The sequence below is a fragment of the Nicotiana sylvestris genome, chromosome 3 (assembly GCF_000393655.2).
Source record: "Nicotiana sylvestris chromosome 3, ASM39365v2, whole genome shotgun sequence".
NCBI lineage: Eukaryota > Viridiplantae > Streptophyta > Magnoliopsida > Solanales > Solanaceae > Nicotiana > Nicotiana sylvestris.
The window spans coordinates 98073731-98145819 of NC_091059.1; the positions used below are offsets into that span (position 1 = coordinate 98073731).

A 72089-nucleotide genomic window follows, 5' to 3' on the forward strand; every position below is an offset into this window, starting at 1 on the left:
AGTCCAAAAAGTGTTCTTCTAATTAGTTTTGATTTTTATAGAATTTTTAAGGATTTTTTCCTACTTGTTGTTTGCATTTTATGGCATTTAGCTGCATTTTAGCATAATTAGGAATTTTTTAAATCACAAATGTAAAAATACTTTTATTTTTATTTTATTGCATTATAGCACCTTAGTTGCATTTTTAGAATTTAATCACAATATTAAATGCATAGTTAAAATACATTAAGTCATAAAAAATACATTATTAGTTCTTTTCATTGTTTGCAATGTTAGCTTTTGTCACGACCCTAAACCCGGACCCGGTCGTGATGACGCCTCTCATGAAGACAAGGCTAGCTGACATGTTCCCAATTCATTCTTAAGCAATTAAGTAATAAAACTAAGTCTTAATCATAATCATAAATCCCAAAATAAGGTAAATAATACAGTTTGCGGAAAAAGACGTAGCCCGACATCGGGGTGTCACAAGTCATGAGCATCTATAATAATGCTACAAGTCTGAAAGAGTCTACTCCGCTATTACATAACTAAAACAGAAGGAAATAAGATAGAGGGAGAAGCACTGGGCTGCGAATCGCCGGGCAGCTACCTAGTGAATCTCCGGAATCTGCTGGACAGCTCTCAACCATCGTAAGCAGGACCTGATGCACCTGAATCTGCACACGGGATGCATGGATTAAAGTGAGTACTCCAATTCAGTGAATAATAATAATAAATGCAGACTAAGTAATAAGAAACCACACAAAGGCACGTCAACAAGCAATAAAGAAGCAATAAAAGCCAGTAAAAATAATAAAGTAATAAAAATATGTGAAGTCACTTTAGCTCAGTTTAAACTTCTTAAAAATGCCTTTTTAACAATTAAGCAAGTAAATCCTAGGCAACTAGGAAAGATAAACACATAAAGAATCGCCCCCTAAGCACAATGTCAACAAAAATTCGCTCCTCAGGCAATATCATAAACAACACCAGCACCTCAGGCTATATCTCACATCACAATGGGTACCCGCGCTCATTGGCGGTGTGCACACTCTTGGAGGGCCCCCTTACGGCCCAAGAGCAATATCGAGCCATCTCGTCGCATAATCACATAGGCTCTCGGCCTCATATCAACAAGCCACCTCGTGGCATACAAATCTCAGGCCCTCGGCCTCATAATCATAATCCGTATTTCCTCACAACATAGGCCCCCGGCCTTACTCAGTCAGAATCTCACAAGCCACTCGGGCAATAGTAAAACATGATGTTCAGCCCAAAATATCATTTAAAATATCATTTTAAGTGTTAAAGCAGAGTAGACATGGCTGAGTTATGAAAACAGTAGAATATAGCATGACTGAGTACAAGTATATAGTCAAAACAGTAAGGAAATATACGTAAAAATTTCCTAAGGGTTCAAATAGTTAGAACGAGGCCCAAGTATGGCATTCAGCCCAAACATGATGATAGCAAATAGTTTTCAGTCAAATACGCGGTAAAATAATCATTCGGGATGGACTAAGTCACAATCCCTCACAGTGCACGACCCCACACTCGTCATCTTGCATGTGTGTCACCTCAATATAGCACAACGATATACAGATCTAGGGTTTCATACCCTCAGGACAACATTTACAATCATTACTTACCTCTACCCGGTCCAAATCTCTAGCTCGCGATGCCTTTGCCTCTCGAATCAGCCTCCGAATGCTCCAAATCTAACCAAAATCAGTGCAAAACCATCAAAATATGCTAAGGGAACAAAGCTCACTCGAAATAAATCAAATTACAACACAAATCCCGAAATTGGCCAAACCCGACCCCCGGGCCCACGTCGCGAATTTCGATAAAAATTGCATCAATAGACTCCTTATAACTCCCAGAGTTCATTCATACCAAAAGCATCAAAATCCAACCACAAACGACCCATCAAATCCCAAATTCTAGGTCTCCAATTACAAGCCCTAGTTCTTCAATATTAGGCTTAAATTCCATGATTAATTAGGTAGAATTCACAGTAGAATCGACTATTAAGTCCATAAATCTTACCTCCAAGTGTTTCCTCTTGAATCCCTATTCAATCCTCATCAAAAAGCTCCAAAATTGCTCAAAATGGTGGAAGTTAACCCCAAAATCCCGGACAGGATGACTATTTGAACATTCTGCCCAAGCCTCAATTCCCTCTTCGCGAACGCGGTCAACGCCTCGGGTTCGCGAAGCACAATCTAACTTTGACTAAATTTCCTCTTACGCAAATGCCTCCAGTCCCTCGCGAGCGCGATGGTTCCTCAGCCCGACCTTCGCAAACGCACTCCCCTTCTCGGGAACGCAATGAACAAATCAACCTCAAAGCCAGCTGCCCAACTTCCTCTACGCGAATGTGGAGTCTCCCTCGCGAACGCGATGCACAACAACCCCAGACCTTTGCGAACGCGGAGCCTTACTCGTGAGCGCGAAGACTCAAATATTTGCCTCACCACCTAACCCTTCGCGAACGCGAGGGCCTACTCGCGAACGCGAAGGTCATTTCTCTGCAACACTGGACAATAGGTTTCTGCACTTTTCCAAAACATGAAATGGTCCGATTGACCACCCGAAACTCACCCGAGGCCCCCGGGAGCTCAACCAAACATGCCAACATATCCCATAACATCATTCAAACTTGTTCCAACCTTCAGAACGCTCAAAACAACATCAAAACACCAAATTCGCATCGGATTCAAGCCTAAGAATTCCTAAATCTTCTAAATTACGCTTTTGATCAAAAACCCAACCAAACCACGTCCAAATGACCTAAACTTTTGCACACACATCCCAAATGACTCAACGAAACTACTACAACTCTCAGAATTCTATTCCGACTCTATATCAAAATCGCACCTATCAACCGGAAAACGCTAAAAATCCAATTTCACCAATTCAAGCCTAAATCTACTTTGGACCTTCAAAACACATTCCAATCACGCTCTTAAGCACCAAATCATCTCCCGAAGCTATCCGAACCATCGGAACTCACATCCGAGTCCTCTAACACATAAGTCAACATCCAGTTGACTTTTCCAACTTAAGCTTCCTTAAAAGAGACTAAGTGTCTCAAACCTTCTCAAAACCTTTCCGAACCCAAGCCAACCAACCCGATCACATGTATAACCGATAAACAAAGTAATAAGAAGCAGAAATGGGGGAAACAGAGTGGTAACTCATGAGATGATTGGCCGGGTCGTCACATCCTCCCTCTCTTAAACAAATGTTCGTCCTTGAACGAGTCAAGAAACATACCTGAAGCCTCAAACATGTGAGGATATCTGCTCCGCATCTCCTGCTCAGTCTCCCAGGTTGCCTCTTCTACGGGCCGAACTCTCCACTGGACTTTCAGTGAGGTTATATCCTTTGATCTCAACTTTCGAACTTGGCGCTCCAAAATAGCTGCTAGCTCCCCATCACAAGTCAAATCAACATCCAACTAAACCGTGTTGAAATCCGGAACATGATACGGATCCCCAATATACTTCCAGAGCATAGAAACATGAAATACTGGATGCACACTAGTCAAGCTGGGTGGCAAAGCAAGATCATAATTCACCTCCCCAATCCTCTGAAGCACCTCAAAAGGTCCAATGAACCGAGGACTCAATTTACCCTTCTTCCCAAACCTCATAACACCCTTCATGGGTGAAACCTTCAATAGAACCTTCTCATCAACCATGTAGGACACATCCCGAACCTTCCTATCAGCATAACCCTTTTTCCTCGACCGCATTATACGAAGCCTCTCCTGAATTACCTTCACCTTATCTAAAGCATCATGCACCAAGTCTGTCCCCAATAGTATAGCCTCACCCGGATCAAACCAACCAACTGGAGATCTACACCGTCTCCGATACAAAGCCTCATATGGAGCCATCTGAATACTCGACTGGTAGCTGTTGTTATAAGCAAACTCTGCAAGAGATAGAAACTGATCCTATGACCCTTCAAAATCAATGACACAAGCACGCAACATGTCCTCTTTATCTAAATAGTGCACTCGGATTGCCCGTACGTCTGAGGGTGAAAAGCTATGCTCAACTCAACCTGAGTACCCAACTCTCACTGCACTGACCTCCAAAACTGTGAAGTAAACTGAGTGCCCCTATCTAAAATGATGGAAATTGGGACACCATGCAAACAAAAAAACTCCTGAATATAGATCTCTGCCAACTGCTCTGAAGAATAGGTAGTACACAGGAATGAACTGCGCGGACTTAGTCAGCCGATCCACAATCACCCAAATAGCATCAAACTTCTTCAAAGTCCGTGGGAGCCCAACTACAAAGTCCATAGTGATTCGCTCCCACTTCCACTCTGGAATATCCATCCGCTGAAGCAAGCCACCCGGTCTCTGATGCTCGTATTTCACCTACTGACAATTGAGACACCGAGCTACAAATTCCACAATGTCTTTCTTCATTCTCCTCCACCAATAATGCTATCTCAGATCGTGATACATCTTCGCGGCACCCAGATGAATGAAATATCACGTGCTCTAAGCCTCCTCCAGAATCAACTCCCAAAGCCCATCTACATTGGGCACACATATTCGGCCTTGCATCCTCAACACCCTATCATCACCAATGGTCACATCTCTAGCATCATCATGCTGAACTCTGTCCTTAAGGACAAGCAAATGCGGATCATCATACTGGCGCTCTCTGATGCGATCATATAAGGAAGACCGAGAAACCACACAAGCCAATACCCGACTAGGCTCCGAAATATCTAACCTTACGAACCAATTGGCCAAGGCCTAAACATCAACTGCAAGAGGTCTCTCCCCAACTGGGATATATTCCAAACTCCCTATACTCACCGTCTTTCGGCTCAAAGCATCGGCCACCACATTTGCCTTCCCCGAATGGTACAATATAGTAATATCATAATCCTTTAGCAACTCCAACCACCTCCGCTGCCTCAAATTAAGATCCTTCTACTTGAACAAGTGCTGGAGGCTACGATGATCAGTAAACACCTCACAAGACACACCATACAAGTAATGCCTCCAAATCGTCAATGTGTGAACTATGGCAGCCAACTCCAAATCATGAACAAGGTAGTTCTTCTCATGGGGATTCAACTGATGAGAAGCATAAGCAATAAATCTACCCTCCTACAACAATACACACATAATACCAACTCTCGAAGCATCACAATACACGGTATATGAACCTGAACCTAATGGAAAAACTAACACTAGAGTTGTGGTCAAGGCTATCTTGAGCTTCTGAAAGCTCTCCTCACACTCATCCGACCATACAAATGAAGAACCCTTCTGAGTCAACTTGGTCAAAGGCGATGCGATAGATGAGAATCCCTGAATAAACCGGTGATAATACCCTGCCAAACCAAGAAAGTTACAAATCTCTGTGGCTGAGGATGGTCTGGCCAACTCTGAACCGCCTCTATTATCTTCGAATCAACCTGAATACCCTCGTTGGACACCACGTGCCCCAAGAAAGCCACTGAACTGAGCCAAAACTCACACTTGGAGAATTTTGCATAAAGCTTCTCCTCTTTCAATCTCTGCAACACAACTCTCAAATGCTCCGCGTGCTCCTCCTGACTACGCGAATACACCAGAATATCATCAATGAAGACTATGATAAACGAGTCGAGATAAGGCCGGAGCACGTTGTTCATCAAATGCATGAAAGTTGTTGGGGCATTGGTCAGCCCAAAAGACAGCACCAAGAACTCATAATGACCATATCGGGTCTTGAAAGCCGTCTTAAGAATATCTAAATCCCTGATATTCAACTGGTCATAACCTGAACGGAGATCAAACTTCGAGAACACTCTCGCTCCCTGAAGTTGGTCGAATAAATCATCAATGCGAGGCAAAGGATACTTGTTCTTAATTGTTACTTTGTTCAATTTCCTATAATCAATGCACATCCTCACAGTGCCATCTTTCTTCTTCATAAATAGAACCGGCGCAACCCAAGGCGACACACTAGGCCGAATGAACCCCTTATCAAGGAGTTCCTAAAGCTGCTCCTTTAACTCCTTCAACTCCATTGGTGACATACGATACGTCAGAATAGAGATGGGCTGAGTGCCTAGCACCAGATTAATACCAAAATCAATATCCCTATCCGGTGGCGTGCCCGGTAGGTCTGCAGGAAATACAGTGGGAAACCCCCTCACAACTGGAACATAATCAATACTGGGAGTCTGCACCGACATCCCTCACAAAGGCTAGATACGTAAGACAACCCTTCCCAACTATACGCTGGGCCTTCAAGAATGAAACTACCCTACTGGGAATATAATCAGTCAAACCTCGCCACTCAATCCGTGGCACAACTGGTATAGCCAATATGATTGTCTTAGCATGACAGTCCAGAATAGCACGACATGGAGATAACCAATCCATGCCCAAAATAACATCAAATTCCACCATACATAACAACAATACATCTACTTGAGTCTCCAAACCCACAAAAGTCACCACACACGACCGATACACACGGTCTACAACAACAGTATCACCCACCGGGGTAGATACATGAATAGGTGAAACAAGAGACTCACGGGGCATATCCAAATAACGAGCAAAGTATGATGACACATAAGAAAAGGTAGAACCGGGATCAAATAATACAGAGGCATCTCTGTGGCAGATTGAAACAATACTTGTAATAACAGCATCGGAAGCAATAGCATCGGGTCTAGCTAGGAGTGCATAGAAAGGGGCCTGACCGCCACCTGATTGACCTCCCCCTCTAGGGCGACCCCTAGCTGACTGACCTCCACCCCTAGCTGGTTGGGCGGGTGGTGGTGAAGTAACTGGTGTTGAAGCCGATGGCTGACTCCTCTATGGAGATGGGCTCGCAAGATGACGAGGACACTGCCTCCACATATAACCCATCTCTCCACACTCATAGAAACTCCTAGGTGCTGGAGATGGGGACTGAAGGGAACCCCTAGAACCAGAATGACTAGCAGATGCACCTGGCATAGAAGAGCCCTGAACTGATGGAGCACGGGACGAACTCTGAGATGGAAGGGCAATAAGTGATGACTGGCCCTGATGAGAACTGTGAGAACCATGACCCGATGACACCCTACGATAACCTGGGCGAGCTGGCTGAGCATGCCTGAATGACGACCTCTGCCGTGCTGAAACTGACCCCTCGAAGGAGCACCACCATAACTACCCAATCCTCGAGGCCTCTTGTCCTCCCTCTTCTCTCGCTCCTGGCGACAAACTGACTCAATCACTCGAGCAATGTCTACAACCTCCCCAAAAGTAGCACCAGCAACCCCCTCTCTGGTCATGAGAATACGAAGCTGATAAGTGAGGCCATCAACAAACCTCATAATCCTCTCTCTATTTGTCGGAACCAATCAAATCACATGGCGAGCTAACTCAGAGAACTTCATCTCATACTGTGTCACAGTCATCTCTCCCTGACGCAACCACTCAAACTGCCTGCACAACTCCTCCCTACGAGACTACGGCACATACTTCTCCAAAAAGAGAACGGAGAACTACTATCAGGTAAAAGGTGCTATCCCAACAGGCCTACGCATCTCAAAAGCCTCCCACCAAGTGAAGGTAGCTCCAAAAAACTTATAAGTAGTGAAAGCAACCTCGCTGGTCTCCAAAATACCCGTTGTACGAAGCATCCTCTGACACTTATCCAAGAAACCCTGGGCATCCTCGCCCTCTGCACCACTGAAAGTAGGAGGCTGAAGTCTACCAAACCTCTCCAACCTACGTTGCTCGTCCTCTGGCATGGCAGGAACTACATAGTCCTGAGCAACTGCAACCGGCTAGGCTGGATGTGCCCCCGGTGTCTGATGTCCCTGCACGACCTGCTCATGTGTGCGAGCGGCGGGAGTCTGAGTGCCTCCCCCGGCCTGAGAAGTAGCTGAGGCTGTAGTAACTAAGACCGCCTGAGCTAGCCAGTGCAAACTGATAAAATCTGAGCCAAGGCCTCTTGAAGACCCGGAATCACAATGGGCACAGTTGGTGTCTAAGCTGGTGTTGCTGGAGCGTCTAGAACTGGGACCTGATCCTGAACTGGGTCAGCTGGTGGATCTGCAAGTGCTGCCCTAGCTGCTGTGCGGGCCACACCCCTGCCCCTACCGCAACCACGACCGCATCCTCAGCCTCTAGTGACCATAGCTAGTGGCACTGGTGGTCATCCATCCTAACTGATAGCGCATGTCCTCACCATCTGTGAGAGAATAGAATAATAGAAGTTTAGTACTCGGATCAACAAATTTGCACGAAAAGAATTTCAAGAATATGAAGTTTTTCCTAAAGGTTCCCAGCCTCTCGAGGATAAATACAGATGTCTCCGTACTGATCCGCGAGACTCTACTAAACCTGATACACCTGAATCTGCACATGGGGTGCAGGGAGTAAAGTGAGTACTCCAACTCAGTGAGTAATAATAATAAATGCAGACTGAGTAATAAGAAACCATGCAAAGGCACGTCAACATGATATAAAGAAGCAGTAAAAGCTAGTACAAACAATGAAGCAATACAAATATGTGAAGTCACTTTAGCTCAGTTTAAACTTCTTAAAAATGCCTTTTTAACAATTAGGCAAGTAAGTAGCAGACAACTAGGAAGGATAAACACAAAGAACCGCCCCTTCGGCACATTGTCAACAAAAATCAGCCCCTCGGGCAATATCATAAACATCACTAGCCCCTCGGGCTATATCTCACATCACAATGGGTACCTACGCTCACTGAGGGTGTGCAAACTCCTGGAGGGGCCCCTTACGGCCCAAGCACAATATCAAGCCATCTCGTGGCATAATCACATAGGATCTCGGCCTCATATTAACAAGCCACCACGTGGCATACAAATCTCAGGCCCTTGGCCTCATAATCATAATCCGTGTTTTCTCACAACATAGGACCTTGGCCTTACTCAGTTCAAATCTCACAAGCCACTCGAGCAACAGTAAAACATTATGCTTAGTCTAAAATATCATTTAAAAAATCATTTTAAGTGTTAAAGCAGAGTAGACATGGCTAAGTTATGAAAATAGTAGAATATAGCATGGCTGAGTACAAGTATAGAGTCAAAACAATGAGGAAATATCAGTAAAAATCCCTTAAGGGTTCAAATAGTTGGCACGAGGCCCAAGTATGGCATTCAGCCCAAAACATGATGATAGCAAACAGTTTTCAGTCAAATACGTGGTAAAATAATCATTCGGAATGGACTAAGTCACAATCCCCAATAGTGCACGACCCCACGCTCGTCATCTAGTGTGTGCGTCACCTTAATATAGCACAACGATGTACAAATCCGGGGTTTCATACCCTCAGGACAACATTTACAATCATTACTCACCTCTACTCGGTCCAAATGTCTAGTTCGCGATGCCTTTGCCCCTCGAATCGGCCTGCGGATGCTCCAAATCTAACCAATATCAGTACAAAACCATCAAAATATGCTAAGGGAACAAAGCCCACTTGAAAGAAATCAAATTACAACACAAATCCAGAAATTAGCCAAACCCGGCCCCGGGGCCCACGTCTCGAATTTCGATAAAAATTACATCAATAGACTCCTTATCACTCCCTGAGTTCATTCATACCAAAAGCATCAAAATCCAACACAAACGACCCCTCAAATCTCAAATTATAGGTCTTAAATTACAAGCCCTAGTTCTTCAATATTAGGCTTAAATTCCATGATTAATTAGGTCGAATTCACAGTAGAATCGAGTATTAAGTCAATAAATCTTACCTCCAAGTATTTTCCCTTGAATCCCTCTTCAATCCTCTTCAAAAAGCTCTAAAATCGCTTTAAAATGGTGAAAGTTAACCCCAAAATCGCAGACAAGATGACTATTTAAACATTCTGCCCAGGCCTCAATTCCTTCTTCGCGAACACGGTCAATACCTCGCGTTCGCGAAGCACAATCTAACTTTGACCAAATTTCCTCTTATGCGAACGCGTCCAGTCCCTCGCGAACGCGATCGTTCCTCAGCCTAACCTTTGCGAACGCTCTCCCTTTCTCGCGAACGCGATGAACAAATTAACCTCAAACCCAGCTGCCCAACTTCCTCTATGCGAACACGGAGCCTCCCTCACGAACGCGATGCACAACGACCCTAGCCATTCTCGATCGCGGAACCTTCCTCGCAAACGCGAAGGCTAAAATATTAGCCTCACCACCTAACCCTTCGTGAACGCGAGGGTCTACTCGCGAACGCGAGGGTCATTTCTCTACAACACTGGATAGCAGTTTTTTGCACTTTTTCAAAACATGAAATGGTCCGATTGACCACCCGAAACTCACCCGAGGCCCCCGGGACCTCAACCAAACATGCTAATATATCCCATAACATCATTCAAACTTGTTCTAACCTTCAGAATGCTCAAAACAACATTAAAACACCAAATTCACATCGGATTCAAGCCTAAGAATTCCAAAATCTTCTAAATTACGCTTTTGATCAAAATCCAACCAAACCATGTCCGAATGACCTAAAATTTTGCGCACATCCCAAATGACACAACGAAACTATTGCAACTCTCAGAATTCCATTCCGATCCCAATATCAAAATCTCACCTATCAACCGGAAAACGCGAAAAATCCAACTTCGCAAATTCAAGCCTAAATCTACTCCGAACCTCCAAAACACATTCCAATCACGCTCTTAAGTTACAAATCACCTCCCAAAGCTATCCGAACTATTGGAACTCACATCCGAGCCCTCTAATACATAAGTCAACATCCGGTTGACTTTTCCAACTTTAGCTTTCTCAAAAGAGACTAAGTGTATCAAACCCTTCTCAAAACCTTTTTGAACCCGAGCCAACAAACCCGATCACATGTAGAACCGATAAACAAAGCAATAAGAAGAAGAAATGGGGGAAACAGAGCGGTAACTCATGAGACGACTGGTCGGGTCGTCACAGCTTTAATTAGTTTCGATATTAGGCAAAATAGAAAGATAGGTTAATTATGCAAATTAGGTATAATTAGAAATTAACTTTAAAATGATTAATATTGAAAATAAGTTAAGGAAAGAAAGGGCCGATTTCTTTATACTTTGAACTGGGCCAACAAATTAGAAGGCCCAGTTGCCTTCTAAACCATCCGCCCCAAGTCCACATCTGGACTAGGCTCCTCGCTAAACTAAACGACGTCGTTTTGGCATGAGTCAATCCCAGCCATTCGTTGATCAGGATCCAACAGCCAGGAACTAATCCCTCTTTCTATTAAAAGTATCCGAATCGGCCCCCTTACCCCAAAAAATATCACAGACTATCACCTCTTCCACTCTCTTCGCTTCGCTGCCGGAAATCGCCCCACAGCGGTGGACAGTCTGCAAATGCCACCAAATTATCACCAGACACTCTCCTTGTCTCCCTCATTCTAATCCACAACTTGTTCCTCTTTTACTCCCCAATGTTCACGATTAGTAGATCTACAAATCCATTAACCCTTAAATTTCTCCTTTTTGTTTTCTTCTTCAATTTCGACCAGTAACGATTTAAAACCTACATCAATCATTTTCTCTTAATGAGGGCTATCGATTGGCGTTGGTAATAGATCGTTCACGATGGCCGGAATCCCTTTTACTGGAATCCTTCGTCTTTGTCAAAATCCGTTGCGGGCTTTGTCCAATGAAATACTTATCGGACATAAAGATTCCAGATAAGTGTTCATTGGATGAAGGCAGCTATCATTTAACCTCGAAATTTTGGCATTTGATTTGAACTTGAGCTTCTGGTTTTACCAGCTCTGTAAATTTACACTCTTTAATTGCTTTTTATTATTTTTTAGATTGTTCGCATGTCGTGGATTAGACATTAAATTTTTAATTTAGGTATTAGGATATTAGTAGACATACTTTAAAAGTAGAAAATTGTTTACCTATATTGACTTTAGTCAAATTGCACGATTAATTGGTGTTTGGGTTCTCTAGTTTGTTTTAATTGTTCGATTTGACTTTGAGATTGGCTAGTATTGGTTTTTTTGTCTGATTGAGTCTAGTGAATCCGTTGAATTTAGAGCTGAGAGAGGAGGTTATGGATCGTGGGCCTGCTGACCACAAGGCCCAGGCTTTGGTTGCTGGCAAAGTGCAAAAATGGGGGGGGGGGGGGAACAGAGGGTAGTAAAAAAAATAGTTTGAAAAGGGATGGTTTAGCAAATAAAAAAGGGAAGGGAGGTCAGATGTAAGGAATATGGGGAGTAAAAAACAGAAAGCAGGAGGGGGTAAAACAAAAGAAATAACTGAAAGATGCTGAATTCTGTTAATAAAAGGGACCTTACTCATTCATTCATTCACTCTCACTCACACACTCACACACTCACACACGCCTTTAGAAATATAGAGAAGCAGCTGAAAATCTAGAATTCTAGATCTGAAGAACGAAAAAAAAAGATTTCAAAATCTGTTCTAATTTCTGGTGCTTTACTTCAATATTTTATGGTTTCTCGAGTTTTTTTGGGACTGGAAATTGAAGTCGTTAGCTGTTTCTGTTGCTGAATCTGCCGTTTAGTAGCTGAACATCATCTCTTAGCTTCTTCAAACCTTTATTTGGTCCTTTTAAATCGATTTCTTGCATTTAGGTATGTTACACTCACTTGTAATCCTTTATCAAGTTCATGAATGGAAATCTGAGTTTATTTGCGATGCATTTGTGCTTGATTTCTTTGATCCAACCTGTTTAGTTATTTTTTGTTATCAGATTTGACTATAGTTCTATTTCTGCTAATACCTGTTTGTTACCTGTGTATTTGAAATAATTTTCTTAACTTAAAATCACTTTTTACTTACTTCGGATGTTGTTTTGGTGTTAATTGACAAAAATAGCGACTCAATTACGATCACCAGAACTAGAACTAATCAGCTATAAATTTGATCACCAGTTGGTCAAATTTATCAACTGAATAGTTTCAAGTTCAAATTAGGCAATTGTGAAATTCTGCAAGCCAGTACTTGTTAAATTAACAAACAGGGATGGGCGAGATTGGAAAAATAAGAGTGCTTGCGTAGTTTCAATGAAATTACAGTTGTGATTGTTAGAATAATTAGTCAGATGTTATAAATAAAGAGTATTAAGCTCTTATATTCGTTTGTGATTAGAATTGTGTAGACTTAATTGAACAATCAATTTTTGTAATCTCAATTGTTAAGTTTGGATATATGTTACTGGACATGTTAAACAGCAGTGATACTGTTACTGTAATTTGATTTTCATTCATTAATTACCTGTAGATTTGTATAGCTATATTCAATTGTAGCCATGTATGAGTGTGGGCTGGTGGTCCTTTGCACCTTTCGGAATAGTCAAAATTGTATGGGGTAGCCACTATTTAAAGTGGTATTTACTTTTTATCCAGTATTTTTAATGCTGAGCAAAAGTAGCCACTAGTTTATTAAAATTAATATGAAAGGACGTTGTCACCCTTTCCTTCCCAAACGGAAATACAATGGTATCACAAGTTGGATAGATACGCCATTTTCAGATTCTCTTTCTGGGCTATTCTCTCTGCATATTCTTCCTCCATTCCCAACCTCCATTTTCTTTCTTTTTCTTTATCGTCTTCTTCCTGTATATTTTGCAACTATGTATTCCATCAAGGATTTCCTGTAAAAAGCCTGATTTCAGCAAGCATAAAACTAGGGAGATCACTCACTGCTTCTTTAGCCCCAAAAAGAGAGGGAAAACACAAGATAATTACATAGAGTGCGGGTGTGTCTGTGTGTGTTATTGTGTGGTTTCATAGGCAAACAAAATTAAGACAAGAGAGTTATAAGAAACTCATAGAAAGAAAAAGATACTAAGAGTTAATGGAGGGGGGTGGTTCTGATTTCATAAAGCTTTCTTCGAGTTCCAATTTCAAAAGTTAAGGACACTTGTCCTAAACTTAGAACTACAAGTTCAAAAGTTAAGGACACTTAGTCCTGAACTTAGACTAACAAGCTCAAAAGTTAAGGACAATAGGTCCTGAACTTACAGTTACAAGTTCAAAAGTTAAGGACAATAGGTCCTGAAGTCCTGAACTTAGACTAACAAGTTCAAAAGTTAAGGACAATAGATCCTGAACTAAGGCTAAAAAGCTCAAAAGTTAAGGACAATAGGTCCTGAACTTAGGCTAAGAAGCCCAAAAGATAAGGACAATAGGTCCTGAACTTAGTCTAACAAGCTCAAAAGTTAAGGACAATAGATCCTGAACTTAGACTAATAAGCTCAAAAATTAAGGACACTTGGTCCTGAACTTACAGTTACAAGTTCAAAAGTTAAGGACAAGTAGTCCTGAATTTAGACTAATAAACTCAAAGGTTAAGGACAATAGGTCCTGAACTTAGACTTACAAGTTCAAAAGTTAAGGACAAATAGTCCTTAACTTAGAGTTACAAGCACAAAACTTAAGGATAGGTGGTCCTGAAATTCGAGTTTCAAGTTCAAAAGCTAAGGACATGTAGTCCTGAAGTTCTGAACTTAGAGTTGCAAGTTCAAAATTTAAGGACACTTGGTCCTGAACTTTATGAGCAAAAGGGTGTTTTCGTCCGGGCAGGTAAAGTTTATTAAAGCAGTGGTTAAAGACTAAAGACATTTTAAACAGTGACTTAAAAGCAAATACATGTGTTATTAGTGGCTAACCGTGCATTTCCCCTTCAGAATACTTAACCCAATAACAAGTTTGACAAAACCTGTATATAACAGAAGAGTTCACATGGACTCAAAAATGAGCTATAGGCCAGCCAAAAATGCATTGGCCCATTTAAGAAGCCTTTAATAATTAATGTTGAGCCTATAAAGTCCTACCTTAGGAAACTTGATTGGGCCAATCTAGCCCAAACGATCTACTATACGCTCAAAGTTGGTAGAAATGGCGAGGGGTAGCCACTGTTTAAGCTGGTATTTACTTTTTATCCAATATTTTTAATGCTTAGCAATAGTAGCTACTAGTCTATTATAATTAATATGAAAAGATTGTGTTACCCTTTCTTCTATCTTTATCTCTCTGATCCTACGTATACAAATATCTACTTGCAACTTATTAAGACAACTTTTACACCATACAAGGTCTGAATTGATCGTATCCTGAAAGTAAGAAAGTGAGATATGGAGCAGAGTTAGTAGACCTTGAGCTACACTAGAGGAAATGAGTTACTAAGAGAAACAACTCTTAGAGGGACGGTCAAAGCATATGTCTTAGACTTCCATTTCTCTAATGCTACTTGAAGCTCTTCATCATCGTTATCTTCCACATTTTCTGATTTTCCAACTCCAGTGCCTATGTAATTCAAAATCCATGGAACCAAGTAAAATAAGCAGTAAAAAATAAAGAGGGAGAGAGAGAGGACAAGAAACTTTAGACGAGATTTTCATGCAACATTCATTAGTATCAATGATATCAAAAGCAATTAGGCAAATAATGACACTAGTTCAAGTTCAAAAGTTAAGTCCAATAGTTAAGGACACTAGTTCAAAAGTTAAGGACAGACAGTCCTTAACTTACAGTTACAAGTTCTAAAGTTAAGGACAGGCAGTCCTTAACTTACAGTTACAAGTTCAAAAGTTAAGGACAATAGGTCCTTAACTTTGATTTCCAAGTTCAAAAGTTAAGGACAAACAGTTCTTAACTTACAGTTACACGTTCAAAAGTTAAGGACAAGCAGTCCTTAACTTACAGTTACAAGTTCAAAAGTTAAAGATAATAGGTCCTTAACTTTGACTTACAAGTTTAAAAGTTAAGGACACTTGGTCCTGAAGTTTGAGTTCCAAGTTCAAAAGTTAAGGACATGTAGCCCTGAAGTCCTGAACTTAGAGTTACAAGTTCAAAAGTTAAGGACATGTGGTCCTAAAGTCCTGAACTTAGAGTTCCAAGTTCAAAAGTTAAGGACATATAGTCCTGAGTCCTGAAGTCTTGAAGTTAAGTACAAAAGTTAAGGACATGAGTAGAAGGGTATTTTCGTCTGGGCAGTTAAAGTTTATTAAAGCAGTGGCTAAAGACTAAAGACATTTTAAATGGTGTCTTAAAAGTAAATACATATATTATTAGTGGCTAACCCTGTACTTTCCCTCAAAGTTGGGCCTAATTTGTAAAGGCACAGTTGAATCATTATAATTACAATACTTTTCCTCGCGCCTAATCTATTACATCTGTTTCCTCTTAATTAATCAAGTTCATAAAAATTTCAACGCGAACTAATAACAATGTATCGCCTAAAAATAGCATATTTGCTAATAGTTATTCTTTCCAAGCTCACAAGGTTTTCCATAATCAAGCCTCATATCAATCTCAAACAAGTTTAGGAATCTTAAACATGCGTAGTTGCTTTAGGCGCGTTTTAACTAATAATTCGTCATCGATATGGATATGATTCCCGTGGCATAACTATGACACCTAATTTCAAATTCAAATACACGCTCTTCTGACTTGACCCAAACTTCAAAGTAATAATAAATTAAATATGGCATAAATTGCGACTGCATTTCACGTGGTTCGATTTGCAATATGTATAAAACGAAAAGTGTGCGACATCGTAACTTATTCTAAAATAATTCCATAAATACATAAAAATTATTAAAATATGCAAATAAAAGTGGTAAAAGGTAACAACACACATAGGTTTTTAAAATATGTAATAATTAGACAATTAAGCCGAGTATAAATATGAAGCGACTATGCTAAAATCACATAATTCGGGAATACCTCACACTTTCTCTCAGGTTAACAGATTTCCTTACCCGGTCTTTTATATGTTTCACAAACTTTAACAGAGTCAAATTTTCCTTGAATTAGGATTTAAACAAATGGGTGACTTGGAACACCGTAATAAGTTATTCCAAGTGGCGACTCTATAAAAATTAATAAATAATCCCTTTTTAATAATGTCACTTTAATTGGAAAAACTCATTTTCTCGAAAAAAGGTGTGACATCTCTGGCGACTCTGTTGGGGAAACGAGCCTAGAACATCTGGTGCAAGGTTCAGAATTTAAGCTTAGATAATTGTTATACTTTGCTTTCTTGTTTATTGTCTGAAATTATATATTTGAGCCTAATGTGCTAAATATTGTTCTTTATCGCTTTAATATTGCGTGAATTGTATACAAATTGTTACGCAATCATTCTTCTTTCTGAGTCTTTTACATCTTCTGGGAGCACACGTACGCGTGACTTTTTTCTATTAGAGTGTCACACCCCTAATTTTAGAACGAGGATCGAGTTTGTTGCAAAACTGGTGAAGCTTCTGTATCCTGGTACGCTGCCCCCTCCATCGACTCGAGTTGTCTGCTCAGGTAAGTCTGGTCTAGAACTTCACACCTCTTTAGGTTTAAACCTAGAAGAACAAAGCCTCATGTCAGATCCTAGTAGGTACGCTTGTTTGCATCAAGTGCATTTGATTTATGAGACTGAACACAGGGGTTGAGTTCGTCTAGGACAGGTGTACACAAAAATAAAAGACCAACCCTATGCATTCTTACGTGCTACTTGTATATTTATTTTATCTGGTTTGAATTTTTACCGACTTTTAGAATAGGGAATAGAAATAAAGATTTAGGAGAGAGAAAATTTATCCAGTTCTTTAACAAAACCCGTATTTGAAAAAAATATCCGAAACTCTGTCGAATTCTGAAAGGGTGTTACAATATATGCCAAATTTGCAAGCATGTCATTTCCCCCTATTTGACAAACCTTCCCAAACTACACAAGTCTGGTGCTCACTGGTTGTGAAGTACGTAGGCAACCTTTGTGGGTTCGGGCCCACTTTTAATAAAATAACCCCAAAAAGAAGAATCTGATAATTTTTTTTAAAATATGGTCTTCACCCTAAGCCGTTCTTGTCGAGAAAGCCTTAATGCATTCTTCCGGGATGCAGAAGGTTATTTTTGTAAGAATAGCCACAAGTCAACCCGAGTTAGTCTTTTCCCCAAAGTCAACACCATTTCGCAAAAAGAACCCTAAAAACATTCCTGAAGAGTTGACGGGCCATATTTTCAAAAACAACCCCTTTTTTCACTGATTTTATTAAAATAAAATTTTTAAATTTAGCCACCCTTGTGTTTTCGAAAATAGTGCTGGTTTCTGACCTTTTGCCCTAATTTGCATGCAGATTGGGCACTGTTTAGAATTTACCTTTTAGAGTCTTAGATGAGGTTCCATATGTGGTAAAATGACTTAGGGGAGGTCAACCAGCGTTCCGTGACTAAGGTACTGGGTGGTCTTATCGGTTTGCTAAAGACTACACCCAAGGTTGATCTGATTAAGGCAGTAATGCCGTTCTGGGACTTAGCACACAATGTTTTCCACTTTTCAAACTTTGAATTCACCCCGACACTGGAGGACATAGCGAGTTATGCAGGATCTGATAAAGGTCTTAGGCACACGTATCCACTAGCCCCGAGAGCTGTTACACCTCATAAATTCTTGAAGCTTTTAAGCATTAGTCAGCAAGTTAAGAATGAAAATTTGGCCGAAGGTTTTTGTACCTTCCTTTTATGTATTGTCGGTATGGGGATTCTAAGTAATTTGGGGCTTAAGACATCGGTTTGTGCCACCATGTTAAGAAGAACAAGTGGGAGTCACGCAGAGGCTTGGATTTTATTGTTGCATTTTCGGGCATTCTGTTATTCCCAAGGGAGGACACACATATAGATTTGGGCCTCGCAGGATTGGTGGCTTTCTGACCAACAAGGCCAACCGTGCTCTCGAGCTGATGATCCTCACATATATTTATTGAGCCTCGACATCTTGTAGAGCTGGCGCGAGATTTTTTAAGGTTGTAATCTATTGTTGCAGATATGGCTGGTAGAGCATCTTTGCCATCGCCCTAGATACATGATCCATGGGCTAACCAGACTCAGTTGCATTGAGAAATATTGGACCAGGATAGGTGGTTATAAGTTTTGGAAGGTACTGAGGCTTGGTTCACACGTCTTTGCTTGTTAAATACAAATCAAATCGAGTGAACATTCAGTTGTCTCTTGGTCGATGAGATTATTTACATGTGTGCCGATGTCTGCTTTCTGTTATTAATGGGTCTTCGAAGTGTTCATCCTTATGCCCCACATCGAGTTCTACGCCAATTGGGAAGGTATCAGACTGTCCCTTATAATGAAGATCTGAGTACACAGGTTGTTGAGTTGCGCCCAGGGGTTGCTTTCCCTGAAGAAATGGTTCGCCATATTTGACATAGATCTAGGTTTTTGGAGCCACACACTCAGGTACGAGATATGTCGTCAGGGGAAGTAGAGTCTAGCTACACGACATGGTATGATAAAAGAGTGTGGGTAAATCAAGAGCCGAAAAGACCCAACCAAATACCACATGTCCAACAGTTCACGGATGAGGAAAAAGAACAGTAGGTCTGGGCAGCCAAAGAGGAAGAATATTGGGCCACTATCAGCAAATTAAAAGATCAAGTGATAGCCCTTAAATTTAAAAGTGGTTTGCAAGCTACCGAGGATGAGGGAGAAAAGAAAAGGTTAGCTCGAGAAAATGAGGCCCTCCTAATCTAGCTCCATGAAATGAAAATAGCATCAGAGACGCCCGTGAGGAGTGAAAGAGACCAAAGGATCATTGTCAACTTGAGGAAAAAGATGTTTAATCATGCAGCCGATCTAACAAATTCCAAAAAATAATTGACAAAGGCTCGGGCAAGAATAGTCCAATTAGATTTATTTTTTCTATTGTATCAGTCATTTCAGATTATCGAGTCTATAGTTTATTTTATTACTTCGAGTCTATTATTTGCTGTCCATTTTGAGTCTGTTGTTATTCCTACTTCAAGTATGTATCTTTTTTCATAGTCAGTTTAAATGTCATTTCGGGTCTTTGTAATGAAAACCTCAAAACGATTTACTTTACTTTTACACTTATTTCCCTGAACTACGTAATGGTCTGATTCATGAGGGCTCATGATATTTAGGCAATACTCAACGGATTCCCTTAAATCCATAAATAAACTGAGGGAAAAAAACAAAAGAGAAAAACAAAGAGAGACAAAAACAAAAAGAGAAAAATCAAGAGTGATAAAATCCAAAATGAGAACGTGAAATTATTACCCCCCACACTTAAATAGTGCAGATTCTAGAATAGACGATCAGCTGGTGACATGATCGAAGCTAGAAGGAAGTCACACGTTTCATTGGTTCTGTGCCAAATGTCTTACCGAACGCTGCAACTAGGGCAGGGCGACCCATCTTGCATGTGGAAATGGCAGAAATTACTATGCTTGGTAACAATATAAAAGGGTAGTAAGGCTCTTTCTCTTTCATTTTTAGAAGTATCAGCAGAACAATTCTTCTAAAGTACTCTCAACGCCCCTTTAGAATTTTCTAGCAAATTAAGGAAAAGTCGAAGGTGAATCTAGATTTAACAAGATTTAACTTGAAGGAACTTGGAATCATTGTTGTAACACCCATTGTCTGGTGGCATTGGTTATGAAGATTCACTAAAGGCAAAGTTAACCACCATAGAAGTGAAGTTAGCTCCACAACAAAGATATGTAGTGCAATCTTCTTTCTTGGCATGAGTTAGTGTAAGTCTCTCCTTATTTCTAAATGATTTCTATACTGTAAGGATTGGTAGTTCTAAGTCCCCTAAGTGATATTATCCTATTCCTATGCGTGATGTTATCCTGTTCATGTGCGTTCTTGCTGGTAGCATGTCTTTCAAAATCCATATTGTTTCTGGTTAATATCTTATGGTCAGAGGGTATGCTTCATTCTGAAGTCTAAACTTGTTATCTCCTGAAACTGTTACTGCATTGCACTTATATATATGTATTTATTTACTCCACTGAGCCGCGCTATAGTCGGCTTGCTATGAAACCTATTTTGCAACCACTGATCAGTTGGGTATGATGGGGCATGACATGATGACATAACTGAGCCCTTGGTGTGGCCGAGTACGATGATGTATGATATGAGGCTACCGAGTCCTCTTGAGGCCAGCTATGCCGAGTTATGTTAAGACCAGGTACAATCAAGATCTCCTGAGGCCGGGTATGGAGTGATAAAATTTTCCCCAAAGAGTGGCTGAAGGTATGTATATATATATGTATATATATATATATATATATATATATATATATATAAAATCAAATAATACATGTCCTAGTAGGAGGATGGGTTTTACAAAAGTTGCATGCATTGATGATTCTTGGTCCATAATTTCCCAATTTCTTTTAACACCCTCGGTGGTTTGTCTTCGATATTAAGTTTAGAATCACGTACTCATATCTCTTATGCTATGACTCTGATTTACTTGTGTTTCTTAGTCATACATACTCAGTACATTATCTGTACTGACACCCCTTCCTTTTTGGGCATTGTGTTCATGCCCACAGGTACAAATAGACCCGGTGATGTCCCTCCCCATTAGGTGTACAATTCAGTTGTTGGTTGTTGCTCTCATCTCATTTGGAGTGGTTGTTCAGAAGTTAATAGGTACGGGGGAAGATGTTGTAAATGTTTTGGGTATGGTGGGGCCCTATCCCGACAAAGTTGTGTGTATATATGCTTTTTTGTACTCTTAGAGGCTTGCAGGCTAGAGTACAATTGTAATTATGTATAAAGTGCTAACATTTTCTTTTTTAATCAGTTGTACTCATTTTAAATTTTGGTGACTCTCACTTAGAGGCCTCAATGACCCGAATTTATGAATAAGAAGATGAAAGAGCACATGTTGTTTCGCACAAGCCTCCGGGCGTTGTGTGCCGATCGCACCTCCCAAGATTGGGGTGTGACAAACTTGGTATTAGAGTAGGTCGTGTTCTAGAAAGTCTGCAAGCCATATCCAGTAGAGTCTTGTTTATGTGTATGTGGTGTACTATACTTATAAACATGAGGCTACAAGATATTTAGAGCGACTACCCTTCTTTGTAATCTAGATCGTGCGATATACCTGACTCATAAGAATTCGATTCTAATCCTTATCTTGTTTATGTTTATAGTAATGTCTACTACGAGACATCAAACAGTTGTTCAAGGACTAAATGAAGAAGAAGGAGAAGGGACCAGTCAGGTGCCACCTGCCCCTATGGGTCAACATGGACCCCACGATGAGGTTGGAACTCATGTTTTTGGGAAAGCACCACCACCCCCGGATCCACCTAGAGAAGTAATGAACCCCTATTCCTCCCCTAGTTGTTCTCGAGCAGGATTTAGTCATGAGAAATACTATAAAGTTATTGACTCAATTAATGGCCTCTCAGGCCCAGCGTTAGGCCCCTGCCACCTCAAATAAAATGGTCAACACGAGAGTCCAAAATTTATAAATTTGGACCCCTGGTGTTTATAGGAAACCCAACGAAGATCCCCAGAACTTTCTAAACCAAATGCAGCAGACCTTACGAGTTATGCATGCCACTAATACAAAGATCGTGGAACATGATTCATATAGATTAGAGGATGTTGCAGTATCTTGGTATGAGATGTGGGAGCATTCTAAGGGACCTCTTGCCCCACCGATGGGATGGAAGGAGTTTTCTAAAGCCTTTCTGCAGCAGTATTTGTTCGAAAGAAAGATGATTCATTAAGGATATGTATTGATTATTGACAACTGAATAAAGTAACCATCAAGAATAAGTATCCACTTCCAAGAGATGATATGTTTGATCAATTGCGAGGTTAAGTAATTCTCGAAGATTGATCTCAGATCTGGGTACTATCAGTTAATGCTCAAGGAAGAAGATGTTCGAAAGACAGCCTTTCGGACCCGATATGGCCATTACGAGTTTCTTGTTATGTCCTTTGGCCTAACCAATGCACCAACGACCTTCATGGATCGAATGAATCGAGTATCCAGGTTGTATCTAGATATTTTTGTGATCGTGTTCATAGATGATATCCTAGTGTATTCTCGATCCGAGGCAGAGCATACAGAACATTTGCAAATGATTTTACGCACACTTTAGGATCACAAATTGTACGCTATGTTTACCAAGTGCGTGTTCTGGCTGAGCTCGGTGACCTTTCTTAGGCACATATTATCCAACGAAGTTATCAAGGTTGATATCCAAAAGATTGAAGCAGTTAAGAGTTGGCCAAGTCCCATAACTTCTACTAAAGTACGTAGCCTCTTGGGTTTACTATCGAAGGTTTGTGAAAAATTTCTCATCTATAGCTAATCCGCTCATGAAGTTGACGCACAATACAACAAAATTCCAATGGGTCAATGTTTGCGATAAGAGCTTCCAACAATTAAAGAATCGGTTGACCTCGACACCAGTCCTAATGCTCACTGAAGGACCCGAGAGGTACGTGGTATATTGTGATGCCTATAGAGTGGGATTGGGTAGTGTTCGAATGCAATACGGAAAAGTTTTCACTTATGCTTCAAGGCAACTAAGGAAGATGATAAGTGGGAATTTTGACTAATTATTAGCACCTTTTTACTTTTGTTTTAGTCCGAAAGTATTGATTTATGTTCCCAAAACTAATAAAAGTGTACAAATTGTAGAAATATTGGAAGTTTGGTCTCCCATGATTAAATCCTACTCAAAAAGGAGTATTCTAAATCACAAGGAAATAAAGGGCGCAGAATCAAAGAAGTGCGATCCGCAGAAGAAAGTACGGACTACAAAATTCACTTTCCATCTGCACCCGCAGAGGAAGTAAAAGCACCCAGTAGAAATATGGCCAATATGCGGATCACTCATGAATTGTGCCACTGCAGAACAACGTTTACACTGACAAATGATTCAAAGTTCAGAGAGTGTGCAAAAGACCAAAACCTGAAGCCTTGTTGAAGTGCGGACCGCACAAGAACTGTGTAGCCGCAGAAGATGCTTCACAATCGCAATCCAGAAATGTGCGGCTGCAAAATCCGAACTTCTTCCAACTAAAGAGATCTGCATACCGCACATGGAATTGTGCGGCCGCAGATCCTCCCGAGTGGCATTTTTGTCAGCAAATTTTTGGCCACTATAAAAAGACGAGTTTTACATTTTTGGTACAGTTTCAAAGTTTGAGTTGCTGTAGCCATTACATTTTGCCTTTTTAGGAAGTTTGTGATTATTTTAGTATTTAAACATTATATTTTATTATTTTAATCTTTAATTATGAGTTAATTAGCATTTCTTCTTTATTTTCTTTAATTCCCACTATGAGTAGCTAGATTCTTATTAGGGTTGCGACTCCACCCTAGTGTGTAAACCTTATGGGTATTTAATTTAATGCTTATTTTTGATTGGGTGTTGATTATATACCTTAATTCATGCTTCAATTTCAGAATTAATGGTTGAATATATTGATTCATGCCTTTTTGACTTAGTCTCTACTTGAGAAAGAGGGACGCAGTCTAGGATAACCTGGCTAACAAGGAATTGGGCTAACTGAGAGTTTGATTAGCCTAATTAAAAGGTTCAAACTAGAGATACTAAGAACCCGACTTGAGCTCATAGCAACAATTTTGTTTGATACCCATTTGGACTTGAGAAAGCCAAATTGGGCAAAATCACTCTTTGACCAAGAGGTATTAAGTGGGTAATGTAGAGTTGAGAGCTATAATACACCCCAATCAAAAAAAAATAGTATTAATGTATTTAACCCTTTAGGCGAACACCTAGATTATGGTCACATCTCAAGGCTTTTTAACTATTTAGAAAAACTCCAAAAAGAATCGTATGTTTCTAGTTTCTTTTCCTTAGCATACAATTGTTAGAGTAATAGTAGAAGTAGAAATCAAAACCTTTTGTGGAAGTAAAAATTTAGTTAATCCATTCTCTTTCTTCAAGTGTATACTCCTAACACCCCTAGTAACTCCCTGAGGAAATCAATCCCAATTCTTGTTGGGTATTATTCTTCCAACGACCGTTTCCACTCATTGTTGAGTGCCAATTGGATGTGGATCAATTTTTAGCGCCCTTGCCGGGAAGTTAAAACGGTGTTAGAATTTTATAAATTTGGACCCCCTGCTATTTACATGAAACCCAACAAAAATCCCCAGAGCTTTCTAAACCAAATGCAGCGGACCTTACGAGTTATGCATGCCACTGATATAAAGTCCGTGGAACTTGATTCATATAGATTGGGGGATATTGAGGTAGCTTGGTATGAGATGTGGGAGCATTCTAAGGGACCTCTTGCCCCACCGATGGGATGGAAGGAGTTTTCTGAAGCCTTTCTGCAACAGTATTTGTTCGAAAGAAAGATGATTTGTTAAGGATATGTATTGACTATTGACAACTAAATAAGGTAACCATCAAGAAAAAGTATCCACTTCCAAGAATCGATGATATGTTTGATCAATTGCGAGGTTAAGTAATTCTCAAAGATTGATCTCAGATCTGGGTACTATCAGTTAATGCTCAAGGAAGAAGATGTTCCAAAGACTGCCTTTTGGACCCGATATGGCCATTACAAGTTTCTTGTTATGTCTTTTGGCCTAACCAATGCACCAACGACCTTCATGGATCTAATGAATCGAGTATCCAGGATGTATTTAGATATTTTTGTGATCGTGTTCATAGATGATATCCTAGTGTATTCTCGATCTGAGGCAGAACACACAGAACATTTGCAAATGATTTTACGCACGCTCGGGTATCACAAGTTGTACGCTAAATTTACCAAGTGCGTGTTCTATCTGAGCTCGGTGACCTTTCTTAAGAACATAGTATCCAATGAAGTTATCAAGGTTGATAGCCAAAAGATTGAAGTAGTTAAGAGTTGGTCAAGGCCCACAACTCCTACCAAAGTATGTAGATTCTTGGGATCGGCCGGTTACTATCGAAGTCTTATGGAAAATTTCTCATCTATGGCTACTACGTTAATGAAGTTGACGCACAAGACAACAAAATTCCAATGGACCGATATTTGTGAGAAAAGCTTCCAACAATTGAAGAACCGGTTGACCTCGACACCAGTCCTAATGCTCCCTAAAGGACCCGAGGGGTACGTGGTATATTTGATGCCTATAGAGTGGGATTGGGTAGTGTTCTAATGCAATACGGAAAAGTTTTCGCTTATGCTTCAAGGCAACTAAGAAAGTTGATAAGTGGGGATTTTGACTACTTATTAGCACCTTTTTGCTTTTGTTTTACTCCGAAAGTATTGATTTATGTTCCAGAATCTAATAAAAGTGTGCAAATTGCAGGAATGTTGGAAGTTTGGTCTCCCATGATGAAATTCTACTAAAAAAGGAGCATTCTAAATCACAAAGAAATAAATGGTGCAGAATCAAAGAAGTGCGATCCGCAGAAGAAAGTACGAACCGCAGAATTCACTTTCCATCTGTGGCCGGAGAACAAGTAAAAGCACCCAACAGAATTATGGCCAATGTGCGGACCACGCCGCAGGACAAGGTTTGCACTGACAAATGATTCAAAGTTCAAAGAGTGTGCAAAAGACCAAAACCTGAAGCCTTGCTGAAGTGCGGACCGCACAAGAACTGTGAGGCCGCAGAAGATGCTTCATAATCACAATCCAAAAATGTGTGGCTGAAAAATCCGAACTTCTTCCAATAAAGAGATCTGCATACCGCACATGGAATTGTGCGGCCGCAGATCCTTCCGAGGAGTTGTCCGCGAATTTTGGGCCACTATAAATAGACGAATTTCACATTTTTAGGTAAAGTGTCGAAGTTTGAGTTGATGTAGCCGTTACATTTTGCCATTTTTTTCTCCCACTCTTTCTGTGAGGCAAAACCTCACCACAATACACTACTCTACACTTCGACACAAGAGAAGAGGATCGGGCACTTTCTATCTTCGGGATAGGAGTTGTCGGTCTTCTTTAAGAGAACTTTTAGGAAGTTTGTGATTATTTTAGTATTTAAACATTATATTTAATCATTTTAATATTTTATTATGAGTTTAATTAGCATTTCTTCTTTATTTTTCTCAATTTCCACTATGAGTAGGTAGATTCTTACTAGGGTTGTGACCCAACCCTAGTGTGTAAACCTTATGGGTATTTAATCTAATGCTTGTTTATGATTCGGTGTTGATTATTTAGCTTAGTTCGTACTTCAATTTTAGAATTAATGATTACAAATATTGATTCATCCTTTTTGACTTAGTCTCTACTTGAGAAAGAAGGACCTATCTAGAATAACTTGGCTAAGAAGGAATTGGGCTACTTGAGAGTTTGATTATCCTAATTAAAGGGTTCAAACTAGAGATAGTAAGAACCTGACTTGATCTCATACCAACTATTTTGTTTGATACCCATTTGGACTTGAGAAAGCCAAATTGGCAAAATCACTCTGTGACCGAGAATTTTTAAGTGAATAATGTAGAGTTGAGAGCTATAATACAACCAAATCAACAAAACATGTATTAACGTATTTAACCCATTAGGAGAAAGCCAAGGTTATGGTCACATATCTAGGCTTTTTAACTATTTGGGAAAATACCAAAAACAATCATTCGTTTCTAGTTTCTCTTCCTTAGCTTATAATAAAAATAGAAGCAGAAATCAAAACCTTTTGTGGAAGTGCTAATTTAGTTAATACATGAGGAAATAGACCCCGACTCTTGTTGGGTACTATTCTTCCAATGACTGTTTCCACTGATTGTTGAGTGCAGACTGGGCGTGGATCAGAAGAACGAGTAGAATTACCCAACTCACGACTTGGAGCTAGTAGCTATTACACTTGCCTTGGAGATATGGCATCACTACTTGTATATAGTTAATGTTGACATATTCACTGATCATAAGAGCTTGCAGTACATATTCAAGAAAAAAGAATTAAATCTGAGGTAGCATAGATGGATTGAACTATTAAAGGACTATGATGTTGACATTTTATACTATCCCAGGAAAGCAAATGTTGTAGCTGATGCACTGAGTTTTAAGTCCATGGGCAGTCTATGACATGTGGAAAAGCAGAAGATGGAGATGACTAAAGATTTGTAGCGGCTGGAAAACCTAAGCATGCGATTACTTGATACCGCAGCGTAACAGTCACAATTTGAAATTCTTCTAAATCCTCGCTAGTAGCCGCAGTGAAAGCACGACAATTTGAAGATCCAGCCTTGGTGAAAATAAGGGAAAGTGTTCCATGTCAAAAGAAGCAAGTGTTCGAACTATCTGAGGATAGTGTCCTTAGATACAAGGACCGATTGTATGTGCCCGATGTCGGGAAACTCCGAGAGCAGATTATGGCAGAGATTCATTGGTCCTGATATTCTGTTCATCTGGGGTCAACTTAAATTTACCACGATCTTTGATAGATATACTGGTGGAATGGCATGAAGAGGGACATCGCCAAATACGTCGTTTGGTGTCCAAATTGTTAGCAAGTCAAGGTTGAGCATCAAAAACTGGGAGGGTTGCTGCAGAATATGGAAATTCCGACATGGAAATATGAAGTGATCAACATGAATTTTGTTACCGGGTTACCATGATCACGCCGAAAGTTTGACTCTATACGGGTTATCGTGGAACGACTCACCAAGTCGTTCACTTCCTACCACTTAAGACTACCTTCTCAGCTAAAAATTATGCTAAGATATACATTAAGGAGATAGTTCGACTCCATGGGGTTCTGATTTCCATTATATCAGACAAAGGGGACTAGTTTACAACTACCTTTTGGATATCATTTCAAAAGGATTGGGAACAAAGATCAACCGTAACATAGATTTTCATCCACAAACTGATGGCTAAGCCGAGCGCACTATTCAAATGCTTGAAGACATATTACAAGCATGTGTTTTGGACTTCAAAGGAGATTGGGAGGGTCATCTACCACTCATCAAATTTTCTTACAACAACAACTACCATGCTAGTAAAAAAATGACACCATATGATGCCCTATATGGGTGAAAGTGTAGATATCCTATTGGCTAGTTCGAAATGGATGAAGTAGAGTCATTGGGGCCAGATCTGGTACAACAAGCTGTAAAGAAGGTGAAGCTAGTTTGAAACCAATTGTTGGCTGCACAAAGCACTCAGAAATCTTACTTGGATAATCTGCGACGAGATTTAGAGTTCAATATATGAGACTGGGTGTTCTTGAAAGTATCACCTATGAAAGGCATGATGAGATTTGACAAAAGAGGCAAACTCAACCCGTGGTACATTGGACCATATCAAATCATATAGAAGGTCGATCAAGTGGCTTATAAGCTTGAGTTACCCCCGGAATTCAAAGCAGTACATCCATTATTCCATGTGTCTATGCTCCAAAAGTGCTTGAGTTATCCATCACGTGTTACCCCTATTGAAGATATCCAAGTTATAGAAGACATATCTTATGAAGAAATCCTGGTAACCATCTTAGATCGGAAAGTCCATATGCTACAAACTAGAGAAGTGGCTTTAGTTAAAGTACATTGGAGGAAGAAGAATAAGGAAGAAATGACATGGGAAGTTGAAGAATATACGAGATCTAGATACCCCCATTTATTCCCCCACTATGGAAGGCAACAATATTTTTATCACGATGGGCCATGATTCAACATTCGAGAATAAATGTTCCGAATGGATGATGTTACACTCCACACTTAAATAAAGTGTGGTAAGTGTGGATTCTAGCATGGCTAATCAGCTGGAGACACGTTCAAAGCCAGAAATTTCATTGGGTCTGCGCTAGGTGTCTCACTGGGCACTGCAACTGGGGCAGGGTGACCCATTTTGCATGTGGAAGTGGCGGAAATCCCTGTTCTTGGTAACAATATAAAAGGGAAGTACGGCTACTTCCCTTTCATTTTTAGAAGTATCACCAAAGTAAGTCCTCACAAATACTCTCAATGCCCCTTTAGAATTTCTTAGCAAATTAAGGCAAAATCGAAGGTGAATCTGGATTTAGCAAGATTTAACTTGACGGAACTTAGAATCATTGCTATAACACGCATTGTCTGGTGGCATTGGTTCTAAGATTGATTAAAGGCAAAGTTAACCACCATATAAGTAAAGTTAGCTCCTTAATAAGGTATGTAGGTCAATCTTCTTTCTTGGCATGAGTTAGTGTAAGTCTCTCCTTTCTAAATGACTTCTGTACGGTAAGGATTGGTAGTTCTAAGTCCCCTCAGTGATGTTATCCTATTCCTGTGCATTCTTGCTGGTAGCATGTCTTTCAATGTCCACATTGTTTCCAATTTGTATCCTATGGTCGGAGGGTGTGATTCATTCTGAAGTCTATACTTGTTATCTCCAAAAACCATTACTACATTGCACTTATATATACATATCTATTCTACTCCACTGTGTTGCATTATACTCATCGGGCACGTCACCTACTATGCAACCACTGATCAGTTGGGTATGATGAGGCATGACATGATGATATTACCGAGAAGGCATGGCATGATGATATTACCGAGACCTTGTATGGTCGGGTATGATGATGTGTGATTTGAGGCTATAGAGTCCTCTTGGGGCCGGCTATTTCTATTGATATCGGATATATCCGAGACCTCCTGAGGAAGGGTGCTGCTGATTTCTCTAAGGGGCTGGTTATGGAGTTATGACATTTGCCCCAAGGAACGGCTGAAGTTGTATGTATGTATGTATATATATATATATATATATATATATATAGTATCAAATAATGCATGGATCCAATGGGAGGCTGGGTTTTAAAAAAGGTTGCATGCATTTATTGTCACGACCCAAACTGGAGGGTCATGACTAGCACCCGTGCCATATTTTTCGAGCACCAACGTACATTTTATCTAACCTTCCTTATTATCTTTAAGGTCCGACAAGATCAATATAAATGGTAGACATGGATCATAACAACTACAATGAAAGATAATGGCATGAACATATATAACATGGGATCACCAGATACCCAAGAAACTATATATAAGGTACGAGCTACCACGCTGCCATGATAGAATACAACAAAAATCAACCGGGACAAGGCATACCAAACTATACATGAGTTGACATATGTATATGAGCCTCTAAAGGAATATAGTGCTGCAACATTACCGGAGCAGGGCCCCGACATACCCATAAAATCTATAACAAAAATGCATACCAAGACCACGACAAGCCTGGTGAAGGGATCTCGCCAATAACAGCTGAACTGGGCAGCCTACTATGGTGGGGGAACTACGTCTACCCACCGATCAAGACCTGAAACACGACATGCAGCGTCCACAAATAAAAATGATGTCAGTACGAATAAAGTATTGAGTATGCAAGGTAGGAAAGCATAAGTATGAACAGTAATATGAATAAGGATAGAGAATATAAAACCTGTAACATCTGGGTACCTCTGTGGGCACTGACATGAAATGCATGATACAAACATATATATATACATAAACTTTTAAAATACATACCTCTACGGGTATCATCATCATCATATCGTACCCGACCTCAAAGAGAACCCGGTAAAAGCGTACCCTGCCATCATAAGGCTTGGTAGAATCGTACCTGGCCACGTAGAGCTCGATAAAACCCAACTGATCAGTGGTTGCACAATAGGTGACGTACCCAGACGCCTATGGCATGGCTCGGTAGAGTAAAATAGATACACACACACACACACACACACACATATATATATATAATGCATGCTGGACTCATTGGAATAATATTCTGAACTTTTCGAAGTGACGTAAGGTCGACATCCTCTGTACACGTTATTTGGACTAACTCTTCATCATGAATCTTACAAGAATAAGGAAGTAACAACAACATTGATAACATAAGAATAAGAGAAGCAACATCAACATCAATTTCTCCATAAGAAGGGAAGCAATGTAAGTACTGCTAGCTTCTAAGAGTAGAGTATCTTTGGAAGCTCGTTCATCACATTAATGTACAATCGGAGTCATGAAAAAGAAGGAAAGAGATAGCCTCACATACCTTGTATATGTACTTTCTAACCTCAAGATATGCAAATTTCACGACTCCTTAGTCTACAATAAGAGAAATGACGCTATCGTTATCGTTTAGGCGTCGTAACTATTATGTATCTAGCACAACCTATTTTACGAGGAAACGAACAATACCTACCCTATTTATATGACTTCCCACAAGTAAAAAAAATCACTAAACAGCCCAAACAACATCAATAATAATCATATTGATCCTCCCAAAACAGTCCACCAACCAACAACAATACTACCAAGCCTTTCGATATATATTTCACAAGTTCTAGCTTCAACGACTTAGCCGCAACTTGAATAATATTAAATAAATGTAGAGTAAGAGGATCCTTACCTTTAAACAGAAAGAAAAACTTCAATTTGACCTTAATTTTCCACGAAATATCCCTCCAGTGATGCCACAAGAACAAGGAAGCAAAACAAGTAATCAATTAGGGGTTTTCGGCACTACAATCACTTTAGAGGACTTGAAATCACCTAGGGTTGATATTAAAAACTTGAGGGTATATTTATAGAACATAAACCACTTAAAATAGCCTCCCACACGAGCTATAACAACAAAAAAATGAGCAACAACAAGAAGAACAAGAAACTTACTAGCGCCACGGGATTCCCGACACTTGATTTGTGTTGTTTGCCCTTTGTTTGGGTCTTGAATCATGAGAGAAACTTGAGAGGATGTTTTTAGGGTTATAAGGTCTGAATACAATAAAAAATGAATTAAAACGGGGTTGAGACCTCTTTTATATATATTCATATGTCTTAAACCGCCTATGTGGGCCTCATAGAGAGGTGCTTGCGCAGTCTTGCGAAAATGCGAATATCTCTCTACTCTGAGATGGTATGGATGAACGGTTTAATGCGTTGGAAACTAGACATATATATTCAATTTGGTGGCCATATTACCCCATAATTACCAGTAAATTTGGACAAAAGATTAGTAACATTTGACCTAAAGTTTAAATAAAATTATGAACGTAAGTTGCGCCAACTTTTGTCGACCTTTGTTTCATAACTCGTTTGACTTCAAGATTTATGATATGGATATTATATGATTAAAATACCTTACAATATGACATCTTGAGTATATTAAGCACCTCTAGGTTTACCCGAAAATATGGCTGGCAACATCCTTGATTCGTTTAACTTCTAATACTTGTTAACCACCCTTATACACCTTTGTATCATTTAAGACCAATAGGATTAACTTCTTTTTATCTCAAAGATAATCTCTTCTTGGATTTATGTTGACCAACTTACAGCATAAACTAACGTACGTGAATTGGGTTGTAATACACTCCCTCCCTTAGGAACATTCGCCCTCGAATGTAAGGGTTTATGGGGAGTCCAAATCATCGTGGATTCCAATGGAAATTTTCGATCGATTTTCCCCTATAAAATGGTCACTAACCAAACTTGTAAGGAGTTAAGCCCATCATATGGCCTCACAAGGTTATATAAAGCATAATGGATACGTACATTATCTGCATATCACCATTTTGTATTAATGAAGAGTATTCTCAAGCTATTGCTTACCTCATAGAGTTGTTTCACCTTCTAATGCGTCCTGCGTTCACCTAGCATCCTCATTATCTTTATTCTGGAATAGGAAAGGGTATTTAGACTTCATCTTCTCTTCTTCTTCCCATGTCATTTCTTCCATATTCTTGTTCCTCCACAATACTTTGACGGAAACTACATCTTTTGTTCTTAGCTTGCGGACTTGTTGATCTAATAAAGCCACTGGCACTTCTTCATATGATAGATCCTCTATAACTTGTACATCTTTGATATGGACGACTCGAGAAGGGTCTCCACTACATTTCCTCAACATAGAAAAATGGAATACTGGATGGACAAATTCCAATTCGGATGACAATTCTAACTCATAAGCAACCTGTCCAATACGTCAAAGAATTTTCTATGGACCGATATATCGCGGACTCAGATTACCCATCTTCTGAAAACGCATAACACCCTTCATTGATGAGATCCTCAGGAACCCAATCACCAACCTCAAACTCCAAATCACGACGTCATACATCGGAATACGACTTTTGCCTGCTTTGCGCTATCCCAAGTCGTTCTTGTATCACTTTGACCTTCTTAATTGCTTGGTGAATTAAATCTGGCCCATATAATTCTGTTTCACTAACTTCAAACCATCCAACTGGTGATCTACATCTTCTCCCATATAGTGCTTCGTATAGAGCCATTTTAATACTAGAGTGGTAGTTCTTATTGTAGGCAAATTCAATGAGTGCTACATGGTCATCCCAATTCCCCTTGACGTGTAGAACACATTCTCGTAGCATATCTTCAAGTGTCTGAATGGTACATTCAGCTTGTCTGTCAGTTTGTGGATGGAATGCAGTGCTGAGATTCACTTGTGTGCCTAAACCATTCTGGAAAGATCTCCAAAAGTTAGCCATAAATTGCACTCCTCGGTCTGATATAATAGATACCGGCACACCATGAAGCCTAAAAATTTCCTTGATATACAAGTTCGCATAATCTTAGCTGTGTAAGTTGTCTTAACTGGCAGAAAATGTGCACATTTTGTAAGTCGAACAACTATCACTTAGATGGAGTCAAACTTATGATAAGGGCGAGGTAATCCAATAATGAAGTCAATATTAATCACCTCCCATTTCCAGGGTTTCTGATGCTCGATCTTTACTTGTTGACAATTAGGACACTATTCTACAAATCTGCAATAGACTTTTTCATGTTATCCCACCAATACTGCTCTTTAACGTCATGATACATCTTTGTCGAGCCGGGATGGATCGAATATAGGGATTGATGAATCTCAATCATAATCTTCTCTCACAACCCTGCCACATTACGCACACATAATTGACCCTGGTATCTCAGTTCCCCATCTCCTCCTATCTCGAAAGCCGTAATTTTACACTACTGAATGCTCTCACTTAATCTTACTAAGGTAGGAGCTTCGTATTTCCATGCTTTTACCTCGGCAACCAAAGATGATTATGCTGTATTCTGTACAGTAACACCTCCATTATCAGAGTTAAACAATCTGATTCTCATATTTGCAAGCTGATAAAGCTCTTTAGTCAACCCTTGTCTTCTTGACTCAATGTGTACTAAGCTTCCCTTTAACTTACGACTGAGAGCGTCTGCTACAAAATTGGCTTTACCGGGATGATACAATATCTCGATGTCGTAGTCTTTTAGTAATTCAATCCACTTGCGCTGCTTAAAATTCAACTCCTTCTGCTTGAAGATGTATTGTAATCTCTTGTGATCTGTGTAGATATCAACATGGACGCCGTATAAGTAGTGCCGCCATATTTTCAATGCATATATTACTGCAGCCAATTCCAAATCATGGGTTGGATAATTCTTTTCATGCTTTTTCAGTTGTCTTGATGCATAATAAATCACCTTCCCATGCTGCATCAATACGCACCCCAAACCTATACCTGAGGCATCACAATATACCACATAACCTTATGTTCCTTCAGGGAGAGTGAGCACTGGCGCAGACGTCAATCAATTCTTTAGCTCCTTAACACTACATTCACAAGTGTCAGACCACTGGAACTTGGTAGCTTTCTGTGTTAAGTTAGTCAATGGCGCTAATATAGAGGAAAAACATTCTACAAACTGCCTATAATATCCTGCTAGCCCAGGAAGCTGCGGACTTCAGATGGTGTTGTAGGTCTTGGCCAATTCTTCACTGCATCAATCTTTTGAGTGTCGACACTAATACTATTGTCAGATATCACATGGCCAAGGAATGCTACTGAGTTCAGCTAGAATTCACATTTAGAGAGTGTTACCGCAATAATCATAATAACAATTAAATTTGAGTTAGTGGTTCTAAAAATACGTGATCTATTTTTATGCTAGTTATTAAGCAGTTGCTGCTATGTAAAAGACATAGAAATCAGATAAGAGCGTGAAAACAAGGTGATAAGTAAACTGGATGATTAATAATCGGGGCCTCGAGCTTGCCTATTCGAGGGTCTCGGGGTCGAGTCTGAAGCTCGGCTAGGAACTATCGAGGGTAATCGATAGGTGGCTAACAGTAGAAATAAATCAATGACGGCTCTTTATGGCCAATAATAAGCAATAAATGATGAACAATAAATAGCACACAATGAATATAAGCAATAAATGTAGTAAGTAGATCCAAAGCATGCGTTAGAGAGCAGAGAGAATGTTCTTGTGTATTTGGTATTGAGCAACAGATGTTTACAAAATGACAAGGATACCCTTTATATATTAGGGGGAATTCCAACATAGTACAAGTGCATTTATTACAAATATTTGGGGATGGGATAGCTAGTTGATGCCATGATTCGAGTCTGAACTTGGGGTCTGAACTTGGCTCACTAGACTTTGTCAGCCCTAGTTGTGCGCCTTGGGAACTCCCCACTTTTCCATCATAGACATTGGTCTGCATCGCCCCGAGGTCGAGCATCGATATCCCTCGAGATTGAACCTCGACCCTGGTCTTGAACCTTGTGAAATACGCTTACGAGGCACCATAATGACAGAAAATTGGACCCTCAAATTTTATGTCTACAGATAGTCCCCGCGTTTCTTAGATTGAAAGCGATAAGAAACGAACTTGAATTCCTGCCCCTCTGGTACTTCCATAATGACGGAAGTCATATGGTGCCAAAAGACGACGTACACACAGCCCCTGAATGTCTTTGCATTGATTATGGCGGTTGGCTGTCCCTTAGCCTTCTTCAATGTGCATGTGGGGCCTTTATAAATACTTCTCTTCTCGTTCTTTACAACTCACTACACTACCAAGCCCCCAAAAAGGTTCCTTCTACCTTTACTTTTGTTCTTTCTTCGAAATGCAACTTCCCTTTCTCTTTTGGGATCTTTTAGGAATGTCAAAAACTTCCGCCTTTATTTCTCAGGAGAGCGTGACCTCCTCCTCTTAGCGTCCATCTAAAGGAAAAGCGGCAATGACTCCTCGTGCTAAGGAATGCATTCCAGAATTTTTTTCAACGGCTTCCGATTTCAGGGTCGAGAGACCTTCTTCGAAGCCTGGGCGTCGTGAGCTTGTGTCTCAGTTTATTAGCTCGGTAACATACGTCGAAAGGGTGAGGACTGATTGCCACTAGGCGGATTCGGTGCTTGTGGAGATCCCTACTCGGGAGGAGGATATTACGACATACAAAGCTGATTTCCTCAGTGTGTATACTTACCCATTTACCCTTGGGCCGGTTGGTGTCACGCCCCAAAAAGCGAGGGGCACGACCGGCGCTCGACCGGGTAGCCCCCAGCCAAGTGGACCTGGGTGCCTTTCCTATTCCACGTGATACCCTGCGTATCCATTACTCATTAACCAAGTGAAATAGCCATTTATAAATTTAAACACATTCTTACGTGATTTACATAAAATACATAGTTACTTAGCATGGTTTACAAGTTATACTGCACAAAATACGTAAGTACATAACCCACATTTCCTGTCTATGGAGCCTCTAGAGATATAGAAGAGTGTTACAATACTTGCCGGTAACAAGGCTCCGGCTATACCTTGCGCAAATACCAAATAAAATTTTCGGGAGGATAAGCGGCATGAGCCACGCAGGGCCCCGAGAGGAAAGGGGCTCACCAATTCAGCTGACGGGAAGTGGAGGAGTGCTACTGTCGGTGGGCTGGAGAACCTGCTATAGAACCACCTACAATCATAACACAAATGTAGCGCCCCTGGCAAAAGGGACTTCAGTGCATTTGAATTGTACTGGCATGTATGAACAAACTTTACCCCAAGTAAAATCAAGAAATACACAGATAACAAATAGTAATAGAATCAACAATCAAATGCACATGAAAGGAACAACCAAAGCCAAACAAGTTTCACAATCTCTTCTTTTCCCTTTTCAACATTATTTCATCACATCAACAATTTCACAACTTTCACATATTTTCATTTCAATAGTGATTTCGATCACTTTTCCACCCTTATTACCTCGGCCACCCTTATCACCACAACCCATACCTTATTACTTCGTGTTGCAGCGCGCAACCCGATCCCACCGGACAATCATATTTCACGCAACAACAACAACAACAATTCACAAAGAGTGTTCATAAACATCAATACCAATTCCAACATATACAATAACCCGTACACAATTCAAGTCACAACGATAATTGCCCACAACAAGTCACGTATGATATTGCCACTGTTGTTTCAATTGTATCAATTACGATTCCTTTCCATCGTTTATTCTACAGCTCTTACCACGTAACACATTCATACCCACACACACTTGTGTTACTGCCATTTTACTCACACCACTATAACAGAAAACTTAACCAACAATGTTCAAGGCACATTAATCACAAGAATTTCACAAATAGTCCACATAAGTAACACATACCAATTACTCGTACACCAACAAGGTGACTTTACAAAGGTTAAAGTTAGCCATACATACCTGGAGTCGAATTCCCTTTTTAACTTCTACTTTCAATTCACCAACAGCCTAGTACCGTCAATCTAGTTCACAAGTTAACACATTTAACTTAGAATTGATGTTCACAAACTCAACCAGAACTTACTTAGGTTATCAACCCCTCTTTTGCAAATCTTTACTTCTACCCAATTCCTCTTACTAGATTCTAGGTTTTAAAGGACATGCATGTGTATTTCAACTTCCATTTTCAAGAATCAACGCATGAGAATCCCCCTTTTTATTTAAATCTGAAAACAAATGAAGAAGGGTTGGAGATTTTACCGGCAAGAACGGAGATGAAGACAATTACTTGAAATTTCCCGGCCTGGATGACTTTGAAAAAGCAAATTGATAGAGATAAGACTTTATCTCTCAAGAATTCTCTCTTCTCTCTCTCTAGTTTTGTTCAGAAAATAGGTTAAAATGAGGGGTTTGGGTGTTTTATTGAAGAAGGGGTCGTGTTTAAAATTAAGAAAAATAGGAGCCCGAGTTAGGTATGCGATCACACTTTGCGATCGCAAAGTGGAAATGCGGTCCGCAGAATGGACCGCAAAAGCGCTCCCAAAATCTGAACACATTACCTGGGTATGCGGCAGAAATGTGTTCCGCATACTCGTTCTGCGGTCGCATAATGCACCGCAGAACTAGCCCTCACAAAAATCCCAAGGGAAATATGCGACGACTATGTGGTCCGCATATCGGTTATGCGATCGCATATCGGATTGAATATTTAACCTCCAATTCGACCAACACACTGACTCACTTTGCGGCGATTATGCGGTCCGCATACCTGATATGCGACCGCAGAATCACATTTTCTGGAAAACAGTATTTCTTGACTTTTTATAGAATAGATCAGTACAAAAGGTCCGAGCTACCAGGTTTTGAGTACAAGTTTTCACGGGGCCTTACATCCTCCCCCACTTAAAATCATTCGTCCTCGAATGAGGATTTTGGAAATCGATTGGTTTTGAAAACATGATATGCAAACTCCCAATTTTTGAATTTTTTTTTGCCAGAGTTCCCTTTGTAATTAGACTTATCTACCTATCAGAGATCCCCCAAAATATTATTTCCAAGCACCATTACGCTATCCCTATTATCCCTACAACTGGTATACAATTCATTACCTCAACACCTGCACATAATTTGGCCACTTCAATGAGTTCCATACAGTTCAACCTCTCCAATACACTATACATATTCCAATTAATCATTACCAATCTACACTGCCTTTAATCATTCACTTAGCACATGAGTTCTTTCAAAACTTTCATTTACCAAAAAGGGGCTTGCACATGACTCAATTAATCACAACACATACAATTCTTGCACAACTTGAGGAGTTACAATAGTAAAGCATTTAGGGAAAAATATGGGGTGTCTTTGCACCAGATTGAACACAACATCAATTTACTTAGAGACAAGAGTTCGCACGATCACTACTAGACTTGTTCAAACAGATGGGGATATTTTTCTTTCATTTCACTTTCCGCTTCCCACGTGGCTTCCTCGACTTGTTGACTTTGCCATAGCACTTTAACTGAAGCAACTTCCTTGTTTCTCAATTTGCGGACTTGCCTATCAAGAATAACGACCGGAATTTCTTCATATGATAACTCTTCATCGACCTCGATAGCCTCGATTGGCACGATGGTGGATGGGTCTCCAACCACCTTCTTTAACATAGACACATGGAACACCGGGTGCACTAATGACATTCCAGGGGGCAATTCCAGTCTATAGACCACCTGTCCTATCCTTTGAGTGACCCGATACGGCCCGACATATCTAGGACTCAAATTTCCTTTCTTGCCAAATCGCATGACTCCCTTCATAGGAGATACCCTCAAGAACACCCAATCATCTACTTGGAATTCCAATTTTCTTCGACGAATGTCCGCATAAGATTTCTGGCAACTCTGAGCAGCTTCAGCCTTTCCTGAATGATTTTAACTTTTTCCATAGACTGGTGCACGAGATCTGGCCCTAACAATTCTGCTTCACCCACTTCGAACCATCCAATCGGAGACCTACATCTCCTCTCGTACAATGCCTCAAATAGGGCTATCTGAATGCTAACATGAAAGTTGTTATTGTAAGCAAATTCTATAAGTGGCAAGTGATCATCCCAATTACCTTTGAAATCCAAGACACAAGCCCGTAACATATCTTCAGGCATCTGAATAGCCCGCTCCGCTTGACCATCAGTCTACGGATGGAAAGCCGTGCTGAGATTCACCTGAGTACCCAAACCTTGCTGAAATTTCTTCCAAAACTTAGCTGTGAACTGGGCCCCTCGATCTGAGATAATAGAAAGTGGAGTGCCATGAAGCCTTACTATTTCCTTGATATACAATTGAGCATATTGTTCCGCAGTATCCGTGGACTTGACTAGCAAGAAGTGAGCTGATTTGGTGAGTCGATCCACTATTACCCAAATTGAGTCGAACTTGCGCTGAGTGTGAGGTAACCCTACCACGAAATCCATGTTGATCATCTCCCATTTCTACATTGGTATTTCCATAAGCTGAGTTAACCCGCCGGGCCGCTGGTGCTCAGCTTTTACTTGTTGACAATTTGGACATTTAGATACAAAGTCCGCCACACCCCTCTTCATACCGTTCCACCAATAAATTTCCTTGAGATCACAGTACATTTTCGTAGAACCTGGGTGCACAGAATACCTGGAATTATGAGCCTTCGCCATTACCCTCCCCCGAAGATTATCCACATCTAGAACACATAGCCTACCTTGACATCGTAATACACCATCCTCACCACCGAGTGAAAATGTCGAAGTCTTGTTATTCAAAACTGCCTCCTTCATCTGTGCTAATGCTGGATCAATGAGCTGCTTTTCCTTGACTTCCGCTACCAGTGACGATTCTGCTCCATTACGCACCATAACCTTCCCCTCGTCTGAGGTCGAAATACGAACCCCCAGATTGGCCAATTGATAAACCTCCCGAGATAAAGGCCTCTGATTCGCTCCCAAATGAGCCAAACTACCCATGGACTTCCGATCAAGAGCGTCGGCCACCACATTCGCCTTCCCTGGATGGTATAAAATATCCATATCATAATCCTTGATCAATTCTAGCCACTGCCGCTACCTTAAATTCAACTCCTTCTGCTTGAACAAATATTGGAGACTCTTGTGGTCCAAGAACACATCCACATGGACCCCATAAAAATAATTCCGCCATATTTTCAAGGCAAATACAACTCCCGCAAGCTCCAAATCATGCGTCGGATAATTCTTCTCGTGATTCTTGAGTTGCCTTGAAGCATACGCTATAACCTTCCCATGTTGCATCAACACACACCCCAAACCGACCCTGGAGGCATCGCAATAAACCACAAATCCTTCCGTGCCTTCCGGCAAGGTCAATATCGGCGCCGAGGTCAATCTCGACTTCAATTCCTGAAAACTTTTCTCACAAGCGTCGGACCATTGGAACTTAACTGCTTTCTGCGTCAACTTAGTCAAAGGGGAGGCGAGGGTAGAGAATACCTCCACAAACCTCCGATAATACCCCCCTAAACCCAAGAAGCTACGGATCTCCATTGGGGTCATGGGTCTAGGCCAATCTTTTACTACTGCAATCTTCTGGGGATCCACCTGAATCCATTCACTGGAAACAACATGGCCCAGAAAGGTAACAGACTCCAACCAAAATTCACATTTTGAAAATTTAGCATACAACTGGTGCTGATAAAGGGTCTGCAGAACTACCCTGAGGTGATCGACATGATCCTCCCGGCTCCGCGAATAAACAAGGATGTCATCAATGAAAACAATCACAAAGGAGTCTAGAAATGGCTTGAAGACCCGATTCATAAGATCCATGAAAGCTGTCGGGGCATTGGTTAGCCCAAAAGACATGACCAAGAATTCAAAGTGACCATAGCGAGTTCTGAAAGCGGTCTTAGGAATATCCTGTTCTCTGATCTTCAATTGGTGATACCCGGACCGTAGGTCAATTTTGGAAAAGAACCTCGCACCTTGCAATTGGTCGAACTAATCATCTATCCAGGGCAGAGGATATTTATTCTTGATGGTGACCATGTTAAGCTGCCAATAATCAATACACATCCGGAGCGACCCATCCTTCTTTCTGACAAAAAGAACCGGGGCACCCCACGGTGACACACTTAGCCGTATGAACCTCTTTTCTAATAAATCCTTCAGCTGTTCCTTTAACTCCCTTAACTCCGCTGGCGCCATTCTGTATGGTGGAATAGATATCGGCTGCATATTTGTCCATACATCAATCCCGAAATCAATCTCCCTATCTGGCGGGATCCCTGGAAGCTCATCCGAAAACACTTCAAAAAGCTCATTCACGACTAGCACGGACTCGGGGACAGACACTTCTGAAGTGGTGTCCGCCACCCGGACCAAATGGTAAATACACCCCTTCCTAATCATCTTCGAAGCCTTAAGGTAGGAAATAAACCTATCTTTCGGCACCACACCATTTCCCTTCCACTCAATAACCGGCTCATTAGGGAACTCAAGCCTCATGACTCTCGTTCGGCAGTCAAGTTTAGCAAAGTACGAATAAAGCCAGTCTATTCCCATAATCACATCAAAATCCACCATTTCAAGCTCAATAAGATCAGTCGTGGTAGCATGACCATATACCATGACAACACAATTCCTATAAACTCATGTGGCTGTAATAGAATCACCAACCGGAGTCGATACAGAGAACGACTCGTGAAGCTGTTCGGGTTCTACCCCAAAACTTGAAGCAATGAATGGGATGACATAAGATAAAGAGGACCCCGGATCAATAAGAGCATAACAATCAATGGCCTGAACAGACAAGATATCTGTAGCAACATCTGGGGAGGCCTCTGCACTTTGGCGACCACTCAAGGCATAAAATCGGCTGGGTACACATCTACCACGAGCTCCACCCCTAACTACCCCGCGCCCTGCTGGGGCTGGAGGACGCACAGATGATGTGGCAGATGAAGAACTGGATAACTGAGCAAATCCCCTACCCATGCCCTGACTGGGCGAACGATAGTCCTGCTGGATATGACCTCTCACCCTGCATCTATAACACACTGGAATATCCAAATAACAAGTCTCGGAATGGAACCTCCCACACTTGGGGCATGAAGCCCTCCCTTGTTGTTGTGATCTCCCTCCTGGACGACCGGAATGATGGGGTCTCCTACTGTCTGAACCTGATCTCAAGTGACTGCTCTGCTGATAACTGTGCACAGATGGCGGTGCGCTTGCTGAGGACTAGGCATATGAATGGGATGGCCCTGATGGCCCTCTCCCCGGAATTGGTCTCCTTGAGTGACCCGCTGATCGGGCTCTGCTGCTACTCTCCCTTTCTGCCCGTATTTTCAACTTCCTAGCCTCCGTGGCCTGAGCGAACCCCACAATCTTCCCATAATTCATATCAGAGTGTAAGGCCGCTGTAGCAGCCTCATTCACCACCAAAGGACTAAGACCCTGAATGAATCGCCGAGCTCGAGCATCCATGGTCAACACTAACTGAGGAGCATACTTGGACAACCTCACAAACTCCATGTGGTACTCCCAAACACTCATACTGCCCTGCTTGAGGACCTCAAACTTTGTGGCACGGGTCACCATTGTCTCAGCAGGCAAGAAGTGGTCCATGAATGCATCTACAAACTCATCCCATCTAGCCAGAGGTCTTCCCTCCCCACGAGAATCCTTCCACATCTCGAACCACGATTACGCTGCTCCCCTCAACCTGTATGAAGCCAACTCAACCCCTCCCGTCTTTGTATCCTTCATCACTCGAAGGGTCTTATACATTTCATCAAGGAAATCCTGCGGATCGGACTCTGGGTCTGTGCCTGTGAACTTTGGAGGGGCCAACCGTAGAAACTGGTTGACTCTAGAGCTGGCGGAATCTCCCTGTCCGCTGGAGGGAGCAGGGGCATCATGAGATTTCTGGGCCTGAGCGGCCACTAACTGGGTCAACATATGGATGGCTCCTCTAAGGTCCCCATCAGAAACCCCGGGACCAGAAGTTGGAATTGCATCAAGATTAGGAATATCAGCGGGAGGGATGGTATCACCCTCTACCGCAGCTGGAACAGGAATACTTGGATCTGGAATAGATGGGTCAGGCAGATTCAAGACCGAGGAGTCACTCTCACCCACGACATCAGGTACATGATTCACAGCCACACTTGGGTGGCATTGGCCCCAAGGCTGAGTCTAGCTCTCTTCTTAGGTGCCATTACTGAAAATTTGGAACAGAGCACGAGTTAGATGTAAATACTTCCACTTATCACTTCACCGCACGATATAGAGTAACAAAGAAGAAGGTAATTTCCTAATGCCCATGTAGCCTCCAACTTATAGATGTGGTCGACAACACACCGATAAGGAGGACTCTACTAGACACGCCTCCGAGACATCCTAGGACACATTAAAACCTTAGGCTCTGATACCAAGTTTGTCACGCCCCAAAAACTGAGGGGCGCGACCGGCGCTCGACCGGGTAGCCCCTAGCCAAGCGGACCTGGGTGCCTTTCCTATTCCACTTGATACCCTACGTTTCCATTGCCCATTAACCAAGTGAAATAGCTATTTATAAATTTAAACACATTCTTACGTGATTTACATAACATACATAGTTACTTAGCGTGGTTTACAAGTTATACTACCCAAAATACATAAGTACATAACCCACATTTCCTGTCTACGGAGCCTCTAGAGATACAGAAGAGTGTTACAATACTTGCCGGTAACAAGGCTCTGGCTATACCTTACGCAAATACCAAATAAAATTTTCGGGAGGATAAGCGGCATGAGCCACGCAGGGCCCCGAGTGGAAATGAGCTCACCAATTAAGCTGACGAGAAGTGGAGGAGTGCTACTGTCGGTGGGCTGGAGTACCTGCTATAGAACCACTTACAATCATAACACGAATGTAGCGCCCTCGGCAAAAGGGACGTCAATACATTTGAATTATACTAGTATGTATGAACAAACTTTACCCCAAGTAAAATCAAGAAATACACAGATAAAAAACAGTAATAGAATCAACAATCAAATGCACATGAAAGGAACAACCAAAGCCAAACAAGTTTCACAATCTCTCCTTTTCCCTTTTCAACATTATTTCATCACATCAACGATTTCACAACTTTCACATATTTTCATTTCAATAGTGATTTCGATCACTTTTTCACCCTTATTACCTCGGCCACCCTTATTACCTCGGCCACCCTGATCACCACAACCCACACCTTATTACTTTGTGTTGCGGCGCACAACCCGATCCCACCGGACAATCATATTTCACACAACAACAACAACAACAATTCACAAAGAGTGTTCCTAAACATCAATACCAATTCCAACATATACAATAACCCGTACATAATTCAAGTCACAACGATAATTGCCCACAACAAGTCACGTATGATATTTCCACTGTTGTTTCAATTGTATCAATTACTATTCCTTTCCATCGTTTGTTCCACAGCTCTTATCACGTAACACATTCATACCCACACGCACTTGTGTTATTGCCATTTTACTCATACCACTATAACGGAAAACTTAACCAACAACGTTCAAGGTACATTAATCGCAAGAATTTCACAAATAGTCCACATAAGTAACACATACCAATTACTCGTACAACAACAAGGTGACATTACAAAGGTTAAAGTTGGCCATACATACCTGGAGTCGAATTCCCTTTTTAACTTCTACTTTCAATTCACCAACAGCCTAGTACCGTCAATCTAGTTCACAAGTTAACACATATAACTTAGAATTGAAGTTCACAAACTCAACCCGAACTTACTTAGGTTATCAACCCCTCTTTTGCAAATCTTTACTTTTACCCATTTCCTCTTACTAGATTCTAGGTTTTAAAGGACATGCATGTGTATTTCAACTTCCATTTTCAAGAATCAATGCACGAGAATCCCCCTTTTATTTAAATCTGAAAACAAATGAAGAAGGGTTGGGGATTTTACCTGCAAGAACGGAGATGAAGACAATTACTTGAAATTTCCCAGCCTGGGTGACTTTGAAAAATCAAATTGATGGAGATAAGACTTTCTCTCTCAAAGAATTCTCTCTTCCCTCTCTCTAGTTTTGTTCAAAAAATAGGTTAAAATGAGGGGTTGGGGTGTTTTATTGAAGAAGGGGTCGGGTTTAAAATTTAGAAAAATAGGAGCCCGAGTTAGGTATGCGATTTCACTTTGCGATCGCAAAGTGTAAATGCGGTCCGCAGAATGGAACGCAAAAGTGCTCCCAAAATTTGAGCACACTGCCTGGGTATGCGGCAGAAATGCGGTCCGTATACTCATTCTGCGGTCGCATAATGCACCGCAGAACTGCCCCTCACAAAAATCCCAAGGGATTTGCGACGACTATGTGATCCACATATCGGTTATGCGATCGCATATCGGGTCGCATATTTAACCTCCAATTCGACTAACACACTGACTCACTTTGCGGCGATTATGCGGTCCGCATACCTGATATGCGACCGCATTCTCGACGCAGAATCGCATTTTCTGGAAAACAGTATTTCTTGACTTTTTATAGCATAGATCAGTACAAAAGGTCCGAGCTACCAGGTTTTGAGTACAAGTTTTCACGGGGCCTTACAGTGGGGCCATCCTTGCCTCTAATAGACCCCGTGATTCTTGACTTCTGCCAACGGTATCAAGTGACCCTCGGCCAAATTCACCCTTCATTATGGCGCACTATCTACATGATCAGGTACTATGTGAACATGATTGAGGAGATGCTCTTCACCCTCTATCACCTGATCAGGATGTACAACCCCCGTCTCTTCCGTAGGGGTCTGATTAAGCTCCACTTCCGATCTCCGAGGGCCCTCTTTTCTTGTATCAAAGAAGTTGGGAACAGAGGGTGGATGAGCTGCTTTGTCCAAGTAATGACTTCGGACCTGATTTCGGTGTAAAGGATGTCGTTCCCCGAAAAGCCTCCTTTCCACCGAAAGGTGGAATATGGAACATAAGTAGATATACTATCTAGCATTTCCTTGCTTCTTTTTAGGTACATCTTTCTATGCGCTTAATTAATTTTTTCTACTGATGCAGCCGTGGCAATTTATCATGGCATGGTCACGGACCTCTCGAGCTGGGTTGGCCAACTGGACTTGATTTGCCCATATGCCAAGTGAGTGTGACATGACCCGTCTTGAGCTCGATGGGAAGCTAAGGACCATGATGAGCTTTCACCCCTGTTGCAATCATACCTTTCAGCCTGAATTGCTATTGATAGCGCTCTAACACCCTGTGCTTACTTCTTTCTTTTGTGTAGGCCTGGGGGAGATCCCCTTGATGAAGGGAACATCGCTTGGTGAAGAGGGTACTTTGGGACCCGATAAAGGGAAGAAAAGACAAAGGGAACCGTCGAATGAACCTTCGGAATCCAAGAAGATCATGGTGGAAGAAACTAAGGCCGACCCGACAGCCCTAACTCCGGGAGCAGCAAGAAGTACCCAAGTTAAAGGCGATGGGGAAAATAATTTCTTGATAGCGCCCGAGGGAGGGGAAAACCTGACCGACCCTCAACCCGTAGAGATTGTGGCTCTTGAACTGGAGCTTGATGACGTCGTGGTCCAACTTCCGAATGGAGAGGACATTGAGGGGGTATTGGGCGATTTCATCGAGCCAGTCGATGGCCAAGATACCCCTCGAGATGGAACCCATTCGGTAGGCGATTCAGAGGAGACCAATTCTAGAGCCCTTCATGGACAAGAGATGGCCCTAATTGACCCTGCTGGAGCCGTTGTCGTGAGTGATTCCCCTCAGGGAGAAACCTTACCCCCTAAGGGAATGTAAGATGTCCCGAATGAAGAAGGTTCTGATGCGGGGGTGCCTATCAGAGACATAAAGGCGCTTGAAAAGCCTTCAGCCACTCCCGAGGGAATTCCCGAACTCGATGCTTCACTCATCTTCGGCGAGATGAGCAGGCTTTGCGAGAAGGTAGCTTTTGTAAATCCTGTCTACCGTTCTGATATTTGTCGTTCTGATCTTTGTCTTTTTAACTTGTCTTTTTCATGGCTTCAGGCCAAGGTGCTTTATAATCAGACTTTTGCCTAGTTTCAACCTACGGTGACCTATCATGAGCGTGAGAAGGCTCATCTTGTTAAACAGGTTACATAGTCTCCGTTTTGACATCGTCTGAATGTTTTCCAGATCCCAATGTTTTAACATCCTGGATTTGATTCATGCAGTTTGAGAAGGAAGGTACCCTGCCGAGGGAGGGGCTACGAGCCAGAGACTCTGAAGTCCTCGAACTCAAATGACATGTGTGATAGATAACCTCTGAGAGGGTTACCCTCCAGGAAAAGATGGCCTCAGTCGGGCATCAGCTTCAAGACGCGACGACGGATAGTGACAAATATAGAGGTCTCCACTCTGAGTTAGTAGCTGCACTATTCAGGATCAAAATTGAAGCTGAGGCGCTTTTATTTGCGCACAAAGAGGGTGCCGTTGTAATAAACGCTCACACTAGGAGAGTGCCTGAGGAGGCCGAACTGAAATTGACTCGAGTCATGGAGCACGCTCGGTTAGAATCTCGGAGGCAAACTCTAGAGGACATATATTCAAGGGATATCAATTTGTTTGCCGATCTCAAGAGGGTGGAGACCCTAGAGGAGAGAATTGTTGCCATGTTTGTTTCTGTAGATACATCGGGTAGTGGTTAAGAAGATGACGAGAATGGAGGCGGGATTCTCCGAGGGGAAGAGGCCGTCGAAGGTCTTGGGACTCTAGCCGAAACTGTTGGGGCACAACCTCTGGTGGAGTCGTCAAAGATACAGGCTCGATGATAGATTGGGGTTCTTTATGGCCCCTTCTTTGAAAGGATCTTTCAAACGGGCCTTGTAAATGTACCTCTACGAACCATATGTTTAATTGGCTTTTCATTTTTTATCATTTCTTTTCTCCTTTGCCTTTTGAGAATAATATGTGATACTTTTGATAATCGATTCGAGATCTTAGACCTTGGGTTACACCCTTGGAGTTTTGTTATTGCTGAGTGGCCCCTGATGGTCGAAAGTCGATCCTCAATTGTTCTCGGTTTAGAACTATCTTTTACATGTTGGGTCACTGTGACCTTCGATTTTAGCATTGGCGGCAGTGGCTCTTACACGTTTGGTCGGTGCGACCTTTTATTTTAGTGCTGGCGATAGTAGCTCTTATGCTTTTACTCTTAGGCATGTTTAGTTAACTGTTTTGGGTTTAGTCTCCGAATCGAGTTTCGAATCGAGCTCATTCGACCCTCAAATTTTTGTATTTAAAGCTGGTCTTTAGGCTCTTGCGCTTTGGGTCAGTACAACCTTTTGTATGGGCTTGTGACAATGGCTCTTATGCTTTTGCTCTTAGGCATATTTAGTTAACTATTTGGGGTTCCGTCTCCAATTCGGGTGTCGACTTGAGCTCATTTGACCCTCATGTTTTTGAATTTAAAGTTTGTCCTTAGGCTCTTACGTGTTGGGTCGGTGCGACCTTTTGTGCGGGTTGGAGACTATGACTCTTACGCCTTGGGTCGATACGACCTTTTAGGTGGGTTGGCAGCAATGGCTCTTACACCTTGGGTCGATGCGACCTCTAATATAGGTTTTATTTGTCCCTTATTAAGGACTTTTTAAAATAATGTTTGCCTGACTCTTCGAAGGATTAATAAAAAACCTCGATTGTGAGTTGTTATATGTTGATGATCGAGCACCTCGGGAGGCTTGGCTCGGAGGCTGAGTATCTAGAAGCCAATGTTTAGGAGCTGACATGGTAAAAGCTCTTTTGCCTATGTCGAGGGTAGCCTGTTTAACTGGTTCTTTTCAAAGTATATTCGAAGTAATTGAAGGCCTGTGATTTTATAGCAATGGTCGGGCATCCCCGATCGCATTAGTTTGGCTGGTACAGCCTTGTGGCTGTAGTCATTTGTGTTTGGCCGGAGCCTTTTAGCCCCAAGTGAAGTAGTTTCAGCGTCTATATCAAGGGTATGCCTTTTTAGGGGTCTTACAAGTTCGATATATAGCCTAAACTTTGAGATCAGGTTTATGCCTTTAGTAAGGTCTTACAAGTTTTACATGCCTTTGAGGTCTTACCGTTTTGGATACTTGGTACAAGTATGGTTCATGCCTTGCTTGAGGTCTTACAGATATTGCCACTTGGTACAAGTGTGGTTCATGCCTTGCTTGAGATCTTATAGATATTGTTGTTGCCTTATATAGGTTTTACAAAACCGAGGCTACCCGCAAGTGGTCTTATGGCCTCGGATATTGATAAGTCGATGGAGATAGCGATTGATGGCAAACCCCAAGTCGTCGAGGGTTTCTTTACTTGGGAGCCATTACTTTTAAACTTGGTATTGCCTCATTGAGGGCTTATGATTTCAGAATTTCCGACCCGGAGGTCATGTGGCATTAAGTTTTTGACGCCAGTCCCCGAGTGTTTGGGACATTTTTTGGCTCTGGAGTTGTTTTGTGTTCTTGTTGTTGCCTCATTGAGCGCTTACGAGCTTGAAGCTCCGACCCGGGGGTCACATTGTTGTGAGTTGTTGATGCCAGTCCCCGAGTGCTTGGGATGTTTTTGACAGAGGAGCCCTTTTTGCAAAAATACCGATTTCCTTTGATTAAGTATACGTGTTTTTGCAGTAACGGGCTCGATTGTTCTATGCAGACACGCTTCGTTCGACCGTTTGGCCCGGTACATTATTTTCCTATCGAGAGCCCACTTAGCGCATCTTGGCTTCTCTGAGTAGGTGACCTTCCAGGGGAATGCCCCCCAGTATTTGAGGTTGATTGCGAAAGAAACCTTGAATACTTGTTGGCTATCCCTTACGTAGCATATAAATGTTGCCTCGTTAAAAACCTTGTCGGTAAAACCCTTCTAGGGACAAAATTGTTACACCCCATATTTTCGTACATGAAAAGACGCCATAAATAAATTAATGAGAACCCGAAAGTGAGATGTCATATCCCGCAGTATTACATTAAGGTGATGTCACGTTTCGCAGTATTAAGTTACGACGATGTTGTACCCTAAAATATTGTACATTAAAATTTCATTTTCAGTTAACCGATGTAAGACTCGGGATGAGACCATCTTGACGTTAACGTACTTACACTATTTATATCAAGCAATAAATAAGTGTTATGAAGAACAAGAGGGTACATGGATTAAAGAAAAAAAGTTTCGTTGAAAGTGATCAATTTGGAATAAAATACGGGTCAAGTGATAATACCTAATAATTATGAACTAGTACCATGAAAGGTACCATATGACCACGGTAGTATAATATATAAAGTATATATGAAGTATTTTAAAAATAAATAGAATTTTATGTAATTTGTGGTAATTTTTAAATTATGCAGGTAATTAATTAACTACCGGGTAACAGAACATTACCCGGTTAACTAATAAGTGGATAAATAATTAATTAAATATCCCACCCCTACTCCCCACGTGGTAGTATGCCACCATTCAACATATGACTCAAAGTCAAATGAGCTTGCATGTTAATGAACGTGTAAAGCAATTAATGACTCATAAGAATGAGCCATGTTTAACTTAGTATATTAGGTTCCTTTTGGATAAATCCAAGTCTTATTCTTGGCTTAATCTCAAAGACATATTGTCTTTGTAAAACGTAAAAGATCAGAGTCCAATCTCGTCCAAAATTTCAAATGCAAAAAATCAATTTCGTTCCTCCAGTTCTAAAGCAAGAACAGAAGCAGTTCGTCCAAAATTTCAACAAAAATCCAAAGCCAAATTTCGTGTGTAAATTTCGCAGAAGCAGATTCATTCAAATAATTTTAGGGACATGTATATTACTATCATCCCTTCTTTCTTTTGGCATGGTCCAAATTATATTGAAGAAACGAGCAAATACACAGTTCCATAAATTACGCTATTCATAGAATTATTAGGGGCATCTATATTCTTGATTCCCCATGAAAAATATTATTATTATTTTCTGTTCATGGGTCTCAGAATAATACGCAGTAGCAAAAGTTTGTCCGGAAGGAAATATCGAGATTATTATGTATTTTTCATGCATTATACTCATTTATACATGTGCATTGACCAATGACCATATGACGTTATATACGCGTATATATGTAAATATATGTATATGGGATATGAGAAAAGGTTACGGCGTTATATACGCACTACCACCTGATCAGCTGGTATATGATGATGATGTTGGCCATAGTGGCTGAAATATGATTCAAACGGTGTTATATACGGGTATATATGTATGTATATGTATATGGGATATGGGAAGAGGTTATGACGTTATATACGCACCACCACCTGATCAGTTGGTATACGTTGATGATTTTGCCCACAGTGGCCAAGATGATATGATGGGATGCCCTCAGAGGCTGATGATGTTATGAAACATATACCTATGCACGACATGACATTCATACGCATATGCATGATACTATCATTGTTTTATGAGTTACAAAGTTATTCAGACTTACAGGTGGAGTCATTTACTCTATATTTCCTCCATGTCTGTTATGTACTTATTTATGTGCCTTACTTACTCAGTACATTATTCGTACTTACGCCCCTTTTTGCTTGGGGATGCTGCATTTCATGCCCGCAGGTCCAAATAGATGGGTCGAGAGCCCTCCAAGTAGGCTATCAGCTCTGCAGGAGATGTTGGTGCGCTCCATTTGCTTTGGAGTTGCGTATTTGGTTAGTATGATTTAGACGTGTATCGTTTGGTATAGTGGGACTCTGTCCCGACCTTTATAATATTTATGTACTCTTAGAGGCTTGTAGACATATGTCGTGTACGTGAAAGATTGTACGGCCTTGTCAGCCTATGTTTTGAATTTATAAAGGATCATGTTTGCCTATTAGGCCTGTATGTCCCATGTATATGATGATGTAATAAGAAATATACGTTACTTTGGTACTCGGTTGAGTAAGGTACCGAGTGCCCATCGCAGCCCATATGTTTGGGTCATAAGAAAAGTGGTATCAAAACAGTTATGTCCTAGGGAGTCTACAAGTCGTGTCTAGTAGAGTCATGTTTATGGGTGTGTCGTGCACCACACTTATAAGAAGAAGGCTACAGGGCATTTTAGACTGTCACTCTTTCTTCTTACTGTAGATCATGTGGTAAAGCTCACTTATAAGAATTCAAGTCCCGAACTTCTATTCGTAATGAGATGATACCTACATTCAGAAAGACGATCGATAAGAGATATAACTGTGGAATTATTGATTTAGAGGAACTCGATTTTGCATCTTGCTTATGATAAGTTAATGTGAGGTCTTTAGCAAATCATGGGTGTACTGAAAGGTGTAAGCCTCTTGATAAGGGACCTTAAGGCAAGAATATTTATCCATCTTTATGGTAAAAGATAGTGCTTTTAAGAAGTAAAAGAAGCAAGGTGATGAAGGGTACGAGGCGTCCAGTTAATGAAGATTATCGGTATTACAATTCCGGTAGAAAAATATAAGCATTAAGAGTTACCCTCAACAGTAACAGAGAAATGTACAATTGGCCGTACCCATCTCAGCTATGCTCTATGGGGGCTAACAGGTGTAGTTTAAGAAAAGGAAGGAATATCAGAACCTGACTGGGATTAGAGTAAACCAAAATTGTGAATGGATTATTTGTGTTAGTTGACATTTCCAAAGGATATTGCAAGTGTGCTAGTAGATCTCTTCGTGAGACACCTAGATGGTGCACCCTAAAATATTAAAGCTAGATATAAGCATTGGAAACCTTGAAGGACTAAATATTACCTTAGTATGGCTCCCTCCCCCAGTAAAGAAAGAATGTTAGGCAATTGAAAGAGCCGATGAATGAATCAAGGAGAGCTAAAAGAGAAAGAATGTCGTGTTGGAGTTTTCACAAGAAAAGGGATATACAAAAATATTAGCAGAGTAATGAGAAGAGAGATAACGAAATATTATGGATAAGGTGTGATACATGGATAACGACGGTAGGAAAAGAAGAAGAAGAAGAAGAAATGATAGTATTACAGAGTCCAGTCAAGTGAATGAAGAGACGAGAGGTGACAGGCCTTAGGACAACAAAAGAATATATGCCATAAAGTCATATCCTTATCTAAAGGAATAAGTTTGTGACTCTAACGTGATTACCAGATGGGAGAATTAAACCCCAGAATAATAGAAATCAGTATGGGCCGGAAAACAAGATAAACTAAATATGAATTTGGGGCTGAGTGATTTGATAATAGTCAGCATCATGAGAATTTTAGATCGCGTTCCGACAATAACAGGACGGACAACAGAAGAAGATTCATGAGAAATTCAGAGAATGGTCATTTAGGAAGACACTTCCCTAAAGCAAACAATATAGAAAAGTTAAGCTTAAGGGACTGTATGTACCAGTTACATTAAGTGTCACCCTCACAAATAAGGGAATTTTCCATCCTTGGTACAGAAAGATTGCCGCAAGGCTAGTAAGGATCATTGATGTTGTGAAACAACGCCAAAGATGAAGAGGCAAAACATCTATCGGTAAATCCTCGTGGCTTCAACTCTTAGTACACCCCTAAAGGTGGGAATATGGAGGGATGTGACATTAAGTCATAATTAAGTTGTTCTAGTGACTATGGAATGGTAAAGGAAGAATGTGATAAATGAAAGAGGAATGAGATGACACTTATCCAAATCTTATAGATACGCTACGATTCAAGAATATTGTGCAAGCACGACATCAAGGAGAGGAAGTAAAGGTTCCTGCCTGAACTGTTATTAATAAATAAGGAGCTAGTGTGAGACGTAACATAAGACAAAGGAAATAACCCAAGAAAGATTACGAGGAATATTGATATGAGAATGGGCCAACAAGTAATTATTAATTGGTCAAAAAGATCCCAGTTATGGCTAAATAGGAGGTTAGAGACGAATCGTCAGATCGTGTAAGATAAACATAGTAGAACCCAACATGGAGAATTTAGCCTTGAAGAATATCATTATAATACTTCAGATATATTGAAACAAGAGTCGGGGTAGTTAAAGGTACAGTATGAGTGTTACGGCGATAAAAGAAAGTGCCACTAGGAAGGCAGTCAAAATATCAGTTCAGAAGCAACCATACAAGCACAAGGGCATGGAAGTAAGCAACTACGGACGAATATAGGCAAGGAAGGACATCAAAAGGTCCGTAATAAGCTCACAACTTTACGAGGGTCAAGGGTTCTCCCTAAGTACTACAACGAAGGACTAGCTGAGAAGATAAGAAAGAAGGCTTCAACCTAATCACAACGACCTAAAGAGGAAATGGTCATGTAACAACAATCTCGCAACAACATTGTAAGCATTTCAAAGGAAAAAGGCACCTACCGTGGCTAATGAACGGGAAGTAAGAATTAAAAGTAATATTCGAGATCATATGAGTTGTATGAAAACTATGGCAAGTGTAGGCACTATGATAAGCTAAATATGGATGCAACAAGGGGACAGAAAAACCAGGAAAAGTAATTGCCTACGTTTAAAGAAAACTGAGATAGAATGGAAGGAGTTATTGATCAATGAACCAGAGTTAGTTATGTGATGAACGCACTTATGATTTCGGAGTATTTTCCATGCAGCAACATATATGTTGACAATAATACAATCATAGAAGATTCCGGTATAAGTTAAAAGAAAGAATTGAGCCCAGATCATAGACAAAGGATTGAATTGTCAGAAAATTTTATCATGGATATTCCATAGCGTCCATGAAGGGCTAAAGTAATAACTAATACCATGAACTGCATATCGGGAAGTAGCTTAAGCCTACATAAAAGGCTGATCAGAAAAAGGAGGAAACTAAAGAGATACATCAACGAAGTAAATCAGAAATCTGATTATTAGACCCTGAAAATTAAAGAAATCGTGATTGAGAACCTTGCAGAATCACTCTTACTATCAAAGGTACAAGAGAGATAATGCAGTGGAAATATTCTATAGCAGCTCTACGATAAAGCCAGTTAGATGTGTCCCAGCCTCATAAGAAAATTAGTATGGAGCTCCGACGGGATTGTGTAAAGAGTTGCATGTATTATAATAGAAGTTCAAGACATGAATGTGAATTATACCTATGTGGAGGGAAGGTCATGAAAGAGATAGAAGATAGGAGGCGAAATTTTAAGGTAAGTAAGGTAAAGGTGAACAACGTACGAGATACTTAAAGGCAAAAGATCGTGAATAATCCATACTTCGGATGGAAGTCTATAAGCACAGGGATTCAATATCCAGGAATGATAGCAGCAACGTCAGTAGCATATCTTCCAGCCTATGGTCTATGTATCGAATAACCTGATTATGAGAGTAAAGGATAGTTAGAGACAATGTGATGTCTCGCTTGATGTTCCAGAACAACATAAAGAAATCTATGGTGCAAGCAAGTTGAAGGAAGGCTGCGGATAGAATAAATAGATATGTATAGGTCCCAAGCTAAAGTATAGTAGAGCGACAAAGTTTTAACAAAACATGAGTAAGGATGAGGAAAGGCAAGTGAAAAGGTGACGAGAACGGATAAGTCTTCGGCATTAAAACCCATGAAAACAAGAAAGCTAATGGTTTCTCTAAGTTATAGAAAGTTCAGTATAGCCTGAATGAACTCAAAGGAGTCTAAGACTAATAACATTCAGAAGAGATGAAATGTTGCCCTGTTAATAGAATGAGGGTATAATTATTATAGCAAAAAAATGACGTTTGGGCCTTCGATTGAGTAATGATCTGACAAATAAAAGAAAGGGATCTCATGAATTGGACAGGATTAAAATACCCACGCAAGGTAAATCACATTGGGATGCCGTGAGATACAGTTATGAAAGCAGGGTATCGCCCAGGTGGATCAATCTAATCATTTCAGATGTTCCCCGATAAAACGTGAATCCTAGCAGTAATATTACATAAAAGGTTAAGTTATCAGTGGTGGATTATGGATCAAAATTGAGGTCAATCAACAATGGATAGATAAAAGTTATAAAGTATGAGAAGAGATTAGGTCGTCATTCTTAAGATGAACAGTAGTATGGAAGCATTAGAGGACATAGATTTATACGTATGGGATAAGCAATGAAAGTAACCTGGGATTTGGTAGCAGATCTCAGTAACGAGAAGTCGAGGTAAGAGTTATGGTATAGTATGACCTATGTAGATGCAGTATAGTCATACGAATTGATAACCACGTCTATAAGATAAGATATAGCAATATTCGTAAGTTCGACAAAAACAAAGTGAAGAAGTTCAGGATTGGCTAAAAACTGGAGGAAAAAGGAGAGGAGAGTTGCATAAGCACACTTACAGGGTCAGTATTGTAGAAGGCGCATGATGGGAGATAGCAACAGTTATGAGATTGGAAAGAATTTGATCACAAGTCATGGCGTGGGAAAGAGGCCTAAAGGGGGGGGGGAATGAAAGAGGCCTAAAGGGGGGGAATACCCTGGCCTTTGGACTTATTCACAGAACAGTTGCCTAGATGGAAAGAGGACTACTAAAGTTTTTGTTAGAGTTATGAGATATAAGAACGATAAGCGCATCAGTCAACATTCGAGGACGAATGTTCCAAAGGGGGGAATGACGTTATACCCCATATTTTCGTACATGAAAATACGCCATAAATAAATTAATGAGAACCCGAAAGTGAGATGTCATATCCCGCAGTATTACATTACAGTGATGTCACGTTTCACAGTATTAAGTTACGACGATGTTGCACCCTGAAGTATTGTACATTAAAATTTCGTTTTCAGTTAATCGATGTAAGACTCGGGGATGAGATCATCTTGACGTTAACGTACTTACGCTATTTATAGCAAGCAATAATTAAGTATTATGAAGAATAAGATGATACACGGATTAAAGAAAACAAGTATCATTGAAAGTGATCAATTTGGAATAAAATACGGGTCGAGCGATAATACCCAATAATTATGAACTAGTACCATGTAATGTACCATATGACCATGGTAGTATAATATATAAATTATATATGAAGTATTTTAAAAATAAATAGAATTTTAAGTAATTTATGATAATTTTTAATTATGCGGGTAATTAATTAATTATCGGGTAACAGAACATTACCCGGTTAACTAATAAGTGGATAAATAATTAATTAAATACCCCACTCATACTCCCCACGTGGCAGTATGCCACCATTCAACATATAACTCAATGTCATATGAACTTGCATGTTAATGAACGTGTAAAGTCATCAATGACTCATAAGAATGAGCCATGTTTAACTTAGTATATTAGGTTCCTTTTGGATAAATCCAAGTCTTATTCTTGGCTTAATCTCAAAGACATATTGTCTTTGTAAAACGTAAAAGATCAGAGTCCAATCTCGTCCAAAATTTCAAATGCAAAAAATCAATTTTGTTCCTCCAGTTCTAAAGCAAGAACAGAAGCAGTTCGTCCAAAATTTCAACAAAAATCCAAAGCCAAATTTTGTGTGTAAATTTCGCAGAAGCAGATTCGTTCAAATAATTTCAGGGACAGGTATGTTAAGGCCATCCCTTCTTCCTTTTGGCATGGTCCAAATTATATTGAAGAAACAAGAAAATACACAGTTTTCGTAAATTACTCTATTCATAGAATTATTAGGGGTGTCTATATTCTTGATTCCCCATGAAAAATATGATTATTTCCTGTTCATGGATCTCAGAATAATACGCAGTTGAAAAAGTTTGTCCGGAAGGAAATATCGAGTTATTATGTATTTTTTATACATTTTACTCATTTATACATATGCATTGACCTATGACCAGATGGTGTTATATACGCGTATATATGTAAATATATGTATATGGGATATGGGAAAAGGTTATGGCGTTATATACACACCACCACCTGATCAGCTGGTATATGATGATGATGTTGCCCACAGTGGTTGAAATATGATACAAACGGCGTCATATACGTGTATATATATATATATATATGTATATGTATATCGGATATAGGAAGAGGTTATGGCGTTATATACATACCATCACCTGATCAGCTGGTATACGTTGATGATTTTGCTCACAGTGGCCAAGCTGATATGATGGGATGCCCTCAGAGGCTGATGATATTATGAACATGTACCTATGCACGACATGACATTCATACGCATATGCATGATACTATTATTGTTTTATGAGTTACAAAGTTATTCAGACTTACAGGTGGAGTCATTTACTCTATATTTCCTCTATGTCTGTTATGTACTTATTTATGTGCCTTACATACTCAGTAAATTATTAGTACTGACGTCCCTTTTTGCCTGGGGATGCCGCGTTTCATGCCCGTAGGTCCAGATAAACGGGTCGAGAGCCCTCCAAGTAGGCTATCAGCTTAGTAGGAGATGTTGGTGTGCTCCATTTGCTTTGGAGTTGTGTGTTTGGTTTGTATGATTTAGACATGTATCGTTTGGTATGGTGGGACTCTGTTTCGACCTTTATGACATTTATGTACTCTTAGAGGCTTGTAGACATATGTCGTGTATGTAAAAGATTGTACGGCTTTGTTGGCCTATGTTTTGAATTTATAAAGGATCATGTTGGCCTATTATGGTCGTATGTCACACGTATATGATGTTATAATAAGAAAGATACATTACGTTGGTATTCGGTTGAGTAAGGTACCGGGTTCCCGTCGCGGCCCATAGGTTTGGGTCGTGACAAAAATTCAGTCAAAGGAAAAGAGTGTAACGCATGCCTTAGCAGTAGTATTTTCAGCATTGATATGTTCCGATTGCTTGGAAGCTGCTCGCCTTTCATGGTACCGAGCTTGTAGGACCCTTTGTCGATTACTCCGAGGATGCAGTACGGTCCTTCCCAATTTTGGCCTAGCTTTCCTTTATTAGGATTTCAGGTGTTGAGGGTGACTTTCCTTAGGACCAAGTCCCCGACTCTGAGATGTCAGAGGTTTGTTCTCCTGTTATTCGATCCTTTGCTTTTGGGCGGCTATTTGGACCAGCGAGGCTTCTCGCTTTTCATCTAATAGTTGGGGGCCATAGTCATGGCCTCGTTGTTCAAGCTCTCAGTGGTGTGTCGGAATCTGGCGCTTGGCTCCCCGACCTCCACTAGTATCAGAGCCTCGGCGCCATACACTAGAGAGAAAGGTGTTACCCCTGTGCTTGATTTTGAAGTTGTTCGGTATGCCCATAGCACTTCGGGCAATATTTCTCTCCATTTTCCCTTAGCGCTTTCCAACTTCTCTTTTAAGTTTTGGATGATGGTTTTGTTTGTGGACTTGGCCTGGCCATTTTCACATGGGTGGTAGGTTGTCGACAGGATTCTCTTGATTTTTCGATGCTCAAGGAAATGTGTTACTTTACTTCCGATGAACTGCATCCCATTATCGCACGTTATCTCGGAATGTATTCCGAATCGGCACATAATGTGATCCCAGATAAAGTCAATGACTTATTTTTCTCTTATGTTCTCGAAGGCCTGCGCTTCCACCCATTTTGAGAAATAGTCAATCATAAATAAAATGAATTTAGCTTTACCTGGTGCCGTTGGTAGGGGTCCAACGATGTCCATTCCCCATTTTATGAATGGCCATGGCGATAAGACCGAATGTAGATGTTCGCCGGGTTGGTGAATCATAGGTTCAAATATCTGGCATTTGTCGCCCTTTTGGACGAATTCCTTAGTGTCTTTTTCCGTGTTATCCAAGTAGTAACCTGCCCTGATCACCTTTCGGACTAAGGAATCGTCGCGGGAGTGGTACCCTCGTGAATTTCTCGGAGTACAAAGTTTGTGTCTTCTGACCTCAGACATACTGCTAGGGGGCCATCGAAAGTTCTTCTATATAGAGTCCCTTTTTCATCGAGCAAGAACCGGGCTGCTTTGGTTCGAAGGGCCCTCGATTCCTTTGGGTCCATGGGTAATTTTTCGTCTTTTAGATAGTCAATATATTAATTTCTCCAATCATATGTCAGGCTAGTAGAATTAATCTCGGCATGACCTTCCTTGACCACTGATTTGGACAGCTGAATAACAACCCCGAGGAGTAGGTCATCTTCTTCAACAGATGATCCCAGGTTTGGGAGGGCATCGGCCTCGCTATTCTGCTCAGGAGGTATGTGGACTAGGGTCTATTTTTTGAAATGGCGTAATGTGATTTGGATTTTGTCCAAATACCTTTGAATCCTATCTTATTAGACCTCGTATCTCCTATTTACCTGGTTTACTACCAGGAGTGAATCACATTTTGCTTCGACGATCTCAGCTTCCAGGCTTTTGGCCAATTCCAGACCTACAATCATAGCCTCATACTTGGCTTCATTGTTAGTCAATCTTGCAGTTTTTATAGATTGCCTGATTATGCCACCCGTGGGCAGCTTCAGGACTATACCGAGTCCGAATCCTCTCACGTTTGTGGCACCATCAGTGAATAGGGCCCATACACCGGAAGATGTACTTGATTTTAGTAAGATTTCCTTTTCTACCTTGGGTACGAGGGAGGGTAAGAAGTCGGCCATGAAGTCCGCCAGAATCTAGGACTTAATGGTCGTTCAGGGTTGATACTTGATATCATACCCCCCAAGTTCGATGGCCCATTGTCCAATCGGCCCGATAGTTCGGGCTTATGCAATATGCTTCGGATAGGGTACGTTGTTAAAATGCAAATATGGTGTCATTGAAAATAGGGTTTCAGTTTTCGCGATGTGCTTATTAATGCAATAAATAATTTTTCTAGGTGCAGATACCTAGTTTCGACATCCCCTAGGGTACGACTTACATAATAAATAGGAAATTACGTACCTAGATCTTCTCAAACCAACACACTGCTTACTGCTATCTCGGATATGGCCAGGTATAGGTAAAACATTTCATCCTTTTTTGGCGTGTGGAGCAAAGGTGCACTAGTCAAATACCATTTCAGTTCCTCTAAGGCATGTTGGCATTCTGGAGTCCACTCAAAGTTGCTTTTCTTTTTGAGTAAAGAGAAGAAATGATGACTCCTGTTCGACGACCTTGATATGAATCTGCCCAGAGCCGCTATTTGCCCTGTCAGTCGTTGCACGACCTTTACATTATTTATCAACGTGATTTCTTTGATAGCCTTGATTTTGTCGGGGTTGATCTCGATCCCCCTGTTCAATACCATGAATCCTAAGAATTTGCCCGAACCCACTCCGAAGGCACATTTCTCGGGGTTAAGCTTCATGTTGTAACTTTTGAGGATGTCGAATATTCCTTGCAAATGAGTCAAATGGTCCTCTGCGTGCAGGTACTTAACTAGCATGTCATCAATATAAACTTCCATGGATTTGCCTATTTGATGCTCGAACATTTTATTAACTAGACGTTGGTATGCAGCCCCTGCGTTTTTCAGCCCGAAGGGCATTACATTGTAACAGTAGGTACCATACTTCGTGATGAACGAAGTCTTTTCTCTATCCTCTGGGTTCATCTAAATTTGATTATACCCCGAGTAGGCTTCGAGAAAGGTAAGGGTCTCATGGTCGGCCGTAGCATCGATTAGACAATCGATGTTACACAATAGGAAAGAATCCTTGGGGCATGCCTTATTTAAATCTTTATAATCTGCGCACATTTTTAACTTATTTCCCTTTTTGGTCACTACCACTATGTTGGCCAGCCATTCGGGGTACTTTAATTCTCTAATAGACCCTATTTTAAGGAATTTCATTTCCTCATCCTTGATGAATGCGTGTTTTACTTCGGACTTGGGTCTTCTTTTTTGCTTCACCGGTTTCAACCTAAGGTCGACACTCAATCGGTGGGTGGTTATTTCCGACGGGAATCCTGTCATATCTAAGTGGGACCAAGTGAAACAGTCGATGTTGTTAATAAGGAATTGAATGAGTATTTTCTTGAGTTCAGGGGTTAATCCCGTTCCTAGGTATACCTTCCGATCCTGGAGATGCTCGATCAAAATAACTTGCTCCAATTCTTCAATTGTCGATTTCATTGCATCCGACTCTTCGGGGGCAACGAAAGTTCGAGGAGCGAGGAAATCTTTTTCATCATCCTCAGGGGTCTGTATGCTCCCAGACTCATCCGAGGTGGAGTGTATGGGGCTCGGTGCCTCCTGGTAAACTGCGAACATTTCTTTTGCCGCATGTTGTTCTCCATATATGGTTGTTATGCCTTCTTTTGTTGGAAATTTTATCATCTGGTGCAGAGTTGACGGCACTGCCCTCATGCTGTGCATCCACGACCTGCCAAGCAATGCGTTGTACCTCATGTCACCGCGGATAATGTGGAACTTGGTATGTTGAACAGTACCGGACATGTCAACCGGGAGGGTGATCTCTCCTTTCGTTACTTCACTGTCAATGTTAAAGTCGTGGAGGATCTGGGAGGCGGGTACGATCTGATCGAGTAACCCCATATGTTCTACTACCTTTGAACTGATTACATTGGCCAAGCTTCCTAGATCCACGAGCACACGTTTAATTCGAACGTTGCTTAAAAGAAATGAAATTACCAGAGCATCGTTGTGTGTTTCTGCCAAGGTCTTGGGATCCTCCTTGGTGAATGCAAGGGCATCTTCGGTCATGCGATCTCGGATCGGCCCATCTATTGCAGCAGATATTTTTTTTGTTTGATTACGGGTCCTTGGGGGATATCGGTCCCCCCGATAATCATATGAATGAAATGCTAAGGAATCTCCCTTTTTGTCCAGGTTGGATGTTTCCGAGTTTCACGCTGAATTTCTCGGCACGCTCCCTGGTTAATGTGAGGACCGACGTTAACGCATTGGGCGTCGCACGAGGTCTTACCCTTGGGAATCGGCTTCGGTGTGCTCTCAGGGTTTCGCTGTGGCACACCCGCACCTGGAATAACCGTACCGCCCTTCCCATAGTTTTTGAGGCTGTTGTTTTCGGGCACACTTACTAGTTTAGGCATTTTGACCTGAAATCAAAGATCTTGGACAAGAAAAAGTGAGAAAGTTAACTTGCGTTGTGTAGTAAAACAAGCAAGAAAATTATCACTATTATTTTTAGCCCCACGGTGGGTGCCAAACTGTTTACCACGAAAATGGTAATAACAATTAAATTTGATTTAGTGGTTCTAAAAATACGTGATATTTTTATACTAGTTGTTAAGTAGTTGATGCTATGTAAAATACTTAGAAATCAGATAAGATCTTGAAAATAAGGTGATAAGCAAACCGAATGATTAATAATCGGGTCCTCGAGCTTACCTATTTGAGGGTCTAGGGGTCGAGTCTAAAGCTCGGCTAGGAATTATCGAGGGTAATCGATGGGTGGCTAACAATAATAATAAATTAATAAAGGCTCTTTATGGCCAATAATAACCAATAAATGATTACCAATAAATAACACACAATGAATATAAGCAATAAATGGAGTAAGGAGATCAAGGGAATGCGTTAGAGAGGAGAGAGAATGTTCTTGTGTATTTGGTATTGAGCAACAGATGTTTACAAAATGACAAGGATCCCCTTTATATATGAGGGGGAATCCTAACATAGTACAAGTGCATTTGCTACAGAGATTTGGGTATGGGACAACTAGTTGACGCCATGATTCGGGTCTGAACATGGCTCACTAGACTTTGTCAGCCCTAGTTGTGCGCCTTAGTAACTACCCACTTTTCCATCATAACTGTTGGTTTGCATCACCCCGAGGTCGAGCGTTGATATCTCTCGAGGGTGAACCTCGACCCTGGTCTCGAACCTTGTGAAATATGCTTATGAGGCACCATAATGATGGAAAATTGGACCCTCTGATTTTACCGTATACCGATAGCTTAACATTTAACTTACGATCCTGAAGCGTCTGTAATACTATCCGCAAGTGGCCCATATGTTCTGCCTCTGAACGGGAATACACCAGAATGTCATCAATGAATACGATCACTAACACATCAAGAAAGGGCCTGAATACAGTATTCTTGAGATCCATAAAAGCTACTAGGGCATTTGTTAACCCGAACGACATCACTAAGAACTTAAAGTGCCCATGTCTTGTCCGAAAGGCTGTCATTGGAATATCCTTATCCTTAACCCTCACCTGATGATATCATAAACGTAAGTCAATCTTGGAGAAATATTTGGCACCCTTGAGTTGGTTTAAAAGGTCGTCAATCCTTGGAAATGGATACTTGTTCTTTATAGTAAACTTATTTAACTATCGATAATCGATATACATCCTTAACAACCTATCTTTCTTTCACACAAATAAAACTGGTGCATCCCAAGGTGAAGTGCTAGGCCTAATGAAGCCCTTATCCAGCAAGTCCTTCAACTGCGCCTTCAACTCTCACAACTTTGCCGGGGCCATTCCATATGGAGGAATAAATATGGGTTGAGTATCAGGAAACACATCAATGTTAAACTCAATCTCCCTTACAGGATGAAGGCTTGGGATTCATCTGGGAAAACATCTAGAAATTCATTGACCACAAGGATTGATTGTAGAGTAGGCGGCTTCGCCTCTGCATCCCTAACACGAAAGAGATGATAAATATAACCATTTGAGATCATCTTCCTTGACTTAAGATGGGAAATAAACCTATCTTTTGGGGTAGCAGTGTTCCCCTTCCATTCAAGGACAGGTTCACCAGGAAACCAAAACCTAACCATCTTCGTACGACAGTGAACATTTGCATAGCATGAGGCCAACCAGTCCATCCCTATTATCACATCGAAATCAACTATTTCTAACTCAAATAAATTTGCCGAGGTTTGACGACTACAAATCATCACTGTGCAACCTCTATATACCCTCATAGAAATCACAGAATCTCCTATCATAGTAGATACCGCAAGTGGTTTACTTATCAATTCAGGTTCAACACCAAACTTATTAGCCACAAATGGTGTAACATATGATAATGTAGATCCCGGATAAATGAACTCATATACATCGTAAGAAAACACATACAATATACCTATAACAACATCCGGAGACAACTTGAGATCTTGTCGACCTACTAGAGCATAGGTTCGATTTTGAGTACCACTCGAACTCGACATTGCACCTCTGCCTCTACCTTGACCTATCGACTGCTAAAAACCTCGTGCTGGAGGTCGAACTGATGAGGAAGAACCAGACATAGATCCAGTCGGCTGAGCCATACCACCACCTCCTCTGTTAGGACAATCCTACATCATATGTCCAGGCTGTCCGCAAGAATAGCACGCATCAGAACCTCGACGACACAGTCCAAAGTGGGCCTTGCCGCATTGATCACAACGTGGTGTTGGGGTTCTCGTATAACTAGTTTCCTTGTGATATTGGGAGCCTGATGCTTGAGAACTCTGACCTGAACCAGAATAGGTAAATCAATCATACTGAGGTCTCTGAAACTGTAGAGGAGCACTAGCTATAGGTGGCGCCGAACTCCTCGAAGATTGGGGCCTGACATTACCTCTGAAGTCATCAGAATACCCTGCAAATCGCGCCCTCTTATGCTGGCCCCTATCCTGCTTCCTATCTGCCCTTTGCTGGTGCTTACGATCCTCTAAGGTCTGGACATAAGCCTGATTACGGGAAATATCCATGACCTCTACCAAGGAGGCTATCGTGCACTCAATTATTTGATGTGGTCCCATCCCATTCACAAATAGGTGCACCCTATCGCTCATCTTAACCACAATATGGGGGGCATACCTTGCTAAAAGAATCAAACTGCATCCGATACTCTCGCATACTCATTTTACCTTGTCGAAGGTTCAAGAATTTATCAGCTCTAGCTCATCATATCTCAACTGGCAAGTAGTGAAAGAAAGGCGTCAGAAAATTCCTTCCACAGCTGGAGGAGCATTCGGTCCCCTGGATCTCTCCCAACTGTCATACAAGAAAACCATTAAATCCCGTAGCTGATAAGAAGCCAACTCTATTGCCTCTGTATCACTATCATGCATAACCCGCATTGTACGATGAACCTGATCAATAAAATTCTGTGGGTCCTCCTTGGGGTCTGATCTAGTAAACACTGGAGGGTCTATATTAATAAAATCATGAACTCTCGTACTAACCGGTTTAGCAACAACATCGGTATTCTGCCTCTGAGCTTGAGCAACTACCAAGCTAGCCAACAATTGCACCACATTCTGTGTATCCTGGTCTGTAGTGCCAGACAAAGGAACTGGTAGTGTTGGGTGCCTCCTAATATCCTCTGGAGGAGACGGAGTAGATGAGGTATGAGACGACATCACTACAAGAAAAACGCTCAATAGCGAAGAAAAAACTGGTCCCTAAAAGCAAGGAATTGGTCCCAAACGGTCAATAGTGACCAGATAATGTAGTCCTTATAGCTTCCGCCGCTAAAGGTAATTAAGGACTAGATAAGGTTCTAGTCGTTAAAATTATTTTGCGACCAGTTTAAAACTAGCACTTAAATAATTTTTAAGGACCATGTTTCTGGTGCCTATTTGCATATTTTAGGGATTAAATTCCTAGTCCTTAGAATATTTTTGCGACTAGTTTAAATATGGTCGATAAAAAGTACTTTCGCGGTCAGTTATATCTTTTGCGAATATTTTAAATTTGGTCGCTAAGTCGAACAGGGAAGTACTACAAACCTACATATTTAGCAACCAAATTTTCTACTCCAAAAAAGGATTTAAGGACTAACAGTCTAGTCCTAAAGAAACAAGTCACAATTTCCTAAATCACCTTCAATTTTCAACTAGAAAATCGAGTATATTAATATATAGATGATATTGCTTTTCATAAAATATTATCAAAAATGATCAACATCAGTTAGTTGCACAATATATCAATGATGTAAGCTAGTTACAATATAGTGTTCATAAATATTTAACAAAAAACTATATATCATTAATATCCCTCAATTGCAATGTAAAATTTTCTTGACATTCCCAGTAAAAAGATGGTTCAATCTATATGTCGTTAAAAATTTGCTTCTTGTAAAATTCAATATCCAAAACCTGTAGAAGTAATAAGAAATTTTAGTTAGAAAAATTGGAACTATGTGGATGGAACAAAATCAGAGCTACATAAAGAAAAAAGAAGCAACAAAAAATTATTGGCTAGACACCATTGTTCCCTTTCATCACTTGAAAAAGTTGTCTTAATTTATAAACAGGGACAAAGAATTGAGACAAATAGTTTAATTTAATGCAGCAAATCATAATCTGTTATTTGTTCTGCTCTTAGCAAAAGGCTCTCATTCAAATGAACCAAATATCTAGCTATTTCCTATACTAAATGACAGGAGATACAAATTACTCATGAAGAATAAGGACAATTTGTATGAATTTTTCAGTTAAGGCCCTGCAATATCACCAATTAAATTTCTTATTACTTATTGGTCAAAGAGGTCTAAACATAAATTTATACCTTTACAATTCCATTCACACGTTTGCTAAGGTTTACCATGCTAGGAGTATTAGAAATGGGCAGAGTGTTGCCATCAAAGTCATAGACAAGGAAAATATTCTATGGGTTAGACTTGTGAATCAGATCAAACGGAATATATCTGTTATGAGACTAGTTAGACATCCTAATATCGTGCACCTTTACGAAGTCATGGCCAAGAAAACCAAGATTTATTTCGGGATGGAGTATAATAAAGGAGGTGAACTCTTTAACAAGGTAGCGAAAAGAAATGACATTGCACGAAGTTATTTTCAACCGTTGATAAATGCTATAGATTTTTTGCCATAGCAAGGGTGTCTATCACGGGAATTTGAAACTACAAACTTACTGTTAAACGACGATGAAAACTTAAAAATTTCATATTTTGGTTTAAGTTCTCTTGTCGTGTCAAAGCACTAAGATGTACTCCTACACACTACGTGCAGGACTCCAACCAATGTTGCTCCGGAAGTGCTCAATAGAAAAGGCAACGATGGTGCAAAAACTGATACTTGGTCATGTGGGGTTGCCTTATTTGTATTGTTGGCTGGTTATATTCCATTTCAGGACTCAAATTTAATAGAAATGCATAGGAACAGGAGGTGTTGAGAAAGGACCGGAAACAGGTCTAACTAGGGGTGCTAAAACAGGCTGCCTCGGCCCATATGGAGGCACTGACGTTGGAGGTGGCCTCCGTGCATCATTAGGCATACCGGGCTGCATCGGTCTAAAAGTAGAGATCCCTGGTCCAACAATGGGGCCAGATGAAGACGAAGATGACATATTTGGAGAAGAAGTAGGGTGAGCATGCCGAAAAGCAGAAGCATTAGATCCAACTACTGGAACAGATTATTGAAAAGGACTTGCACTCTATGGAACACCAAAAGGTGTAGTAGCATGCCTTTGGGGAAAGGTTGGTCGATTGGGATATTTGGTGCCCATGGTCACAAAGGATCACTTCCTAATATTTTTCCACCAAAACAAACAAAAAGGCATGTCATTATTATATTAGCATAAAAAAAGCAATGCAAGACTTATACATCAGCGGAGAATAGTAGGAAAATCAAATATTTGCAGAGTTAAATTACAATGCAAGAATGCAAAAGGGAAAAAAGGCAAAAAAGAAAGATAAGGAAAAAGGATAAGAAAAATAGCTCTGTATAAGTAGATAATACTTCATCGGAAGCTATTATCATTTTGTCAATGAGCAGTCCGACGAGTTTGACAGCAGATAAGGAATAGTTCAGAGAAAGAGGGACAAGGCAAAGGGAAATATCAGTTGCATTTCCTTTTAATGTGAAGATGGACTTATAGATTGAATTGTTGATAAGCTTTTCTTACATGTACCAGTTTTTTAATTTTAATGAACTATCAATTTTAATGAATTTATTTACACTCTGTATAAAAACTAAATGGCTAGGTCTAACTTCAGCAAATACAGAGGAAAAGCAAAAAGTGGCTAGGATTCCAAACTTGAATGCATTTGATATCATTTCCTTTTATGCTAAGTATGATTTATCAAATTATTTGAGGTACTTTTTTCAAAGAATGAAGCTAAATTCACATCCCGAAAACCAGCGTCCGACATCATGTCCAAGCTGAAGGCCTAAGACCAGTTCTTCAGGATATTGTCTAGACATGGTAAGAAGAATAACAACCTCAGTAATCAAAAAATCAATATGTAACCAACCCCTAACAAGCAGAGCACAAGAGTTCAAACTAGAGATGAACCCAGAAGCCGTAGAACTTTTACCTTGTATGTGCTTCTTTTAAGCATTCATCGTCCATTAAATATTATTACTTATATCCTCAACGATATATTTGTATCAATAATTATTATCACTTTCAACAACTAGTGTCTCTGGTATGGGTTGTTAAACTTCAACCACTAGCGTACATTAAGAAATCAGTAATAAGAGAAAAAACTATGCACAACCAGCAATTCAGAATCAACAGAAGATACAAATTCCATAAAGGATATTTAATAACATACGCTTAAATCAATAAAATAAATTGATGTTTCAGGTAAGTTGTTACTCACTTGGTGTCATCAAGGATCTGAAATAGTCATTCTCCTGAACTGGAGGCTGGAAATTAGTTTGTTGCATTAATAATAATTCTTATAATTGCCTCACTTCTTTTAATTGCACCCCAATTAAATAGGTTTCGTCAAGTCAGTTATCAACAAGTTGCATACTTCCTTACTTGGTGCCATAAACTTAGATAGTAAATATAAAAAAGGTTTAAACAATTAAGATAACAAAAGTATTAAGATGCACATTACTTTAAAAAAGTACTAAGATGCACATTACTTGTTATCAAACTTATCAAACTCATATTTATAACTAAATTTCCTACGATTTCACAAGAATGAGATAAACTATAAGTTGATATGCATAACATATAACACACAATTGCTCAAGAAAATGAGAAATTAAAACACATAAGACACTTCATAGCTAAATCACTGATTTTCTTTCTTAAAGGTTAGATGAATATAAAGCATTTGGTTGAGCTCCGGAAAATTGGTAGTGACACATTAGAGTTTTACAAGGCATGTTCTTGTTTAAATTCCTAGAATAATTATGATATTGTGTATCATGGACTCTCCTGCAATTATTGGAAAACCATAGTGACTTAACAGATTCTTGGATCTTAAAAATGGCAGTTCTACAAGAACTTCTCTTCGGGATTAAAAGATATCGTCTGGACATCTACAAAAAACCTCTGAAGAAAAAAAGTTTTTTTCTTGTAATCAACACAATTCTGTTTTGGGCAATAGAAACTATTGATTTTTCACTCTGCTGAAGGTCAGCAAATTGTTACTGGGATCGAGGAGATTGCAGGGGATTTGACTTTGAGTAATGATAGACAAAAAGAAGTTGATGATAAGGTAGCTTTAGGTGATCGAATAACTATGCAAGAGGATGCTTTGAATCGAGCAAACAATGGTAGTAAGCAGCAAGGAGTTACACTGGTGGCTCAAGAAGGTAATAGTGATCGAGCTATTGTCGATCGAGTGGAGCATGTTGTAATGTCTGAAGCTATTGTTGCTATCAGTGGTTACATTACTGCTGCTTCAAGTCAAGTTGAAGCTGGGAAAAATATTGAGGGTGTAGGTGTGGATCAGGCCAAGAAAAAGCCAACTAGAGAGGATAGGAGGTTGAAGGATATTCTTACTGGTACGATTTTCGTGAGGCTTTACACAATTATTTCTGGTGCATTGAAGGTTGCTGCTGATCGAGCTAATACCTCAAGAAAACTTGATATGGTTCAACTGGTTGGGGAATCTGGTAATGTGAAGGAGTTACAAGATCATCAGTTGGTGAAGAAAGTAGCAGCATTGGTGAAGTCTCAAAATCAAAGTCCTACTGCTACGATGAAGTTTTCAAAGGATGGAGTTCAAGTTTGAAGGTTATTAATGCTGTGAATACAATTGGCATGGCTGTTATAGATGGTTCACTTGCTACAGGTGACGAGGCAGATGTTCAACAAGTTCAAAAACCTGTAGTTGATGCAACAGGAAAAGGAAAAATCTGGACAT

At 40.5% G+C, this 72089-nt stretch overlaps 1 long non-coding RNA gene across 2 annotated transcripts; it reads left to right on the forward strand.

Moving 5' to 3' along the window:
• The first annotated feature begins 12229 nt into the window (after positions 1–12229).
• LOC138888742 (uncharacterized) lies at positions 12230–26913 on the forward strand. 2 transcript variants are annotated; one of them, XR_011406112.1, is made up of 2 exons: positions 12230–12581; positions 26071–26913. It is a non-coding gene; the product is annotated as an uncharacterized lncRNA (long non-coding RNA). The 2 variants fall into 2 exon arrangements; XR_011406113.1 differs by lacking the exon at positions 26071–26913 and adding an exon at positions 21320–21589.
• The last annotated feature ends 45176 nt before the right edge of the window (positions 26914–72089 follow it).